At 39.8% G+C, this 72,089-nt stretch overlaps 1 long non-coding RNA gene across 1 annotated transcript; it reads left to right on the top strand.

Moving 5' to 3' along the window:
• The first annotated feature begins 21,978 nt into the window (after nt 1-21,978).
• LOC139976272 (uncharacterized) lies at nt 21,979-71,869 on the top strand. Its single transcript, XR_011796063.1, has 3 exons — nt 21,979-22,053; nt 60,097-60,130; nt 67,258-71,869. It is a non-coding gene; the product is annotated as an uncharacterized lncRNA (long non-coding RNA).
• The last annotated feature ends 220 nt before the right edge of the window (nt 71,870-72,089 follow it).

The following is a 72,089-nucleotide window of genomic DNA, read 5'->3' as shown; positions in this document are numbered from 1 at the left end:
CGATCAATCGAATGTGCGGTACCGATCATTCGAATATTCGTTACCGATCAATCGAATGTGCGGTATTGATCAATCGAATGTTCGGTACCGATCAATCGAATGTTCGGTACCGATCAATCGAATGTGCGTTACCGATCAATCGAATGTGCGGTACCGATCAATCGAATGTGCGGTACCGATCAATCGAATGTGCGGTACCGATAATCGAATGTTCGGTACCGAACCGATGAATCGAATGTGCGGTTCCGATCAATCGAATGTGCGGTACCGATAAATCGAATGTGCGGTACCGATCAATCGAATGTGCGGTACCGATCAACCAAATGTGCGGTACCGATCAAACGAATGTTCGATACCGATCAATCGAATGTGCGGTACCGATCAATCGAATGTGAGGTACCGATCAATCGAATGTGCGGTACCGATCAATCATATGTGCGGTACCGATCAATCGAATGTGCGGTACGGAGCAGTCGAATGTTCGATACCGATCAATCGAATGTGCGGTATTGTGCAATCGAATTTTCGGTACCGATCAATCGAATGTTCGGTACCGATCAATCGAATGTGCGGTACAGATCAATCGAATGTGCGGTACCGATCAATCGAATGTGCGGTACCGATCAATCGAATGTGCGGTACCGATCAATCGAATGTTCTGTACCGTACCGATGAATCGAATGTGAGGTTCCGATCAATCGAATGTTCGATACCGATCAATCGAATGTGCGGTACCGATGAATCGAATGTGCGGTACCGATCAATCGAATGTGCGGTACCGATCAATCGAATGTGCGGTACCGATCAATCGAATGTTCGATACCGATCAATCGAATGTGCGGTACCGATCAATCGAATGTGCGGTACCGATCAATCGAATGTTCGATACCGATCAATCGAATGTGCGGTACCGAACAATCGAATGTTCGATACCGATCAATCGAATGTGCGGTACCGATCAATCGAATGTGCGGTACCGAACAATCGAATGTTCGATACCGTACCGATCAATCGAATGTGCGGTACCGATCAATCGAATGTGCTGTACCGATCAATCGAATGTGATGTATTGACCAATCGAATGTTCGGTAGCGATCAATCGAATTTGCGGTACCGATCAAACGAATGTGCGGTATTGATCAATCGAATGTTCGGTACCGATCAATCGAATGTTCGGTACCGATCAATCGATTGTGCGGTACCGATCAATCGAATGTGCGGTACCGATCAATCGAATGTGCCATACCGATTAATCGAATGTGCGGTACCGATCAATCGAATGTGCGGTACCGATCAATCGAATGTTCGGTACCGATCAATCATATGTGCGTTACCGATCAATCGAATGTGCGGTACGGAGCAGTCGAATGTTCGATACCGATCAATGGAATATGCGGTACCGATCAATCGAATGTGCGGTACCGATCAATCGAATGTGCGGTACCGATCAATCGAATGTTCGGTACCGATGAATCGAATATTCGTTACCGATCAATCGAATGTGCGGTATTGATCAATCGAATGTTCGGTACCGATCAATTGAATGTGCGGTACCGATCAATCGAATGTGCGGTACCGATCAATCGAATGTGCGGTACCGATCAACTAATGTGCGATACCGAACAATCGAATGTTCGATACCGTACCGATCAATCGAATGTGCGGTACCGATCAATCATATGTGCGGTACCGATCAATCGAATGTGCGGTACGGAGCAGTCGAATGTTCGATACCGATCAATCGAATGTGCGGTATTGTGCAATCGAATTTTCGGTACCGATCAATCGAATGTTCGGTAACGATCAATCGAATGTGCGGTACAGATCAATCGAATGTGCGGTACCGATCAATCGAATGTGCGGTACCGATCAATCGAATGTGCGGTACCGATCAATCGAATGTTCGGTACCGTACCGATGAATCGAATGTGAGGTTAAGATCAATCGAATGTTCGATACCGAACAATCGAATGTGCGGTACCGATGAATCGAATGTGCGGTACCGATCAATCGAATGTGCGGTACCGATCAATCGAATGTGCGGTACCGATCAATCGAATGTTCGATACCGATCAATCGAATGTGCGGTACCGATCAATCGAATGTGCGGTACCGATCAATCGAATGTTCGATACCGATCAATCGAATGTGCGGTACCGAACAATCGAATGTTCGATACCGATCAATCGAATGTGCGGTACCGATCAATCGAATGTGCGGTACCGAACAATCGAATGTTCGATACCGTACCGATCAATCGAATGTGCGGTACCGATCAATCGAATGTGCTGTACCGATCAATCGAATGTGATGTATTGACCAATCGAATGTTCGGTAGCGATCAATCGAATTTGCGGTACCGATCAAACGAATGTGCGGTATTGATCAATCGAATGTGCGGTATTGATCAATCGAATGTTCGGTACCGATCAATCGAATGTTCGGTACCGATCAATCGATTGTGCGGTACCGATCAATCGAATGTGCGGTACCGATCAATCGAATGTGCCATACCGATTAATCGAATGTGCGGTACCGATCAATCGAATGTGCGGTACCGATCAATCGAATGTTCGGTACCGATCAATCATATGTGCGTTACCGATCAATCGAATGTGCGGTACGGAGCAGTCGAATGTTCGATACCGATCAATGGAATATTCGGTACCGATCAATCGAATGTGCGGTACCGATCAATCGAATGTGCGGTACCGATCAATCGAATGTTCGGTACCGATGAATCGAATATTCGTTACCGATCAATCGAATGTGCGGTATTGATCAATCGAATGTTCGGTACCGATCAATTGAATGTGCGGTACCGATCAATCGAATGTGCGGTACCGATCAATCGAATGTGCGGTACCGATCAACTAATGTGCGATACCGAACAATCGAATGTTCGATACCGTACCGATCAATCGAATGTGCGGTACCGATCAATCGAATGTGCTGTACCGATCAATCGAATGTTCGATACCGATCAATCGAATGTGCGGTACCGATCAATCGAATGTGCGGTTTTGATCAATCGAATGTTCGGTAGCGATCAATCGAATGTGCGGTACCGATCAATCGAATGTTCGTTACCGATCAATCGAATGTGCGGTACCGATCATTCGAATATTCGTTACCGATCAATCGAATGTGCGGTATTGATCAATCGAATGTTCGGTACCGATCAATCGAATGTGCGGTACCGATCAATCGAATGTGCGGTACCGATCAATCGATAGTTCGGTACCGATCAATCGAATGTGCGATACCGATCAATCGAATATGCGATATCGATCAATCGAATGTTCGGTACCGATCAATCGAATGTTCCGCACGGATCAATCAACTGTGCGTTACCGATCAATCGAATGTTCGGTGCCGATCAATCGAATGTGCGGTATCGATCAATCGAATGTGCGGTACCGATCAATCGAATGTTCTCTACCGATCAAGTGATAGTTCGGTACCGATAAATCGAATGTACGGTACGTATTCATCGAATGTACGATACCGATCAATCGAATGTTCGGTACCGATCAATCGAATGTGCGGTACCGATCAATCGATAGTTCGGTACCGATCAATCGAATGTTCGGCACCGATCAATCGATTGTGCGGTACCGATTAATCGAATGTTCGGTGCCGATCAATCGAATGTGCGGTACCGATCAATCGAATATGCAGTATCGATCAATCGAATGTTCTTTGCCGATCAATCGAATGTTCGGGACCGAACATTAGATTGATCGGTACCGAACATTCAATTGATCGGTACCGAACATTCGATTGATAAGTACCGAACATTCGATTGATCGGTATCGTACATTCTATGAATACGTACCGCACAATCGAATGTTCGGGACCGAACAATCGAATGTGCGATACCGATCAATAGAATGTGCAGTAACGATTAATAGAATGTGCGATAACTATCAATCGAATGTGCGGTACCGATCAATCGAATATGGGATACCGATCAATTGATAGTTCGGTACCGATCAATCGAATGTACGATACCGATCAATCGAATTTTTGGTACCGATCAATCGAATGTTCCGCACCGATCAATCTAATGCTTGAACCGATCAATCGAATGTTTGGTACCGATCAATCGATGGTTCGGTACCGATCAATCGAATGTTCGGCACCGATCAATCGATTGTGCGGTACCGAACAATCGAATGTTCGGTGCCGATCAATCGAATGTACGGTACCGATCAATCGAATGTGCAGTATCGATCAATCGAATTTTCGGTACCGATCAATCGAATGTGCGGTATCGATCAATCGATAGTTCGGTACCGATCAATCGAATGTTCGGCACCGATCAATCGATTGTGCGGTACCGAACAATCGAATGTGCAGTATCGATCAATCGAATGTGCGGAACCTATTCATCGATTGTACGATACCAATCAATCGAATGTGCGGTACCGATTAATCGAATGTGCGGTACCGATCAACCAATGTTCGATACCGAATAATCGAATGTTCGGTACCGTACCGATGAATCGAATGTGCGGTACCGATCAATCGAATGTTCGGTACCGAACAATCGAATGTAAGGTACAATCGAATGTTCGGTACCGATCAATCGAATATTCGGTACCGATCAATATAATGTGCAGTACCGATTAATCGAATGTGCGATACCTATCAATCGAATGTGCGGTACCGATCAATCGAATATGCGATACCGATCAATCGAATGTTCTCTACTGATCAATCGAATGTGCGGTACCAATCAATCAAATGTTTGGTACCGTTCAATCGATTGTGCGGTACCGATCAATAGAATCTCGGTACCTATCATTCGAATGTGCGGTACCGATCAATCGAATGTTTGGTACCGATCAATAAATTGTGCGTTACCGATCAATCGAATGTTCGGTGCCGATCAATCGAATGTGCGGTACCGATCTATCGAATGTGCAGTATCGATCAATCGAATTTGCCGTACCGATCAATCGAATGTTCGATCCGATCAATCGATAGTTCAGTACCGATCAATCGAATGTGCGGTACCTATTCATCGAATGTACGATACCGATCATTCGAATGTTCGGTACCGATCAATCGAATGTTCGGTAACGTTCAATCGAATATTCGGTGCCGATCAATCTAATGTTCGGTACCGATCAATCGAATTTGCGGTAACGATGAATCGAATGTTCGGTGCCGATCAATCGAATGTTCGGTATCGATCAATCGAATGTGCGGTGCCTATTCATCAAATGTTCGGTACCGATCAATCGATAGTTCGATACCGATCAATCGAATGTGCGGTACGTATTAATCGAATGTGCGGTACCGATCAATCGAATGTGCGGTACCGCTTAATCGAATGTTCAATACCGAACAATCGAATGTGCAATACCGATCAATCGAATGTTCAGTACCGATCAATTGAATGTGCGGTACCGATCAATCGAATGATCGGTACCGATTAATAGAATGTACAATAATGATGAATCGAATGTGCGATACCTATCAATCGAATGTGCGGTACCGATCAATCGATAGTTCGGTACCGATCAATCGATTGTTCGGCACCGATCAATCGATTGTGCGGTACCGATCACTCGAATGTGCAGTATCGATCAATCGAATGTGCGGTACCGATCACTCGAATGTTCGGATCCGATCAATCGATAGTTCGGTGCCGATCAACGAATGTGCGATCACGATGAATCGAATGTGCGGTCCCGATCAAACGAATGTTCGGTACCGATCAATCGAATGTGCGATACCGATCAATCGAATGTGCGGTACCGTTCAATCGAATGTGCGGTTCTGATCAATAGAAAATTCGGTACCGATCAATCGAATGTTCGTTACTGATCAATTGATAGTTCGGTACCGATAAATCGAATGTTCGGTACCTATTAATCGAATGTGCGGTACAGACCAATCGAATGTGCGTTACCGATGAATCGAATGTTCGGTAACGATCAATGGAATGTGCGGTACCGATCAATCGAATGTTCGGTACCGAACAATCGAATGTAAGGTACAATCGAATGTTCGGTACCGATCAATCGAATATTCGGTACCGATCAATATAATGTGCAGTACCGATTAATCGAATGTGCGATACCTATCAATCGAATGTGCGGACCGATCAATCGAATATGCGATACCGATCAATCGAATGTTCTCCACTGATCAATCGAATGTGCGGTACCAATCAAAAATAATGTTTGGTACCGTTCAATCGAATGTGCGGTACCGATGAATCGAATGTGCGGTACCGATGAATCGAATGTGCGGTACCGATCAATAGAATATTCGGTACCGATCAATCGAATATTCGGTACCGATCAATCTAATGTTCGGTGCCGATCAATCGAATTTGCGGTAACGATGAATCGAATGTTCGGTGCCGATCAATCGAATGTTCGGTATCGATCAATCGAATGTGCGGTACCTATTCATCGAATGTTCGGTACCGATCAATCGATAGTTCGGTACCGATCAATCGAATGTGCGGTACCTATTAATCGAATGTGCGGTACCGATCAATCGAATGTGCGGTACCGATCAATCGAATGTGCGGTACCTATTAATCGAATGTGCGGTACCGATCAATCGAATGTGCGGTACCGCTCAATCGAATGTTCAATACCGAACAATCGAATGTGCAATACCGATCAATCGAATGTTCAGTACCGATCAATTGAATGTGCGGTACCGATCAATCGAATGTTCGGTACCGATTAATAGAATGTACAATAATGATGAATCGAATGTGCGATACCTATCAATCGAATGTGCGATACCTATCAATCGAATGTGCGGACCGATCAATCGAATATGCGATACCGATCAATCGAATGTTCTCCACTGATCAATCGAATGTGCGGTACCAATCAAAAATAATGTTTGGTACCGTTCAATCGAATGTGCGGTACCGATGAATCGAATGTTCGGTAACGATCAATGGAATGTGCGAAACCGATAAATCGAATGTGCGGTACCGATCAATCGAATGTGCGGTACCGATCAATAGAATATTCGGTACCGATCAATCGAATATTCGGTACCGATCAATCTAATGTTCGGTACCGATCAATCGAATTTGCGGTAACGATGAATCGAATGTTCGGTGCCGATCAAACGATAGTTCGGTACCGATCAATCGAATGTGCGGTAACTATTCATCGAATGTTCGGTACCGATCAATCGATAGTTCGGTACCGATCAATCGAATGTGCGGTACCTATTAATCGAATGTGCGGTACCGATCAATCGAATGTGCGGTACCGATCAATCGAATGTGCGGTACCTATTAATCGAATGTGCGGTACCGATCAATCGAATGTGCGGTACCGCTCAATCGAATGTTCAATACCGAACAATCGAATGTGCAATACCGATCAATCGAATGTTCAGTACCGATCAATTGAATGTGCGGTACCGATCAATCGAATGTTCGGTACCGATTAATAGAATGTACAATAATGATGAATCGAATGTGCGATACCTATCAATCGAATGTGCGGTACCGATCAATCGATAGTTCGGTACCGATCAATCGATTGTTCGGCACCGATCAATCGATTGTGCGGTACCGATCACTCGAATGTGCAGTATCAATCAATCGAATGTGCGGTACCGATCACTCGAATGTTCGGATCCGATCAATCGATAGTTCGGTGCCGATCAACGAATGTGCGATCACGATGAATCGAATGTGCGGTCCCGATCAAACGAATGTTCGGTACCGATCAATCGAATGTGCGATACCGATCAATCGAATGTGCGGTACCGTTCAATCGAATGTGCGGTTCTGATCAATAGAAAATTCGGTACCGATCAATCGAATGTTCGTTACTGATCAATTGATAGTTCGGTACCGATAAATCGAATGTGCGGTACCTATTAATCGAATGTGCGGTACAGACCAATCGAATGTGCGTTACCGATGAATCGAATGTTCGGTAACGATCAATGGAATGTGCGAAACCGATAAATCGAATGTGCGGTACCGATCAATCGAATGTGCGGTACCGATCAATAGAATATTCGGTACCGATCAATCGAATGTGCGGTACCGCTCAATCGAATGTTCAATACCGAACAATCGAATGTGCATTACCGATCAATCGAATGTTCGGTACCGATCAATCGAATGTTCCGCACCGATCAATCTAATGCTTGAACCGATCAATCGAATGTTTGGTACCGATCAATCGAATGTTCGGTACCGATCAATCGAATGTTCGGCACCGATCAATCGATTGTGCGGTACCGAACAATCGAATGTTCGGTACCGTACCGATGAATCGAATGTGCGGTACCGATCAATCGAATGTTCGGTACCGAACAATCGAATGTAAGGTACAATCGAATGTAAGGTACCGATCAATCGAATATTCGGTACCGATCAATATAATGTGCAGTACCGATTAATCGAATGAGCGATACCTATCAATCGAATGTGCGGTACCGATCAATCGAATATGCGATACCGATCAATCGAATGTTCTCTACTGATCAATCGAATGTGCGGTACCAATCAATCAAATGTTTGGTACCGTTCAATCGAATGTGCGGTACCGATCAATTGAAAGTGCTGTATTGATCAATCTAATGTTTGAACCGATCAATCGAATGTTTGGTACCGATCAATCGATGGTTCGGTACCGATCAATCGAATGTTCGACACCGATCAATCGATTGTGCGGTACCGATCAATAGAATCTCGGTACCTGTCATTCGAATGTGCGGTACCGATCAATCGAATGTTCCGCATCGATCAATAAACTGTGCGTTACCGATCAATCGAATGTTCGGTGCCGATCAATCGAATGTGCGGTACCGATCTATCGAATGTGCAGTATCGATCAATCGAATTTGCCGTACCGATCAATCGAATGTTCGATCCGATCAATCGATAGTTCAGTACCGATCAATCGAATGTGCGGTACTTATTCATCGAATGTACGATACCGATCATTCGAATGTTCGGTACCGATCAATCGAATGTTCGGTAACGTTCAATCGAATATTCGGTACCGATCAATCTAATGTTCGGTACCGATCAATCGAATTTGCGGTAACGATGAATCGAATGTTCGGTGCCGATCAATCGAATGTTCGGTATCGATCAATCGAATGTGCGGTACCTATTCATCGAATGTTCGGTACCGATCAATCGATAGTTCGGTACCGATCAATCGAATGTGCGGTACCTATTAATCGAATGTGCGGTACCGATCAATCGAATGTGCGGTACCGATCAATCGAATGTGCGGTACCTATTAATCGAATGTGCGGTACCGATCAATCGAATGTGCGGTACCGCTCAATCGAATGTTCAATACCGAACAATCGAATGTGCAATACCGATCAATCGAATGTTCAGTACCGATCAATTGAATGTGCGGTACCGATCAATCGAATGTTCGTTACTGATCAATTGATAGTTCGGTACCGATAAATCGAATGTGCGGTACCTATTAATCGAATGTGCGGTACAGACCAATCGAATGTGCGTTACCGATGAATCGAATGTTCGGTAACGATCAATGGAATGTGCGAAACCGATAAATCGAATGTGCGGTACCGATCAATCGAATGTGCGGTACCGATCAATAGAATATTCGGTACCGATCAATCGAATATGCGGTACCGCTCAATCGAATGTTCAATACCGAACAATCGAATGTGCAATACCGATCAATCGAATGTTCAGTACCGATCAATTGAATGTTCGGTACCGATCAATCGATTGTGCGGTTCCGTTCAATAGAATGTGCAATAATGATTAATCGAATGTGCGATACCTATCAATTAAATGTGCGGTACTGATCAATCGAATATGCGGTATTGATCGATCGAATGTTCGGTATAGATCAATCGAATGTTCGGTGCCGATCAATCGAATATGCGGTACCGATCAATCGAATGTTCGTTACCGATCAACCGAATGTGCGTTACCAATCAATCAAAATTTTGGTGCTGATCAATCAAATGTGCGGTACCGATCAATCGAATGTGCGGTATTGATCGATCGAATGTTCGGTATAGATCAATCATATGTGCGATACCGATTAATCTAATGTGCGGTACCGATCAATCAAATGTTCGGTGCCGATCAATCGAATATGCGGTACCGATCAATCGAATGTTCGGTACCGATCAATCGAATGTGTGAATTCGATCAATCGAACGTGCGGTAGCATCAATCGAATGTGCGGAACCGATCAATCGAAGATTTGTTACCGGTCAATCGGATGTGCGGTACCGATCAATCGAATGTGCGGAACCGATCAATCGAATGTGCGATAACGATTTACTAATGTGCGATACCGATCAATTGAATATTCGTTACCGATCAATCGAACGTTTGGTACAATCAATCAAATGTTCGGTACCGATCAATCGAATGTTCGGTACAGATAAATCGAATGTGCAGTACCGATTATTGAATGTGCGATACCTATCAATCGAATTTGTGGTACCGATCAATCGAATATGCGATACCGATCAATAGAATATTCTCTACCGATCAATTCAATGTGCCTACCGATCAATCGAATGTTCGGTACCGATCAATCGAATGTGCGGTACCGATAAATCGAATGTGCGGTACCGATCAATCGAATGTGCGGTACTGATCAATGGAATGTTCGGTAAGATCAATCAAATGTGCGGTACCGATGAATCGTATGTTCCGTACCGATCAATCGAATGTGCGGTACCGATCAATCGATTGTGCGGTTCCGTTCAATAGAATGTGCAATAATGATTAATCGAATGTGCGATACCTATCAATTAAATGTGCGGTACTGATCAATCGAATATGCGGTATTGATCGATCGAATGTTCGGTATAGATCAATCGAATGTTCGGTGCCGATCAATCGAATATGCGGTACCGATCAATCGAATGTTCGTTACCGATCAACCGAATGTGCGTTACCAATCAATCAAAATTTTGGTGCTGATCAATCAAATGTGCGGTACCGATCAATCGAATGTGCGGTATTGATCGATCGAATGTTCGGTATAGATCAATCATATGTGCGATACCGATTAATCTAATGTGCGGTACCGATCAATCAAATGTTCGGTGCCGATCAATCGAATATGCGGTACCGATCAATCGAATGTTCGGTACCGATCAATCGAATGTGTGAATTCGATCAATCGAACGTGCGGTAGCATCAATCGAATGTGCGGAACCGATCAATCGAAGATTTGTTACCGGTCAATCGGATGTGCGGTACCGATCAATCGAATGTGCGGAACCGATCAATCGAATGTGCGATAACGATTTACTAATGTGCGATACCGATCAATTGAATATTCGTTACCGATCAATCGAACGTTTGGTACAATCAATCAAATGTTCGGTACCGATCAATCGAATGTTCGGTACAGATCAATCGAATGTGCAGTACCGATTATTGAATGTGCGATACCTATCAATCGAATTTGTGGTACCGATCAATCGAATATGCGATACCGATCAATAGAATATTCTCTACCGATCAATTCAATGTGCCTACCAATCAATCGAATGTTCGGTACCGATCAATCGAATGTGCGGTACCGATAAATCGAATGTGCGGTACCGATCAATCGAATGTGCGGTACTGATCAATGGAATGTTCGGTAAGATCAATCAAATGTGCGGTACCGATGAATCGTATGTTCCGTACCGATCAATCGAATGTGCGATACCGATCAATCGAATGTGCGGTACCGATCAATCGAATGTGCGGTACAGATCAATCGAATGTGCGGTACCGATCAATCGAATGTTCGGTACGGGTCAATCGAATGTGCGGTATATGTATCGAATGTTCGGTACTGATCAATCGAATGTTCGGTACCGAACAATCGAATTGTTGGTACCGATCAATCGAATGTGCGATACTGATCAATGGAATGTTCGGTATGATCAATGGAATTTTCGGTAACGATCAATGGAATGTTCGGTACGATCAATCAATATGCCGTACCGATGAATCGAATGTTCGGTACCGATCAATCAAATGTGCAGTACCGATGAATCGAATGTTCGGTACCGATGAATCGTATGTTCGGTACCGATCAATCAAATGTGCGATACCGATCAATCGAATGTGCGGTACCGATCAATCGAATGTGCGGTACAGATCAATCGAATGTGCGGTACCGATCAATCGAATGTTCGGTACCGGTCAATCGAATGTGCGGTACCTATTTATGGAATGCTCGGTACTGATCAATCGAATGTTCGGTACCGATCAATCGAATTGTTGGTACCGATCAATCGAATGTGCGGTACCGATCAACGAATGTGCGATCACGATGAATCGAATGTGCGATACCGATCAATTGAATGTGCGGTACCGATTAATCGAATGTTCGATCCGATCAATCGATAGTTCAGTACCGATCAATCGAATGTGCGGTACCTATTCATCGAATGTACGATACCGATCATTCGAATGTTCGGTACCGATCAATCGAATGTTCGGTAACGTTCAATCGAATATTCGGTGCCGATCAATCTAATGTTCGGTACCGATCAATCGAATTTGCGGTAACGATGAATCGAATGTTCGGTGCCGATCAATCGAATGTTCGGTATCGATCAATCGAATGTGCGGTGCCTATTCATCAAATGTTCGGTACCGATCAATCGATAGTTCGATACCGATCAATCGAATGTGCGGTACGTATTAATCGAATGTGCGGTACCGATCAATCGAATGTGCGGTACCGCTTAATCGAATGTTCAATACCGAACAATCGAATGTGCAATACCGATCAATCGAATGTTCAGTACCGATCAATTGAATGTGCGGTACCGATCAATCGAATGATCGGTACCGATTAATAGAATGTACAATAATGATGAATCGAATGTGCGATACCTATCAATCGAATGTGCGGTACCGATCAATCGATAGTTCGGTACCGATCAATCGATTGTTCGGCACCGATCAATCGATTGTGCGGTACCGATCACTCGAATGTGCAGTATCGATCAATCGAATGTGCGGTACCGATCACTCGAATGTTCGGATCCGATCAATCGATAGTTCGGTGCCGATCAACGAATGTGCGATCACGATGAATCGAATGTGCGGTCCCGATCAAACGAATGTTCGGTACCGATCAATCGAATGTGCGATACCGATCAATCGAATGTGCGGTACCGTTCAATCGAATGTGCGGTTCTGATCAATAGAAAATTCGGTACCGATCAATCGAATGTTCGTTACTGATCAATTGATAGTTCGGTACCGATAAATCGAATGTTCGGTACCTATTAATCGAATGTGCGGTACAGACCAATCGAATGTGCGTTACCGATGAATCGAATGTTCGGTAACGATCAATGGAATGTGCGGTACCGATCAATCGAATGTTCGGTACCGAACAATCGAATGTAAGGTACAATCGAATGTTCGGTACCGATCAATCGAATATTCGGTACCGATCAATATAATGTGCAGTACCGATTAATCGAATGTGCGATACCTATCAATCGAATGTGCGGACCGATCAATCGAATATGCGATACCGATCAATCGAATGTTCTCCACTGATCAATCGAATGTGCGGTACCAATCAAAAATAATGTTTGGTACCGTTCAATCGAATGTGCGGTACCGATGAATCGAATGTGCGGTACCGATGAATCGAATGTGCGGTACCGATCAATAGAATATTCGGTACCGATCAATCGAATATTCGGTACCGATCAATCTAATGTTCGGTGCCGATCAATCGAATTTGCGGTAACGATGAATCGAATGTTCGGTGCCGATCAATCGAATGTTCGGTATCGATCAATCGAATGTGCGGTACCTATTCATCGAATGTTCGGTACCGATCAATCGATAGTTCGGTACCGATCAATCGAATGTGCGGTACCTATTAATCGAATGTGCGGTACCGATCAATCGAATGTGCGGTACCGATCAATCGAATGTGCGGTACCTATTAATCGAATGTGCGGTACCGATCAATCGAATGTGCGGTACCGCTCAATCGAATGTTCAATACCGAACAATCGAATGTGCAATACCGATCAATCGAATGTTCAGTACCGATCAATTGAATGTGCGGTACCGATCAATCGAATGTTCGGTACCGATTAATAGAATGTACAATAATGATGAATCGAATGTGCGATACCTATCAATCGAATGTGCGATACCTATCAATCGAATGTGCGGACCGATCAATCGAATATGCGATACCGATCAATCGAATGTTCTCCACTGATCAATCGAATGTGCGGTACCAATCAAAAATAATGTTTGGTACCGTTCAATCGAATGTGCGGTACCGATGAATCGAATGTTCGGTAACGATCAATGGAATGTGCGAAACCGATAAATCGAATGTGCGGTACCGATCAATCGAATGTGCGGTACCGATCAATAGAATATTCGGTACCGATCAATCGAATATTCGGTACCGATCAATCTAATGTTCGGTACCGATCAATCGAATTTGCGGTAACGATGAATCGAATGTTCGGTGCCGATCAATCGATAGTTCGGTACCGATCAATCGAATGTGCGGTAACTATTCATCGAATGTTCGGTACCGATCAATCGATAGTTCGGTACCGATCAATCGAATGTGCGGTACCTATTAATCGAATGTGCGGTACCGATCAATCGAATGTGCGGTACCGATCAATCGAATGTGCGGTACCTATTAATCGAATGTGCGGTACCGATCAATCGAATGTGCGGTACCGCTCAATCGAATGTTCAATACCGAACAATCGAATGTGCAATACCGATCAATCGAATGTTCAGTACCGATCAATTGAATGTGCGGTACCGATCAATCGAATGTTCGGTACCGATTAATAGAATGTACAATAATGATGAATCGAATGTGCGATACCTATCAATCGAATGTGCGGTACCGATCAATCGATAGTTCGGTACCGATCAATCGATTGTTCGGCACCGATCAATCGATTGTGCGGTACCGATCACTCGAATGTGCAGTATCAATCAATCGAATGTGCGGTACCGATCACTCGAATGTTCGGATCCGATCAATCGATAGTTCGGTGCCGATCAACGAATGTGCGATCACGATGAATCGAATGTGCGGTCCCGATCAAACGAATGTTCGGTACCGATCAATCGAATGTGCGATACCGATCAATCGAATGTGCGGTACCGTTCAATCGAATGTGCGGTTCTGATCAATAGAAAATTCGGTACCGATCAATCGAATGTTCGTTACTGATCAATTGATAGTTCGGTACCGATAAATCGAATGTGCGGTACCTATTAATCGAATGTGCGGTACAGACCAATCGAATGTGCGTTACCGATGAATCGAATGTTCGGTAACGATCAATGGAATGTGCGAAACCGATAAATCGAATGTGCGGTACCGATCAATCGAATGTGCGGTACCGATCAATAGAATATTCGGTACCGATCAATCGAATGTGCGGTACCGCTCAATCGAATGTTCAATACCGAACAATCGAATGTGCATTACCGATCAATCGAATGTTCGGTACCGATCAATCGAATGTTCCGCACCGATCAATCTAATGCTTGAACCGATCAATCGAATGTTTGGTACCGATCAATCGAATGTTCGGTACCGATCAATCGAATGTTCGGCACCGATCAATCGATTGTGCGGTACCGAACAATCGAATGTTCGGTACCGTACCGATGAATCGAATGTGCGGTACCGATCAATCGAATGTTCGGTACCGAACAATCGAATGTAAGGTACAATCGAATGTAAGGTACCGATCAATCGAATATTCGGTACCGATCAATATAATGTGCAGTACCGATTAATCGAATGAGCGATACCTATCAATCGAATGTGCGGTACCGATCAATCGAATATGCGATACCGATCAATCGAATGTTCTCTACTGATCAATCGAATGTGCGGTACCAATCAATCAAATGTTTGGTACCGTTCAATCGAATGTGCGGTACCGATCAATTGAAAGTGCTGTATTGATCAATCTAATGTTTGAACCGATCAATCGAATGTTTGGTACCGATCAATCGATGGTTCGGTACCGATCAATCGAATGTTCGACACCGATCAATCGATTGTGCGGTACCGATCAATAGAATCTCGGTACCTGTCATTCGAATGTGCGGTACCGATCAATCGAATGTTCCGCATCGATCAATAAACTGTGCGTTACCGATCAATCGAATGTTCGGTGCCGATCAATCGAATGTGCGGTACCGATCTATCGAATGTGCAGTATCGATCAATCGAATTTGCCGTACCGATCAATCGAATGTTCGATCCGATCAATCGATAGTTCAGTACCGATCAATCGAATGTGCGGTACTTATTCATCGAATGTACGATACCGATCATTCGAATGTTCGGTACCGATCAATCGAATGTTCGGTAACGTTCAATCGAATATTCGGTACCGATCAATCTAATGTTCGGTACCGATCAATCGAATTTGCGGTAACGATGAATCGAATGTTCGGTGCCGATCAATCGAATGTTCGGTATCGATCAATCGAATGTGCGGTACCTATTCATCGAATGTTCGGTACCGATCAATCGATAGTTCGGTACCGATCAATCGAATGTGCGGTACCTATTAATCGAATGTGCGGTACCGATCAATCGAATGTGCGGTACCGATCAATCGAATGTGCGGTACCTATTAATCGAATGTGCGGTACCGATCAATCGAATGTGCGGTACCGCTCAATCGAATGTTCAATACCGAACAATCGAATGTGCAATACCGATCAATCGAATGTTCAGTACCGATCAATTGAATGTGCGGTACCGATCAATCGAATGTTCGTTACTGATCAATTGATAGTTCGGTACCGATAAATCGAATGTGCGGTACCTATTAATCGAATGTGCGGTACAGACCAATCGAATGTGCGTTACCGATGAATCGAATGTTCGGTAACGATCAATGGAATGTGCGAAACCGATAAATCGAATGTGCGGTACCGATCAATCGAATGTGCGGTACCGATCAATAGAATATTCGGTACCGATCAATCGAATGTGCGGTACCGCTCAATCGAATGTTCAATACCGAACAATCGAATGTGCAATACCGATCAATCGAATGTTCAGTACCGATCAATTGAATGTTCGGTACCGATCAATCGATTGTGCGGTTCCGTTCAATAGAATGTGCAATAATGATTAATCGAATGTGCGATACCTATCAATTAAATGTGCGGTACTGATCAATCGAATATGCGGTATTGATCGATCGAATGTTCGGTATAGATCAATCGAATGTTCGGTGCCGATCAATCGAATATGCGGTACCGATCAATCGAATGTTCGTTACCGATCAACCGAATGTGCGTTACCAATCAATCAAAATTTTGGTGCTGATCAATCAAATGTGCGGTACCGATCAATCGAATGTGCGGTATTGATCGATCGAATGTTCGGTATAGATCAATCATATGTGCGATACCGATTAATCTAATGTGCGGTACCGATCAATCAAATGTTCGGTGCCGATCAATCGAATATGCGGTACCGATCAATCGAATGTTCGGTACCGATCAATCGAATGTGTGAATTCGATCAATCGAACGTGCGGTAGCATCAATCGAATGTGCGGAACCGATCAATCGAAGATTTGTTACCGGTCAATCGGATGTGCGGTACCGATCAATCGAATGTGCGGAACCGATCAATCGAATGTGCGATAACGATTTACTAATGTGCGATACCGATCAATTGAATATTCGTTACCGATCAATCGAACGTTTGGTACAATCAATCAAATGTTCGGTACCGATCAATCGAATGTTCGGTACAGATAAATCGAATGTGCAGTACCGATTATTGAATGTGCGATACCTATCAATCGAATTTGTGGTACCGATCAATCGAATATGCGATACCGATCAATAGAATATTCTCTACCGATCAATTCAATGTGCCTACCGATCAATCGAATGTTCGGTACCGATCAATCGAATGTGCGGTACCGATAAATCGAATGTGCGGTACCGATCAATCGAATGTGCGGTACTGATCAATGGAATGTTCGGTAAGATCAATCAAATGTGCGGTACCGATGAATCGTATGTTCCGTACCGATCAATCGAATGTGCGGTACCGATCAATCGATTGTGCGGTTCCGTTCAATAGAATGTGCAATAATGATTAATCGAATGTGCGATACCTATCAATTAAATGTGCGGTACTGATCAATCGAATATGCGGTATTGATCGATCGAATGTTCGGTATAGATCAATCGAATGTTCGGTGCCGATCAATCGAATATGCGGTACCGATCAATCGAATGTTCGTTACCGATCAACCGAATGTGCGTTACCAATCAATCAAAATTTTGGTGCTGATCAATCAAATGTGCGGTACCGATCAATCGAATGTGCGGTATTGATCGATCGAATGTTCGGTATAGATCAATCATATGTGCGATACCGATTAATCTAATGTGCGGTACCGATCAATCAAATGTTCGGTGCCGATCAATCGAATATGCGGTACCGATCAATCGAATGTTCGGTACCGATCAATCGAATGTGTGAATTCGATCAATCGAACGTGCGGTAGCATCAATCGAATGTGCGGAACCGATCAATCGAAGATTTGTTACCGGTCAATCGGATGTGCGGTACCGATCAATCGAATGTGCGGAACCGATCAATCGAATGTGCGATAACGATTTACTAATGTGCGATACCGATCAATTGAATATTCGTTACCGATCAATCGAACGTTTGGTACAATCAATCAAATGTTCGGTACCGATCAATCGAATGTTCGGTACAGATCAATCGAATGTGCAGTACCGATTATTGAATGTGCGATACCTATCAATCGAATTTGTGGTACCGATCAATCGAATATGCGATACCGATCAATAGAATATTCTCTACCGATCAATTCAATGTGCCTACCAATCAATCGAATGTTCGGTACCGATCAATCGAATGTGCGGTACCGATAAATCGAATGTGCGGTACCGATCAATCGAATGTGCGGTACTGATCAATGGAATGTTCGGTAAGATCAATCAAATGTGCGGTACCGATGAATCGTATGTTCCGTACCGATCAATCGAATGTGCGATACCGATCAATCGAATGTGCGGTACCGATCAATCGAATGTGCGGTACAGATCAATCGAATGTGCGGTACCGATCAATCGAATGTTCGGTACGGGTCAATCGAATGTGCGGTATATGTATCGAATGTTCGGTACTGATCAATCGAATGTTCGGTACCGAACAATCGAATTGTTGGTACCGATCAATCGAATGTGCGATACTGATCAATGGAATGTTCGGTATGATCAATGGAATTTTCGGTAACGATCAATGGAATGTTCGGTACGATCAATCAATATGCCGTACCGATGAATCGAATGTTCGGTACCGATCAATCAAATGTGCAGTACCGATGAATCGAATGTTCGGTACCGATGAATCGTATGTTCGGTACCGATCAATCAAATGTGCGATACCGATCAATCGAATGTGCGGTACCGATCAATCGAATGTGCGGTACAGATCAATCGAATGTGCGGTACCGATCAATCGAATGTTCGGTACCGGTCAATCGAATGTGCGGTACCTATTTATGGAATGCTCGGTACTGATCAATCGAATGTTCGGTACCGATCAATCGAATTGTTGGTACCGATCAATCGAATGTGCGGTACCGATCAACGAATGTGCGATCACGATGAATCGAATGTGCGATACCGATCAATTGAATGTGCGGTACCGATTAATCGAATGTTCGGTACCGATCAATCGAATGTGCGGTACCGATCAATTTAGGGGTCTGCCCGATATTCATTAGTTTCGCTATTCATAAGGGTCATTGTTCATTAGGTTCGTTATTCATAACCTGCATTTTTTATGAAAGGGTTCGTTATTCATAATGGAAATAAAGGTTCGTTATTCATTATAAAAAGGGATCATAATTCATAAGGTCCGGTATTCGTTATGGAAACAAATGTTCGATATTCATAATGGGCAAAACGGTTCGATATCCATAATGGACTCAAAGTTTCGTTATTCGTAATGGGACAAAGGGTTCGATATTCATATTGGAGCTCCGTTATTCACTACAGGAAAAAAGGTTCGTTATTCATAATAGGAGAGAAGACAAAAGACTTCCTCCATTTTCCTACCAAATTGTACGGAAACGGCATAAACTTGTACGTTTCCTAAAGGGGTCTTTTTCTTCATTGTGAATGATACCGAACCTTTTTGGCTAGGCATATTACGAATAACGGACCCTTTGTTCCATTATGAATAACGAACCTTTTTGTCTATTGTGGATTACGAACCCTTTGCCCTATTATAAATATCCAACCCTTCGTCCTATTATGAATAACGAGCCTTTTTCACCATTATGAATATCGAACCCATTTACCAATTATTAACAACGAACCTTTTTTTTTCCATTATGAATAACGAACCTCATGAACATTTTTGCTCATTATGAATAGCGAACCTTATAAACAATGAATCTTATGGATGATGACCCTTATGAACAATGAGCCTTATGAATATAGAACCTTATGAATATCGGGCTGTCACCAATGTTACAACTATTACTATCACTTTCCGTGCTTTCAAAACGCTTATAAGAATAAGCACCTCCACTAGAAACATAACCCTTAACAAAATTTATGCCTGCCCCCATTCATGCCTGCCCGCATCAAATTTTGGAAGCTATACCACTGTACCAGAAATTATATCTAGTAGGCCTTATTTCAGAGATTGCCAATCGGAGTGGCTTAAATTTGGGTTAACAGTCATTTGGCACTTCGATTTAAGCCCCATGATGTATAGGCCTAGTCGAACTCGGAGCCCTAGGCTACTGTTGCTCGCCTAAGTAATACTAGTAATACACTTGTGTCTTGCCTAATTATGCTCAGATTCTTACAGTAACACTTCCAACAGTTATAGTTATGACTTTTCAGTTCTACTTTAGTTTAGTGATAACAAATGAGAAAATATACCTAGCCTAGCCCTAGGCTGAAAGGCCCAACTGGACTATGCAGTTATATTCATATCTTTGGAATCTATTTTTTCATTGGAAATGATTCCTACAAATAAACAATTAAATCACTTACCAGGTGCGTAGCAAAGATGGGGGGCAAAGGGGAGGAGTGTCCCCTCCCCTTGGGATTTCCAGGTGGCCTCAGATGCAATTTGGTGCAATATAGCACACAACAACCCACCACTCCATTTTGTATATAATTTTACATTTTCACCTGGCCTTAGATGCAATTTGGTGCTCCAAATGAGATTTTTTTCTCATTTGGAAATGAAAAAGGGGTTTTCTGACTTGCGAAGCGAAATGATACTTTCGCCCCTCCATATTTTTCACTGGGTGGGGGGGCTGGCGCCCCCAGCCGCCCCCGGTTCCTACGCCCTTGAGTTAACGTAAGCTTTTTCTGGGGTATACTGCTGACGACAAATATTTTACAATGATGACTCTTCATCAGGATCCAGCTCAGTAGCAGTCATCTTGTAATATCAGAATTAAGATCGGGCTAAGTAATTCTTAATGCTCAAGCTAATTAGGCTTAAACCGTGCGTGCAAATATGCAACTGCTGAGGATTTTTTTTTGTGCCTGCGCCTTACATTTAACGACGTACACGCGATGGCGCCTTCGGCTTAATTCACTGAGTACAGTATACTTTTTACAGCAGAATGCAAATACACATTGCGATAAATTAAAACTTTTTCACATCTATATATAATGTCAGTAAAGTTCGGTGTAATTATCATAAAGGTGCGTGTCTACTGCAAACCGTCGTGGTACCAAAGATATTTCACCTACCGTACCCACTGATCTACACTAGTGTAGATCAGTGACCGTACCCAAAAAGTTGGATTACTTTTTCATACCCAAAGCGTGTACTTAACTTTTTCGTACCCAAAGCGTGTACTTAACTTTTTTTTTCGGCGGCAAGATTTGACGCCGCATATTCATGCGCATTATTCGTAGTGTGTACACAAACATGTACGTACGGTGTGTGAAACCATCGTGCGTGTACCGAGGATAGCCTAGCTGCATTTCCAAGAATACAGGTAGACCTCAATGTGAATTAACATAATTTTACCTAAGTATGACGATTGACCGTTGTCAGATTGTTAAACATTGATCGGCCTTTGATGATGTGGTGCTGTTGAGCTATGCCTAGGTAACTTAGGGCATAGGCATAGAGGCACTCGACTTAGGCTTAGGATCGCAGCAGCATGTCATCGTATACAGTAACTGCAAGTAGGCCTAGTCACAGGCTATCAGTATCATGATAACTGCTAATAAAACAGTGATAATGAAATTACATGCTTTCAGATCACCAATTAGCACCTAAACAGAACTCAGTATTACGCCCCTACATAATCACTCCATATCTGGTGACTATAGGAACACAATATGATTAATCCCTTATGAACACATAAATCCACGATGGCCTTGTTGTTTACAATTAAAGCTAGGCCTAGGCTAGCTCTATAACACAACACTAAACAAGAAGGCAATCCATGGCTTTGCAATTCTCATCTCCCATGTCCTATTTTGATCAGTTATAAAAGCAAACTACTGCAGCAAAGTTTTGTGTAACCTGATCTTTGACATTTGTTCATGTTAGAACAAGCTTACATGGTCAAGCACGGTTGGATGACTTTTTCTTGCATACTGACATGTATGTAACTTTGTAACTAATGTAAGATATATACAACAATTAACTTTCATGTATTCAGTCACAGGCTATATGCACATTGCACAAGTTCTCATGATCACGCACCTACCCAACAAGTTTGAACACTTGCGGTCTCCCAAGGAGTTTGTGACACACTTTTTTGCTCACACTCACATTCACACATGCATACCCACAGTTAATACCTGGGGAACACCTTGTGAAGAACCCCAACTTAGGGGTAACAATGAGGATGAAGATACTGTACCTTGTGAAGAACAATGGTGGATAGCATTCACATTAGTGTTTTAATTATTCATTAATTAACCAATTGGACAGTTAATTAAATGAATGACACTTTTTATGATCCGGTTGTATTGTGTGGTGTTGCGATTTGCTGTAGCTCAACTGAGTATACTTGAAAGGGTTTTAAGCAGTTCCATATACACAAAATAAGATGATTGTGGTGTACAGAAAAGAAAAACTTATAAAGTTCAACCATTACCAAAATCCCAGATCTGGATTTATATCAGATTTAATCTGGCCACATAAAGCCAGATATAACTTGATATACAGCTATTCCAGATATACAGATAAAGTTTTATCTAGCCATATAAAGCCAAATATAACAGTTATTCCAGATAAACAGATTAAAGGGGCTACACAATTAATCCAGCCAAGCAATAAATGTCAGATGCCCTCTATTTTTCTCAAACTTCTGATTCCGTCATACACCATTTAGTGATCATAAGGCCTAACAATTGAGTTTGGGAAGACACAGGTAACAACTCTGGCCTGTCGTTAAACCCTTATTATTGTCCGTGCAACATGGTCAAAATTTGGAAGACTTCTTTGAAACCATTTTTTTTCTAAATTTATGATCGACCACGTTCCTATGTGCAGTAAGCTGCATTGTACAGAATCCGTCAGTAGTTCTACCACTTCTATTCTTTTGGGAACTTGTTGGCACTTTCGCTTCGTTAGGTCATAACAATGAACCCACTGTTCTGCAACTTCACTGTAATTGATCTACCTGCATCTGAGAATATTCCAACTGCAGACTGACTGTTTGGTGACCATGAACTGATACCCCGTTCCCATGAACCTGGTCTTACTTCAAGCAAGCATAGGTGGAGCTAAAGCTGTAACCGCAGATAAGCCCTGCATATTTGAACCCGCGTATCAACAAGCTAACTCCGGGCATAGCGGCACGCTTGGAAAACCTTGGAAAACGTCCGAACCAGGTTATTGCAATAGAGAATACGCGCAGCCAACGACAGCTATGCAGTGAGTCTTTTCGACACATGCATATATCATCCAAGCAGCGCACACACACTCATTTCTACCGGGGCTTTCCCGATACGGCAAATGTTTACCACCTTTGAAAAAGTCAATGCACTGGGCAGGGAAATCATTGTTCGTATCTGAAGCGCAATATTTTGAGTGGTACGACTTTTTGCGGGGGTTAAGTAAAAGAAATCTTTCATAGTTTCAAAAATAAAAAACAAATAAAATGGAAAACCTAAATATAATCATATCAATTATATCTAGCAGATTTGCCGACTTTGTGTGCCTACATTTGTTCCAACAACTCTGGAAAAAATCTGTTTGCACACTTTACCCAAAAGAAATATTTAAGGGAAGCCTCGCAAATCTAACCGCCGGTTCCGGGCCGGTGGAAATCTCGCACCCCTTGCTCATTATGCATGTGCATATTGGTCCCATGGTTGAATGCACACACGCTGGTTTCCAGCCGGAGTAATGAGCACAGCGTCCTGACAACACAAGGCTGGTTATTCTTCACAAACAATGAGCAAACTTGGCCAAGTGACCGGATTAACTTTTGCGGTTTTGACAGTCAATAGAGCGGTAGTTTATGTTGCAAAGTGACTTATACACTAAAATCCGCCACTACCAAATGTCCGAGATTCAGTACTTTATATAATTCTTGCAAATCTTCCACGTTATCAAACCTCACAAATAAAATTTCTTGGGTCTCTTATGAACAATTGTGAAACTCCGCTACTCGAAAGTTCGATAAAAGCAGCCTTTACCTGGGCCTATACATTATGAGCCTTGTTCAACGAGTGGTAGGTAACTATGAATTAAAAACTGAATCAGCCATTGCATTAAATATATGCCCCCCAAGAACTTCAGAAAACCCATATTGACAAACCAGGATTTAAACAAAACAATAGTTAAGCTATGCCACATATGTATGTTAAAGAGAGAACATCGACCGTAACGTTGATCTCTGAAGCTAACTGCGACACAAATTCAATGAATAAACAGATGGTTTAGGCTTGATTTTCCCATTGACTTAGTGTGTTAGGCTGCCATGTGGTTAGAGATATAAGTTACTATTCGGTGAAAATTTTACTCTACGTACATCAGTTTACAACTGCAGTGTTTACCCCTACTTAAATATCATCGTAGGCATACTGTACATGGGCTGCGAATTTTCCCAAGTACCTTGCCAAACAACCCCCCTGTCTAACACCTGTTTGTTAACATTTTTGGCACGTTTCCAAAAAACTTTTCATGGAGTAAACTATTTTGGCTCCACTCTAGAATTAATTAGGTAAGTCAGTAAAGGATCGGTAAAGTTATGCAAAATATTATCTTAGACGTTCAAGAAAAGTATATATCCCTGTAACATTAAGGTAAGTAAAACACACCTCTAGCCAACCGACTCCTCCGCATGAACAAAACATTCTATTCCCCATGATACACAAGTCTATACCATACAGACATAGCACGATATCAAGGCCCCAATAGCTACAGTATGGCTATCTTTATGAAAGTAAACCTTTTAATCCCATGTTTTAGGCCACTTGGCATGATTAACTGAATGCTAAATATTGTTTCCATGTCCTTGTAGAAAACGTCAACTTTGCAAAATACAATTAGTTGTGTTTTTGTTGTTACGTGAGATCCGTAACCGGCGAAGTGGTTAGGCTATTTACTATACACTTAGCTATGGTAGGATATTAATTTTTCCTTCTTTTTTTTTGTGGAAATTCTAGAAAATACTTTCTTTTCCCCCCGCCAGATGTGGTCGTATGGTTTATTCATAAATGGGTGTACTAAAGCCTTGTCTACATGACATTAGTTGCATTTAGCACGATATACCAGTTTCGCGTGAATTTTTCGAAAGTATTTTGCTCGATCTTTCGTAAAATTTGAAAGGTGTACCAACTTACTGTTCGTACACAATTGCTAATTTCTCTACTGATTTTCAGAGTAGTAAAGGTCGGTTTTTTTTACGAAGTTCAAAAGTCAGTAAATGAAGTTGATAAACTTTATTTCTTTCAACTTTCTTAACCATGGAATGCTAGAATAACATTTACACTTAAAACGGAGAAAGGATAATCGCATTTTTTCCACATTTATTTCAAATTTCTTTCACAAGAAATTATCGTCATTTGTTCAATCCTCATGATGTCTACGATCTAGCTGGCTAAAAAAAAGTACAGCTTCGCTGGAGTGCGAAAAATTCCCTACAGTCAACCGATTTTTTTTTCACCTAGCTAGGTAGTTTAGGTCCTGTTCTTTACAACTTAGTAGGATTATTCTAAAGTCATCCCTTATGTTAGGCTCTGGTTCACGCTTATGTGCACGTGTACAAGAAGTGAGATTGTGATTTCAGTTTTTTAGATTTTTAAATCTTAAAAATTCAGGAAACTTAATGTCCTTGCAAAAAGGCAACGAAACTTTTTGTTCCTACTTGGCCGAAAATAAGAAAGATAGCATTTTAGACATTTTAGATTCCTGCAGTGTAAATTCACATTTCCTTACTTATTTTTCACAGAAGTTTTGCTTCTGCAGTAGGATAAAATACGGCGTATAAACATACTATCTTTTTGAAACGTTTGAATACCTTGAGACTTAGCTATGATGTTTTGTTCAACTCACTATTGTGTTCATATCGGCTTAGTAAAAACTTGACCGCGGCTGTGAATGTTTGGAGAGAGTGTGCACTCAAGTGTGACTCATGATCTGCTTGTGGCTGTGCTCATTATAGCCGCGGAAAAATCCACCGGCCCGGACATGGCGGTTAGATTTGCGAGGCTTCCCTAACCCCTAACACAAAATGGTTGGGTTGGGCTCGATGTCTGCACCTGTTTTATACTGTACCATTGGACTTGACATAGATGTAAAAACTTTTCTTGGCAAGGCCAACAAGAAATTCCACTATAGTGTAATTTGCTAGTAATGCATCAAAGAAGTTATGGCGTGTCGACTAAATGCTTTACGGTGGCACATTTCCTGTTATTACTTTCTAATACAGAGTTCGCAGTATTCGAAGTGAACGTATTGGTTTTGGTGTGCTTTTACAAACATTCGCCTCATCGACTCGTCTTTGTAGGTCTAGAACACTCCTCCTTTGTTACTAGATCAATTCATGTTGGCTTAATATACATTCATCTCACCTGGTAGACCTACGCATAACTATTTGAAGAAAAAGTATTTTGTACATCCCCTTATGATCAGATGTAAGATAATGTGGTACAATTATGACTCCTAAGCAGCGTTTATAATTCATTTCTTACACTTTAAAAATTTGCTGGAAATTAGTGCTAACCCAAACAATGGTCGCGGGAAATCTTACAAGTGTATCACGTCATATCACGTCATATCTCCCTGTTATTTTTTGTTTTTGTTGTTGCTTATTTCGGACCATACTCTGAATGACGTGAAACAAAAGCTCACTGGCCTGCCAAAATCCCGATAACCCCCCCCCCCCCCAGTTAAACAACAGTACGTATGCTATCTGAATTGTCTGGTGGCCCTTAGACGTTACCTTAAAAGCTAATAAATAATTTTCCAAATGTGCATTTGACAGAGAAATGATTTTTTAATCGTTTCGGGTGGATATTTCAAATATACTTGAACAGAAGAATCGTGACGTCATCTTCGCAAATGTAGATTGCGACATAAACCACGATCCAAACAGTTCCTGCAGTAACCACGACAAATACCGCATTTGAATACAGATTAATTTCTTTGTTAATTTTCGGTAAAATTCAATATAAATTATATATATGTTTTAAAAAAGTCGTTGAGCCATCATATATGTAGTGCATCATTGTTGTGGTTTTTGTGTAACACGACGAAAGTTGAACAGAAGACTCTTCGTTGTTTATCCTTTTGCTGTAAAGTTGATCCGTGAATTTTATCTCAGCAATATTTTCTTATTGATATGTTTTAGTTATAACATTTATCTTAAATATATTCCATTGATAACGATTCCTGCGGTTACAACTATTCTATGACTAATAAATGTACCCACATATTTCCCCTCTACTCAGTTTGAATTCATATGCTTTCACAAATTTTTTAAACAAACGTTACTAAGTTTATGCGCAACTTAAATCCATCTTTGTTCAAAGTCCGATATTTGGCACCATGCCACGATTACAGTTCGAGCTCTACACTATTAAACAGCTGGTCCTGCGTCAGTATCTGGGTCGCTAGTTGACTTGTGTTTTATGTTTTAAGATGATAGCAATTAACCAATCACATATTTCAACTGGTAAACGTCATTCATCAACGCTGTATATAGCGAATGTAAACTCCACCCATATTCCCTTATATGGACGTTTACTACGAGCTTCATTGACCATGATTTTGACTTGGGGACACCCAGTCTGAACGGCGGGAAAAAGTTCAGCACATCGGTTTCATGTCTATAAACATGTTCCCGCATCGGGATGTGTACACAGCAATAATTCTTTACGGTCAATTGTAAGTCTTGTCTTTTTAAGTTAGCAAACTTGTGTGCTGTGGCTCTTGTTTGACTGAATCCAGAATGCATTCATTCTAGTAAATCCTTTTATTTTTACTTTGGTATGTGACTTAAAAAAAATTCTTTTATATAGGCCTATTAGATTGTAAAATTTTACGGGCCTGATGAGTTAGTAACTAGGCTACGTGTTAGTTGGGATACTACATATTATGTTCCTGATTATCGAGAAAATAAAAGCCAGTAAACCTAGCTTAAATTTTTCAGTTTTTACTTTATTTGGCTGACCGTTCTGCCGTAGCCTTTCTCTCCCATACGCATACATATGTCTCAGCACACTGGGACATTGCGGCATGTCCCATCAAGTTTCGACATATTATTTTCGTCGCACCAAATGCCAAGCAATGATAATACTTCATCATCTGACCACATACTTCGCTCTGTAAACTTCTGCGACATACTGTACAGGAAAATATCGATAATAATAATAGTAATAATAATAATAATGGCCTTTCCGGTTATCTGGATGCCTTCAAGAAAGCAACTCACACGTTATACTCTATTTATGCAAATATACACGGGCAGCTACACTGTGTAGGCCTACTACTCAGCAATGCCTTAGGTAATTCCTTCATTCTCACTGCATCAGTCCATTGTACACATACACAACCAATTTGAAAATAGACACAGTTTATGTTGATACAGAAATAAGCAAGCGGCGGAAACCACAACTGATAAAATCCATCGTATCTTTTACACCCCCAAGACAATAGTTTATTTACATTGGTCAACGTTTACCCGGGCTTAGCTGTCCTAACCCCACCTCTCATGAGGGGCTTGCCCCGTTCCCACGGAGTAAAAGGGTGGATCGACTTGCCCTAGCCTCGATCGGTCGATCAAGAGTGAAGCAAGCCCGCATTCGTGGGAACAGGCTATGAGGGTTGTGTCATTGTGTGTGTGGGGTTCAGATAGTGAAAGGTACTTTTTCACCTCAACCATAGTAGAGTGACTGGAATGCTGTTTAGGCATAGATGTTTATGTAATAGGAGAACGCCAAGAAAGTTGTATATGTAATACTTGGAATGACCTGTTATAATTTGTAGTGTCGGACATGTGGGTAATTTTTACACACATTGAAGGTTGCACTGTGGGCAAACAAATTCATAAATCTTCGGCTCGGCCAAGTGCGAAAGATGTGATGCTTATTTATTTTGTTAGTTATTTTCACTGATGTAATGCATAGTGGTAATTCAATATGACATATGTTTGGGTGTAATACTCTTCACCTTGGAGGGACATATTTTGTTGGGACATGCCTTCCCCTCCAAAGATCAACAATAATTCTGCTTTTGACAAAAGTGTGACACAGTAGCAGATGATTCAGATGGGGTGGGGAGGGGAGGGGGGGTTGGTGGGGACTGGGCAGGCCCATATTAGCTTCAAAATGGAAAAATATAAGAAACAAAAAGGTGAAAAAGAAACAAAGGAGATCTGACTAGTGGTTCCAAATTTTTACTTATTTAATTTCAAATTGATGATTCAGGAGCCAAGGCTGGGGTGCTTACCAACCACCCCCTGCAACCAATCTGGCACTAATAATTGGTACAATTTTTCATACCATCTTTTTTGTCAGAGTATAGCCTACTGCAGGATCAGTGTAATGAGCTTGACTGACCAGATCTGACTGAAAGTTTCTTTCTATTGTGAAACCTTGCGATGGATCCATTGTGGGAGAGGGAACTGCATATGTTTAATGCCTCCCCCTAATCCCCTTATTTAATTTATTTTATTGTGAACATTTTACAATAAGGACGAAGCTGATATTAGGGTGTGATTGAATTAATAACCTGCCAGACATTTTTTGTAGGCATATGTAGCAAACACCATCCATAAATCATGTTTTATTTTGGAGAAGTGATCTTATAATTTAGTGAACTATTAAGAATGTATATATATATGGCAACACCCAATGTGAATCTTTGTGAGCAAATTCATCACATCAGCCATAAAGAAAATAACTTCCTTCTGTTATTTATGACAATTTAAACAGTAGCAGATCACATCATTTTACAAAAACATTTAATTTTATGAAGTCTAAGTTCAGAGTACTACTGTAAATAGGTTACCTCTTGAGTATTCATTAAAACAGTGTCACAGCAAATACCTTAAAATTTGTAAACAAAAACAACTCATGGCGTGTACAGTAACTACTGTTTATGTCCTGTAACACAGGTGACGAACACAAAGTAGTAATTACTGATGAACGGTTGTGGGAGAGTAGTTGCTGTATCCAATCACTGAGTGCGAGTTCTTTAATACGCTATTGTAAAATGAAGTCCTATCTAGTAATTTTTGCTATAAGCAGGTCTACGGATAGACCCGAACATGGCCTTTCTTTGTTATCTTCATGACGAAATGGAGTCATATAAAGAGAGTTGTGAACTGTAATCAAGAGCTACTATAACCTAGTTTCTGTACTAGCTATATAGTACTGGCTGACAATATTTGCTAAATAATATCAGGCGCGTATCCAGGATTTTCTAACCCGGGGGGCGCGAATTACTATCTAAGTGGAGCGCCACCATCGGTTGGCGCGGAGCGTACAAGAAAATTTCTGGTTTTGATACCCCCCCAGATCACCGGAAATGGCACTTCTCGGGCTTGAAAATGACCAACCAGATGTACACTTTTGCCTGAGAACCAAGTATTTCCCAAAAGTTTTTTTCCATCCATAACCTTTTTGAAGACTGTCACCAGTCACACATCATGTTCGACCTCATTGCATGTCCTATGGATCATTGCTTTTGCAGGTGATTCTACGTCACGGCCCACAATATCCGAAAGCCCCATTTTTCAAGGTTTTAAGCCCATTATTTGTTGAGAATTTGAAAATTCACATCATTCTCGTAAATAAAAATCACTTCAAAACATACCCATAATGTTGCACAAAATTCAATCTATTGACAACCAACATAGAAAAACCTCCTTCAGCCCCTAATAGACAGGTCAAAATTGCACGAGTAGAGGAAAGTATGATGAAGAATGTTGGTCAGGAAATTTTCGAAAATTCAGACACAGTTAATTTATTGGTGTACAAATATTAAAACCTCTTATAATGGCTATTATAAAACTTCATTGAAGGAAATGAAAAATACCAGATATTTCCGATATCAGGTATATCGAAATCGAACACTACACACATAGGCGTAGGTCCCGTAGGAGGCAGGGGCTACAGCCCCCCCCCCCCCGCAACCAAATTTTTTCCCATTTTTTCGGGCACCTACTGAGAGAAAAATAAATAGCAATGAATAGCTTAAAAATTATCTCCTTGGTAATTAAAATACAGTTCTAAGCTTGGCCGACATTACCACCGTAAAAGAGAGTTTTGACATAAATGGATCTGTATGCTTTTTCTCCATCTACATAAGACATTTCGGTTTTTTTTACATTAGCATCCGGCGGTATACTGTGCAACTTTCACGGACTGTAAGGTACACGATGCCATGCAATGTAATAACTGATGCTTGCTTATATGATATTGGCATCGGCATGTTCGCGCGCTTAAAATGTTGGCCTTTTTTCGGGCAAGTCGTTACAGCCCCAAATCCAATTGGGCTCCTACGCCTTTGACTGCACACATAGACAGTTTTGAGGCTGTTCATCGTGGAACATGCATTTAAATGCTCACTGATATGATGTTATATCTGCTCTTTGCTTTAGAAATTCGAACAGGCGTGTAGCGAGTAATTGCCAAGTGAGGGGCGAAGCCTGTAGGCAAACTATCTAAGCGAAGCGCCACCATGAGTTGGCGCGAAGCGTACAAGAAAAATTTTGCCTGAAAATGCCTCCCAGATCGCTGGAAATGACACTTCCCAGGCCTTGTAAGTTGCATCTAAGCATTGTCTAGTTTGAAATTACTAGCGATGTCATAAAGAAAATTTGCTCGGGGGGGGGGCGGTCGCCCCCTTCCCGAAATGCGTCATGTTATTATTATTATTACACAAGATTTATATAGCGCCTTATTCAATTAAAAAATTGCTCTAAAGCGCTTTACAGCAAAAGATAAAAAATTTGTTAAAAGTAAAAAAAGTTAAAAAGGATATAAAAGTTAAGATTGTATAGAAAAATAGAAATGTTAAAACATAAATAGAAAAATAAATAGAAAAATTATGACTAAAATACAATAATAACACCTAAATTAAGTATGTACAGCAAGTATAAAATAAGTACATTAATCTGTGTTGGCAGCTCTGAAAAACAGTGTTTTAAGTAATTTCTTGAATTGCATTAAGTCTATATTAATATTGCATATGTCCTGGGGTAAGTTATTCCATAATGTGGCAGCAGTATAATCAAAACGTTTAAATTCATATGTTGATGATCGGGTAGAAGGCACACTAAGTAAATTTTTATTCATTGAGCGTAATGATCTAGGCGGAATATAAGGTATGGTCTCATTGGTGATGTAACTAGGGGTCAAGTGATTAAGAGCCTTAAAGGTAAGTAAAAGAATTTTAAATTTTGATCTAAAACGAACAGGTAACCAATGCAGTTCATACAGTACAGGAGATATATGGTTGCGACGAGGAGTTCTAGATATAAGGCGAGCTGCACAATTTTGTGTGCGTTGTAGGCGGTTTGTTAGAGACTGTGAAATACCAAATAGTAAAGAATTGCAATAATCGAAGCGAGAGGTAACGAGGGATTGAACCAGTATTTTACATGCATCAGTTGTAATGAAATCTCTTATTCTACCTATATTACGAATATGGAAATAGCAAGACTTGATAATATGATTAACTTGGATCTCCATGGTAAGATGAGAGTCAAAGTAAACTCCTAAATTCTTAACAATAGATGCAGGATAAATGGTATTGGTCCCAACTGTAATGTGCGGAGTTATATCGTCTTTCAATTGGGTTTTAGGTGAAAAAATAATAAGTTCCGTTTTAACATCATTTAACATAAGTTTGTTTCTCCTCAACCACATCCCAACATTGTTTACACATTCCTGCAACTTTTCTTGTATTTCTGTCCATGGCATTTTGGGATCGAATTGTAAACAGAGTTGCGTATCATCGGCGTAGCAGTGGTAGTTGACTTGGTGACGCTTTATGATTTCACACAGTGGTTTGGTGAACATACAATAAATGATGGGGCCAAGTACTGAGCCTTGTGGGACGCCACTGCTAAGTTGTACAGCTGTCGACGAAGTCTGGCCAATTTTGACCCATTGCTTTCTTCCTGAAATGTTCCCCGACGACTCGGTCAAGTTCAAGACCAGCCACAGTTGGTTCCATATAGCACAATTGTACAATTGTTTAAGGCGTCCATGCACACACACGCGTTATGATAGACCATATATAGTATTTATATAGTGAGAGAGGAAAATGGAAACGTCAAAAATGGAGTTGTCGGTGTAAGGGGTAGGGTGAGGCGCACACCCCCTCCGTAATCCTTGATCTGTCACTGGCTACCCTGTGTATATAATAGGGATCAGCGCTTTAACTATGACTGTTCCTCTTTCTCTTCCCGAGGTCTTGGCTATCTTCTACTCCCTCCTTTTCTCTTTTTTCTTTTTCTTTTCCCTTCCTGTCTCTCCTCCTTTTCTTTTTTCCCCCTCTTTTTCCCTTTTTTCTTCTCCTTTTTTCTCTCCTCTTTTCCTTACCCGGGGGGCGCGCGCCCCCAACGCCCCCCCCCCTGGATACGCGCCTGAATATGATACTGGTTGCAATAATTTGGCTAGTTTTACATGATAATTTATATTTGGGATTAGGGTTGCAAGAGCCCTGTCATAACTTTCATTTAGAACTCAAGATCCAAGCAGATCATATGTCAAGACGTTTTCTTCCTTTACATTAAACAAACATACATTTTCGCAGACATTCCAACTCCCACGCATTTGGCGTGTGACACACACATTTCCAGCCCTTCACACGCTATTTGCACTTTATCACACGCAATCCACAAACAATCTCCGAAAAACCGTCCTGAAAGATGCTAAGAAGGCTACATACCTCTACAACACAAAGCAACTTTGAGTACTTACACTTACAAGAGTAGTGCGTTTGCCATGGTGGTGGTGGAAAACGCCGGGTGGGAGAGGTGTTGGTACTAGAGATTGAGAAGTGCGCTTCAATTTCCGATAAAAAGGTTTGATTATGTTAGCAAGTGATTACTTTCATCGATTCAAGAAAAGTCTTTGTTGAGAATTGTCATGCTTGTAGAGTTCAATAACATATATGATGATGAAATTCTCAATATAAAATTACTCAGAGAAACTGAAAAAGAATGCACCATTTTGCATATAGACAGTCAAAAATACGAAACCCCCTCCCCTTAGACCCTCCCCCACTGCCGCTGATCACACTCATAAATTTTCCTCAATGTTGGAAAGTCTGTTTTCGGTCATTAATAATGGACCTGAAGCTTTGGATCTAGCAATGGTCCAAAGATATGACCTACTGATACTGGGACACAGGTTATGTAATAGTACCTACAGGTACACTGCATATAGGTCTTTTATGTACTGGAAAGCCGGCAGAACTGGACATTACAATCGTGTAGTCATCCCATCCTGTGCAGTTTGGTCCATAAGGAACAGGTTTCCATCAGAGGATTGTCACTACACAGGATTTAAAGTTGGCATTTTTAAGAAAATCATATTTAAATTAAGAAACATATGTTTTTCAATGCATATCATGGATTATAAGATAACTTTCTTTGAGGGTACGGAAAGGACCAGGTATTGTTTAAGAAAAAGACAATACATGCCAGACATGTTTTTTTGTGGACATATGTAGGCCTTAATATATTGACCTATAGAGGCTACACTTCTCGATGTCATATGCATGAACAGCTGAAAAATATAGGATAGGTAGTTGTGGAAAATGGGTGGTTTTTTTTCCCAAAGTAACTATCCATACCTCGCAGATATGGCCACAAAACTGCCTCCCATGTCTCACTTTCACCAGAAATGTACTATATGCACAATTTCAGTAGTTCTTATACCAATTTGGTGACTAAAGTTGGTGAGGATAAATTATATGGGCATAAATTTCATAATGATGTTTGCTTGCAGTATTTTATCTCCAGTGAAGTAAAGAGCTTGCATCCATAACATTTGGTCTAATGCAAGCTGTGATAACGAAGGGGATCAAATAATAATAATAATAATCATATGATGGTACGGTTTTTAATGTTCTTTTGTCAAGAGTTTTGTCAAACATTCTACCATCTTTTAACTGCTAATAATAATTTTACTTCTACTGTTCAATGTTTGATTAATCATATCACATATTTTTAGAAATGAGCTTAAGAATCTACAACCATTGATTATCTGTAAACCCATATGGGTAGGAGGCGGGGGGCTGCAGCCCCCCCAACCAAATTTTTGTGTGAAATATGCTGAGAATTTTTCGGGCACCTACTGAAAGAAGAAAAATTTGCAGTGTGTTTTTCAAGTTTGTTTGTGAAAATTCGGGCAATATGCTGAGAATTTTTCGGGCACCTTCTGAAAGAAGAATATTTTGCAATGTGTTTTTGGTTTCGATGATAATCGTAACCTTTGCAATCATGCGTGTGTGTGTGTGGGTGCGTTTGCGTTTGTGACGCCCAGCTTGTAAACACGATATCTCAAGAAGGGAAGCTTGGACAGTTCTCATATTTGGTACATAGGAGTACCTTATTGAGTAAAAAGAAGCCTATTGTTTTTGGTGTAGGTCAGAGGTCATTTAAGGTCACCAGGGGTCAAATAGTGAAAAGCTTGTAAACATGATATCTCAACAAACAAAGCTTGGACTGATCTCATATTTTGTATGTAGAAGTACCACATTTAGTACATGAAGCCTATTGTTTTTGGTGTAGGTCAAAGGTCACTTGGGGTCACCAGGGGTCAAATAGTGAAAAGCTTGTAAACATGATATCTCAAGAAGCAAAGCTTGGATTCATTTCATATTTGGTATGTAGGTTGACCACATTAAGTACAAAAAGCCTATCGTTTTTGGTGGATGTTGAAGGTCATTTAGGGTCACCAGGGGTCAACTTGTAAAAACCTTTTCATAATATACGGTATCTCCCATCCTCCAGCCTATTGTAGATGACATGGGCGATTTGCCTCATAAAAATAGGAGAGCCTATTGACAATTGAAAATGATCTTACGGGCATCCGTAGATTTGAATCTGAACTCGCGACAATATCCCCATTGACTTAAGTGTGTCGCTAGAAGTCCTGAATTGCTATGCACATTGCTACATACATGTGTGTGTAACATTGTCTTCCAAGGCTTGCTTGCAGACCACAGATATATAAAAGTGCTAGAGCTACTGCAACACTTGTCACTCATCCGTATGGATATTTTGCTAAAGAGTTGATGTGATTTCGATGGAATAGTGCACTTGAATGGCGAAGCATGCCTTCTCTAGAAAATACTTGTAGATCATTGGTAGTTCTGGTTGGATGTAAGTTGCACAGGTACCACGAATTTCAAAACATTTCTTGGCCAGCTGCCAAGGAGAAACTAGGTCAAGCACCTGTGAACTTGAGATTTGCTTTCACTTCATGGTGTTGGCTGTAATGTTGGCCTAGTTTTTCTCAATAACTTGTGAAACTACCATTGACAGGGTCCCACAAGGTTGATATTTTGGGACTAGTTGTGAATGGGGTAAGGGATTGTTTCAAAACATAACAGTCATGTGATCCAATGTCAACAAAGGTCAATCAGGGGTAAAAGACTAGTATTTTTGCAATAACTTGAGAACCAAATGTCCATCAAGGTTGGGAGTTACGCTATTGTAATACAATAGTCGACCTGCATTTGGGTGACCTTTGACCTCAGGTTGACCTCCAGTGACCTGTATTAGCTTCTTTCAAGTTGATTCTTTGAAGTTTCGTGGGCATATTCCAATCTAAATTGTCCATAAGTGGACTCCTCTGCAACCTTAATGTGCGAAGTTATTAGAGATTTGGTTTGGTTTGTAATACTTGGTGTGCGGATTCATAAACATTGAGTACAAGAACCCTACTGTTTTTGATGGAGGTGTGTATAACCACGTACAGACTGACCTGTGTAAGCATGCCATAGTGTTATTGTAACAGCTAGTTCTGGTAATACTATCAAGCAGAAGTCTAGTGCATTGAAGTCATCGAAACCTCAATGCATTTTGCATTCTGGTTAAATGGTTAAACTGATATTATTATTATTATCGTTATTATTGTAACGACTTCCCCAATAATTATAACCAATATGGAAGGGTAATAACACGGAAAATATAACCAAAATTTTTCGTGCACGCGTTCAACATCCTAGTGTGTATATCATATAGGCATTCATCGGTTAAAGGCATGTGATGTAATAAACGATGAATGCCTATATGATATGCACATTAAGATGTTGAACATGCGCAGAGCAGGCAAAAAATTTTGGTTTTATTTTTTGGGCAAGTCGTTACAGCCCCCCAAATCAAATTAGGCTCCTACGCCTATGTGTAAACCCACTCTTATATTGGCTCTGTAAGTCTTCCATTGTTGGCTTATGGACGGTGGACACTCTTGGTATATATTTTTTTGTTCATCAAGTAGGAGTTTTCCAACCTGTTTGAATGAACATAGATTAACTACCAGAAATTTCACGATGTTCTCCCGAAATGCACAATGTATCCATAGGTTTTGGGCTCTTTCACAGGTACCGGATGCCATTGTTTGGCCCGGCGGTGGCTTTGGAGTACTTCACCTTCACCCTGAAAAGAAATCATAACAGGTGGTGGTGATTTGCATATTCCTTTGTGCACCTCCAGATAATCAACACACAGGGTATTTTAGCAAATATCTACATCTAAAGCTCTATAAGGCTTCTCTCAATTAAATCTTGGTTGTTTTCACTATGAAATACTCCCTAGAAACAATTAACATTATCAAAAGGAGTGTAGAACTGTATGTTCCTGTACTAGGTAAATACCTTGAAAGTGTTTCAGTTCAGTTATGCATTTAACCTCTGGTTTAAGACAACCTTCAAGTATTATTTTTAAGTGTATTAGTGGTACTGCGAGATGCCAGTTTATTCAAGTAAGTAATATGATTTACCCGGGCCCAAAATTTGAATGCACATGCATTAAATATCAGTTTGCAAATGTTTCGGTAAGGTATAGTAAGAATGTACATTACACGTGTAATATGCATGCACATTACACATCTTTACTAAATTCCAATGCAGTTGAGTTCTGTGTTTATATTTTGCATGTGTCTTGCTCTCTGTATTGGTCTCTCTGTTCCAGAACAGAGATAACTGATCAAGCTGGAAAGTTACTCTCAATGCTAGTCCAGTTTTGGCTACTTATTTCCTATTTATAGGACATAACCCGCTTACATGCAGTTATTCCAGATATGCAGATAAAGATTTATCTGGCCATATAAAGCCATATAACTGGATAAACAGTCAATCCAGATAAAGATTTATCTGGCCATATAAAGCCAGATATATAACTGGATATGAAGTCAATACGTATAAAGTTTGATCTGGCCCAGATATGGATGCAATACATTTTTACCAGATAAAATTTTATATGGGCCATAAAAAAAAACATTTAATATCAAGTTATATCCTGCCCAACTTTATATCTGGCCAGATATAAATTCCAGATCTGCAACAGATCTGGCTCAGATTGATATTCCAGATCTGGCCCAGATCTGGATTCTTATATTTGGCCCAGATCGGGGATATCGGTAAGAGAAGGTTAAACTAAATGCCTTGCATTGAATTACAGATCAGGGAGAGAGAAAGATAACTTAGGATCAAGTCTAATAAAGGTCTAAAAGTTAGGGGCTACAAAGTTAGTTAGGACATATTGATCCCTTCAAACAAGTGAGTTTTAGGCTAAATATTTTATTTGTACCATTGTATCTTATGGGTAACAGAAATTAAATGTGATATAAATATACTTTAATGCATCTAACTTGCAGCCTAAAGTGGATGCCTTCATTGCTATAAGAAGTCAAACAATAACTATCACAGAGATTTGATACTGGAATATGAACTTCACCTATTGATGCTGTATTCTGGTCATGTTGTATGTGTGCCAGGATGTCTTGTGGGGTACAGACAGTGAAATAAAATTTCAATTTGTACTGTATCTCAAAATCTTAAGCTTCTCTCCTACCTGTCTCCCACTCAACATTTGCACTTTCTGTCTACCTAACTACACCCTGGAAACATTTTAGCACCGCCCCCTCACTCCCTGGGCACCACCCACATTTACACCTCCTTCCAAATCTACCATGTAAGAAGGAATTGCACGTTTTTGCTAGGGATCCTAGATAGCAATTTTCATTAATTTCTCCAGAGTTTAGGAAATCCATCTTGGATCTGCTACCGTTGGAACACCTTTACAGTTGTTTCCAAGAAGCACTATATAAGTATCCTTTTGTTTTCATGCATTTTTGGCACTTGGTTTACTCTCCTTCTTTGTTTTGTCCGTTTCTCTGTTGTACAAGCTTTTTGTACCAGTACCTGTTGTGGGACACCTTCTTAGTAGGCATGGCCCTCCCTGTTGATTAGCCATTACGTCTTGTTCATTAAGCCCCCACCAGTGGTGGAGCATCCATACAGTCAGGAGGGGGGCGGATGCCCCCCCCTGACGGACTCAATAGGACTGCTGGCTCCCTTTGCAGCTTTTTACCACTTTTTACTTATTCGCGATTATTGACTTTTTTATTGCACTCTCATCTACCTTTTGACATTTGTCACATTTTGTTGGTGTAATTTTCTGGCAAAATGCTCTAACGGCGGAACACCCATATAAACTTCCGATAACAACTATTTATTCTTCGTTTATCTGCAAATTAGCAAGGCCCGGAAAGGGTCATTTCCGGCGATCTAGGGAGTATCTTTACTCAAAACGTTGCGGTACGCTCTGCGCCAACCTTGGTTAGGCTCGCTAGCACGGGTGTGTCATAACCTATAGTTACATGTTAGGCACTGTGGCTAGGCCCCCGCTTTTGTGTGAGGCCAAAGGGATCCCTTTGCACTGGTCTCCACTAGACCTTGAGGGGTGTCTGTAGACGTTAGGTTGGGGCTATTCCCCCATGTGGCCGAGGACCCACTAGTGGGGTATCGCCTCTTAAGCCCTGCTCACTCCTAAGGCCAGGGATCACTTTGTCTTTTGTTCCCCCTGAGCCCCTGTAGGGGCCTCAGATCCTAAGCCCAGTTCTGGCTAGGGTTTTAGGCATCTGTTTGGTCAGGACGATGGGGTGCACTCTGCGTGCCCCCATTCTTCATTCTGTCTTGTTTATTCCTTCATACACCTCGATTTTGACATATACAGTATATGTAATTGTTATTCTCTGCCACTGAGTGCAGACCTCCACATGTGTTCTTAAAGACTAACACTTGTCAGCTTTGTATTCTCTTGTTTTCTTGATTGCTTGTTTCCTTATTTGTGAGTCGTTCCCTACCTCCTAAAAAAAGTGGGGTGAATGCATGCATGTGTTCTTTATTCCTTAACAATCCTTTTATGTGGCATCTAACGAAAGCAGAACTTCCAAGTGTGCGTTGTGCTTGCTCTTTAGACCAGGAAGAGCATGGGATGGGCATGAACTCAGCCTGATGTGCAGACCCTGCTCCCGACGAGAGCCCTGCTCCCTGTGTGTTACCTTCTCTGAAGAGAACTGGCAGGAAATGTAAACCTGGGATGTCGGTCTGCCGAGAGAAGCTCCAATAGCGACTTTTACCGATCCTCGCACCGATCTCCGTGGTGGCTTTCCAGGGGCACAACCAACCTGATAGATAAAACCTTAGAACATCACACATGCTCACAGCTCCTCAGCATATTTGGGCGCCTGAACATCGACCTCTTTGCGACAATCGAGAATGCCAAGCTGCCCACCTTCTCCTCCAGAATGTGTCACCCACAATCCTGGGCTGCAGACGCGATGTCATTGTCCTGGGACGGGATGCAAGCGTATGCCTTTCCTCTGCTATGCCTCACCACAAGATCCTCCTGAAGCTGCAGAAATTCAGGGAGAGGATCCTCCTCATAGCCCCCAGGTGGCCCAGGAGACCATGGTTCCCTCTTACCTGCGACGTGCCATGCTCCCCTGCCAGATTAGCCGCACCTACTATCTCAAGCCAGGGGGGGGATTTTCCATCACAACATCGAATCCCTTGACCCAACTGCCTGGCCCTAAACAAGTGTGACCTCAAGAGCGTGAGGGTTTTCGGAAGAAGTTGCCAACATGACAGGGGCAGCAAGAAGACCTAGCACCATCAAGACTTATTCTTTGCGACTTACCAATTTCTACCACAAATGCACAAATGCCCACGCGAACCCACGTTCAGCTTCTGTAAGCCAAACTTTTTCCTTTCCTCTTCCACCAGGGCAGACAAATCTCGATGATCAGGTACTATCTCTCAGGAATAGCTGCAGAAACACTCAGGTTTCCTTGATCGGTCCACCCTGGGCTGCAACGATATCATCGCTGCATTCATCTGGGGCATGGCTAAGCTGAGACCAGTGACCCAAAGGCTCCCACGCTCATGGAGTATTATTATGGGGTACTCAGGGAGATGACCATCACTCTTTTGAACCAATGGTGTTGGCCTCCTTATGCAACCTGACGTACAAGGTGTATTCCTGGTAGCCGCAGCATCAGCCAGGAGACGAAGGTGCCTACATGCCCTCTCCGTGGCAGAGGGGCATACAACGACAACAACGGTGTTCGTCTCATTCCGGACCCACAGTTCCTCCCTATGAACCAAATGCTGGACTTTGTGCCAGGAGACATTTTTCTCCCCAGATTCTCTCATTTTTCCTCTGAGATCAGAGAGGAAAAACAGTTAGAGCGTTGCTGTGGTACATCAGCCAAACTGAGTCACCCCAACCTCATCGAGGCTTTTCATCATCCCGTCAGCACCCCACACCCCTACCTCCAGAGACACAATGTCCAGGTGATCGTCCAGCTGATCCAGCTCCACAGGGGAGAGAGTAAGGGCCCACGACATAAGGGGCCAAGCATCCTTCAAGGCTCTGTTAGTAGGTGTCCTCCTGGAGGATATCTTGAGAGAGGCATTGGAAAACTCCATTGACCTTCGTCTCCGCTTACTTGACCAACACCCTTGCATCGGAAGCAGCTTTTTTGCGTGTGTTGTTTGGAGTTCCTGCCAATTGGGCCTCCGACCATCGTAACAGTGCCACTCCGTACAGATGTGGAGTGGGAGACAGGTAAGATAGGAGCGAAGTAAATCCCCAAAAACTTACTGGTTTAGGGTTTACAAGTGATGATACTTGTCTCTCAATTCTCCCACCACCATGATTGGAACTTACGACTACGTAACTTGACCTGACAGCTGAGTGTCAAACAACATCAACATTCATGACTAGAGCTCTGCAGATCATGGGAAGATCCTTTTCCATCTTGTACCATGTTCCACAAGTTACACCCAGTCCGAAACCAACAATTTCTCCATTGACACGAGGACACACATCCGATTATACTTCACTTGAATCCTTTACAGTGAGAGGTGAGTCAGCAGCCCCTTCGCAGGTTCTTTCTATGTGCTCATGTCCATTCCTGCTATTTCGGTAATTCACTGTAGCACATAATATAAGGTGACCATATTTGCCTGACTGGATTCAGGGACATTTATTGCTTGACTGATATGGGGGAGGGGTCTAAGGGGAGGGGTGGAAAACTTTCAAGTGCCTAAGGTGCTTAGATGTAAAATGGTGATACTTAGAAGCACTTTTTTAATCAATTTTATTTTCAAAAATGTAGCTTTTTCTTAGATGAAATTTACTTACTTTACGAAATAGTGCTAGGCTAAATCGATGTAGCATATTCCACTTTACACTGGCCCACCTGAAATACTGGTTAGTTCTGTTCTGCGACTGCACACTTGACTAAATTTTGTTTTTACAATGATTTTATTAATAAATGTGGGATATTTACCGTCCACCAGGGCGTGCCACAAGGATCTTGTGCTGGCCCTGTTCTCTTACAGCTTACGCAAGTACTTTATATCATACAATCTCCAGTCACCTTCCCGAGGTCATGGGGTATGCAGACGATCACGCCCTGTACCTAAAATTCAAACCAGATAATTCCGACTCTGAACTTTGTGCTCTAAATGCTATGGAGAGTTGTTTATTGGACGTTAAGGCTTGGATGAATATGTGTTGCTTAAAAATGAACGAAACCAAAACTGAATTTCTTATCTTTGGTTCACGAACTCAACTTGCAAAACTTGAAATTGATTGTATTAATGTGGACTCATCTATTATTAATTGTGTAAATGATGTGAAGTATCTTGGCGTTTATTTGGACAACACCTTATCAATGAAAAAACATATAAATGAAAAATGTAAAATCGCTAGTTTTAACTTGTATAATATTAGAAAATTACATAAGCATCTTTCAACTGATTCTACTCGCACTTGAGTTCAGGCACTTGTCACATCACACTTTGATTATTGTAACTCTTTGTTTTATGGTCTTCCCAGTTCTTCCCTTAATAAGTTACAGCGTGTACAAAATATGGCTGCCCGTATCATCCTAAATTTGAACAAATATGACAGTACATCTTCTGTTTTAAACTTCTCCACTGGCTTCCAATAAAGGATCGTATTGATTTAAAAATTTTATCACTCACTTATAAGGCGCTTCACGAATCTGCACCATCTTATCTGAAGGACCTTCTTAAACCACGATCAGTGAGCTACTCCATACGATCTCATGACAGTTTGATTTTAACTACCCCCCGCACTCGCTGCAAGTCCCTTGGTGACCGTTCTTTTTGTGTCTGTGCCCCCAAATTGTGGAATGCACTCCCATTTTCTATTCGCAATTCAAGTACTGTAAGTTCATTTAAATCCAGTCTTAAGACTTTCATTTTCACACATGTATATAATTAATCTAGTTTTACTTATTGTCTCATTCTTTTTGTATCTATCTCTTACTATTGTTTTATCCTATTTCTGTTTTTGTGGCATGGTATATACTGTCTTCATTTTCTCCATCGTTATTGGATTTGTTTAGTCTTTTAGGGTTATCTGTTTTTAAGATTTTTACCTCTTTCTTATGATTAACATGGTTTCTTAATTTTCGTTAAGTTTTATACCTTTACTCTTTTAAGTTTGTACAGCGCCATAGCTTATGTTTTTACATATATATGTGCGCTTTAGAAATGTTTAAATAATAATAATAATAATATTTTCGAAATTCCTGAACATTTTGACGAATCAGGACATTTTCGGGGACACTTGTTCATCGGGGACGGCACACTGTAATCGGGGACTGTCCCCGAAAATCGGGGATGTCTGGTCACCTTAACATAATACCACACTCACCTCAGCTTGTGTCACTTCACAAGGATCTCTATAGTTCGCAGAGCTCACTTACTTCACTTACTTCATTTGACTTTTTGCCCGCAGCTCCCAGAATAGGTGCGTTCCCTGCCCTCACTACCCAATCCTCGGGACATGGGAGCCTGGGTTTTTTCTTGCCGTAAGGTAGATCCTGAAGAAGGTGTGCCCAGAGAGCAAGGGCGTAGTGCTAAATCATTCCAGTGTGTAGTTAAGTAGATAAGAAAGTGCAGATGTGGAGTGGGAGACAGATTGTTTATCTTCGCTCGTAAATCCCCAAACCAGTAAGTTTTGGGGAATTCTCAAGAACTAAAACCTACCTAGTAAACAATGGAAGTTCCTTAATATGAATTCACAAGAATCTAAAGCGTTAATCTGTACAGTAAATCAATCATTCGCATTGTAGGAGTTAGCAAATATTGTATGAGAACCAGATCATAGCTTGTGGGGTACAGAACTTTAATTTGATATCAAAATACCTGAATGCATCTAAGTTGCAGCCTAAAGTAGATGGCATTGCTATTAGAAGACAAACAATAACTTTGACAGTAAGTTTTATACTTGAATATGAAAATTCACCAATTGATTCTGTATTCTGGTCAAGCTTGTTTGAGTGCCAGGATACCTTGTGGGATGCAGACAGTGAAATAAATTTCAATTTGTCTCTCAGGAACGTAAGCTTTCTATCTAGCAAACTATGGAAATTCTTTGATCAAATTCATTGATTTAACAGAATTAATATGTACAGTAAATTTATTATTCATATCATCTGAGCTAAAAAATATTAATTTATTTTAAAAATAAACTAAATATTAAATTTCAATTTGTCTCTCAAGAACTTAAGCTTTCCAGCTAGCAAACAATGGAAATTCTTGATATGAATTCATCAATTGACAGCCACAATCTGTACAGTAAATTTATCATTAACAGTGAAAAATACTATATGTGTACCAGTGTAGCTTTTGGGGTACCGAACTTGAATGTGATAATAATGTACCATAGTGCATCTAAGTTGCAGCCTAAAGAAAAGAAGATGCCTTCATTGCTATTACCAGCCAATCAATAACTTTGACAGTGGTTTTTATACTGGAATATGAAAATTCACATATTCATGCTGTAATCTGGTCATCTTGTATGAGTGCCAGAAAACCTTGTGAGGTACAGACAGTGAAATCAAATATCAATTTGGCTCAAGAAATAAAACATTCTACCTAGCAATCAATTGAAATTCCTCGATATGAATTCATGGAATTTACAGTGGTAATCTGTACAGTAAATTTATTATTCACAATGTAGGAGCTTAAAAATATTATTTGAGTGCCATTGTAGCTTGTGGAGTACAGAACTTAAATGTGATATCTTTTCATGTTAAAGCGCCCAGATTGGTTGCCAGAGGTAGCAAATTTTCAAATTACAGTAAAGAAATTCTATTCTAAATAAATAACATAACTAATATCTGCAATTTATGAATCAGAATTGACCAGACCTTACACTATTCTGGAAATTATATTCAAGATTGTTGAAAGTGTGACAATCTATCAATTTTCCAAAAATTTGTTCTTTTCTTAATGGTGGTGTGTCACTCCATTGCTGCTATATTTGGGAATTCTGTTGTTATTTTCTTTCTTAACATAAAATTTGCTACTATAAGACAAGTTTTTAATGATATTGATGATGTTATTAACAAAATATTAGAGTATATCTATCAAAAGACAGTTTTTGAACTTATTATAGTTCAAATCCTCAGTGTTTATTAAAAGTTACTTTAAGAGCGTTTCAGACATCACTGAATGTTTCGGACATCACCTTTGAAAAATGTTCACAAAGCTGCATAACAATAATACATATTTCAGCAGGTAACAACAATATGAAGTAATAACTTTTGCTAATTTGAAACATGTTCAAGTAACAAAAGTCTACTTCAAAATAAACACAACAGTCAGACATTAGCCGATTTAAGCTAGATATTATGAATTTTTGTGGGAATGCACTTACTAAAACACAATAGACTGGGGAATGAACAAGGTGTACTGAAAAAATAATTGCACTGGAAATTCCTGGGAAAACAAATGCCATGAGGCACATATTTCAAACTGAACATCTGGACAGAGCCATTAGGGTCAATGTCTAATGATTGATAGTATCCAGCCATGTACATGGAAAATTTACTTTGCAAGAAAAATTAAATGAATGAAATTATATTCGGGTAGTACCATCATTATCAATAACACTCAATGATATACCGTACCAACAACAATAAGATTACTGTTTACAGCTCCTTTATGTGAGATTCAATATCATTAATGATAAACTTGCTCCATCTGTACATAGACTGATCTAACTCCCTGGGTTATGATAGCTAGATATGGGACAAGCATTAACATAACATCTGTCCAGGAGATGTCTGTGTTGTTTGGCCAAAAGAAATCTACATGGTTCACTTTATCAATGCCAGATACTGAAAATACGGAGACAGTATTTATTCAATCTGATAGACATAAACTTTAAAATACAATCTGATAGACATAAACTTTTCGAAGTGAAAATCTGAAGGCTTGGTTTAACTGATAACCCCATTTAATGTTAATGTATTATTACTGTTTACTTCATACTCAATTCATACTGAATACACAGGTAGTGACCATTCATTGATACCATCCGTTTAAAGTTAATCTCTGCTTCACCACATTCGTTACCTGTCCAGCAAACCATTTGCATTGGCCAGCATCCACCAACACTTCCCCGAAACAAATAGCAAGGTCTAATAAAAAAAAAACATAAACTACATTATTTTTCAGAAAATGGTATTCTAAGTCCAATGGCTAATAAAAAAAGTACTGCTCTTTTACTTAATTATACATTCATTCTAATACATTCATTCTCATATTAAATATAAGTATTAATTTTCTTTTGTGGTATATATTAAAGCATGATATGAAATAAAGAAAATTATTTCTACTGGCCTTTTATAATTTGGTTACATGATATTTTTCCATTGTTTGAGGGGCCTATGGGAGTGGTGTAAGAGTTGTACATTTCATCGAACCTTCAGTGTAATATATCTCCCCAGCTGTTATTTGAACCTATAGATATTGGTGTAAAACGACTTTGCCATTTTATAATAAAATCAATACCAAACAAACCTTCAAGGTCTACTCTTCTGATTGCCTGGCAAATCTTTTCTCTTGAAATACAAATTCCGTTGCTTTCCAACGCACATGCAACCATGTTTTTCCATGCATTAGATTCTGCTCCAGTATCTCCAATGCTATGGCATCAAGTTGCACATCTGCATTAAAAGAATGATTAAGAATGATCAATATCCTAATTGTTTCAAATGACTATTTCACAGTTTATCTTGATCCTTAAAGGTCTGTGGCAAATAGAAATATGGACAGCAAAAAGTAAGGCACAGCTGGGGAATCCAAAGCATTCTTGACCTTTTAATGGGGAAATTGCTTGTTGTGAATAAAATAATAATTAATAGTGTATAGACACAACTTCAAGAGTTAACTTGAAGCTATATTAACAAGCAAATTTATGGAGGATTTGTTCTACCTGTTGCGGCTCCACAACCTTGTTTCTTTGTCACCACTGGCATACAGTAGGCATAGGAGCCTAATTTGATTTGGGGGGGCTGTAACGACTTGCCTGAAAAATATTACCAAAATTTTTCGCGTGCTCTGCGCGCCTGATCAGCCTGATCACCCAAGCATGATGCTCCTACCAGTGATTCTAAATAGACTTCAGCCACAAGCAGAAAGAATAATACCAGAGGAACAAGCAGGATTTAGGAATGGACGCAGCAAAGTAGTCCTTGAAGGGGACTGGATTGTCCCTCCTGATCCTTTTTTCTACTAAATTAAAGGCACCCTCTCAGCTAGGAAATTGCTAATCTTGTCTCAACGTATTCCCCGATTAAAAAATAAAAACAATGCTGCCCTCTTCTCACAGCGGCAACATATTCATTTCTTAAATATGGCATTCTCATCCTTAGCTATAAACAGCATACGGATCTGGGTACCGTTACCGCGAAGGTATCAGGTTTCCGAGATTCTAATCCGCCTCTCACAGTGTTGCGTAACCTATAGGCATACTGTGTAATTGTACTGTGTGCTATGCGAGCAACTTTCCACTTGTTATGTACGCAATTTTTCGATTGGCTATATGGAACAGTGCATATTGTACTGCTTGGAAAATGCTATACCAGCTCGTAGGAGCAGGTAGTTGTTATGGAAGGAGTCATATGGGCCGTATGATCTCGTGCTGCCGATTTTTTTTGGAGAAATTGCTGAAGAAATAAAATGCGAATAGTTTCATTGCGTAATTCTCTTTAAACATGTGACTAGATATGTGCTGCTTATATACTTTTATTTGACGAAACGACTTGCTTCTGGCCTAACGTTCTTCAATACTTGAGTTCAAAATAAAATAAAACTGAGCAAACAGCTTATCCACTAGAGAGCCTGTGTAGAAAAAACACGCACATAATACAGACAGGTTAATGAGCATGGTGCACACAAAGAGATAGATGTAAGGGGATTAGTAGACAAGGAATGGAGAGAAGATTGAAAGATAAAAACCAATAGGGGAAGAGGAGAGGTAGGAGATAAACAGTGGAAGGACAAAGAGGATTAAGGGAAGGGGGTAGGGAATAAACTGGAGAAGGACAAAGACAGAAAGGTCTGGAGAAAAATGGGCAGGAAAAAGCTATGAAAAGAGGAGTAATGAGGGGGGCAAGGGGAGTAGGAGGGGGAAAGAAGAAAAGTTAGTCATGTCCTTCCTGAATGTTGAGCCCACGAGGTTGAATGGTGCGAAGGCGTAGCATCCACAACCTCTCTCTGCTGATTCGCACTAGCTCAGGACGGCTACCTAAGGATTCAATCCCCTATAGAGACATGTCATTAATGGTATGGTTGCATAGCTTCCAACTCTTGAGAAGGCAAATGCTGGTCCATGCCACGAATTGCCGTCCTGGGGGAGGGGTATATGGGGAGGGCGTGTCCCCCTCCCCTTTTGATTTTTTTTGGAATCCTGGTGATGCCTACATGTAAAATGGTGGCACCTAGAAAGGCTTTTGTCACCCAAAATTTTCTGAGAAATATACATTTTTTTTGTGTGTAACATCAATAAATTGAATAGTAGGTGATAATTCATTCTTTCCCGTGGCATGAAAATGTTCGCTGCTTGCCCCAATGAAATGAAATATAGCCTAATTTGAGGTTCAAATGGTGATGTATAGGAGGTTTCATACTCTATTATGCTAAATGCTAAAGAAATGATGGTTGATAAGTCAAAATTTGATGCAATTTTTTTATGTGTACTTGTCAATTACAATGCAGGTTTTTGGGACACTTGCGCGGGTCAGCGGGTTTGGGTGTAAGAATGCGGGTCCAACCTGCGAATTGCAGGTCAGTTGGGAGCTCTGTGGTTGGGAGGGTTAAAGTGTTCTCCAAAGAAAAAACCAAAAGATGAATGACCTTCGGCACAGGGGTAAACTGGACTCCTCCAGCTGCCTTTACTACATTTTACTGCATTACTACAAACATATGGTGGCTTCCACGGCAACTCTCGACCAGAGTATGCTGTATTGGCCCCAAATATACCAGATATTCAAATATGGTTATACCTTTGGTCAAAGTTTTGAACCTGGTTTTATTACCACCTTCGAGGAAATTTACCTCACTGGGACATTCAGGCATCTTATGCTTTCAATTAGAATGCCTTAGAACAATTTGGAAAGTAAAGACCTCTAGGAACATATTAAATATTCTAGCAATTATAGCATGCTAAATTGGGGCCAATACTACATAGCCCACCTTGAAAATATCCTGTAAACTACTCTGGATAAACACTATCTAATATGGAAGAAATGCTTTGGTTAAAGTATGAATATGGTCACTTTAACATTAAGAAATGCAAGTGAGATAGTGGTAAGTTTTCCCTGCTCATGGTTATTGTAGTTGAACTCAATGTATAGAACTGTACAGATGCAACCAATGTGTTAAAAATAAAACCATGTTACAATACTGTATTACCTAACTTTAGAATAGGCAATACAAACAATAGTAGGGCAGTGTTCCAAATACAGAATGCAAGAACATATACCCAAATAAGGCGAGGAGACGCCATGCCTCCATTGTGGAACTTCTCCATGATAAGTATAGCAGCTTTACATGCAAAAGAAACTTTGCCAAAACTTCAAAAGACCCTATAATGTCCCCTGCATTTCACACATCTCCATCTGCCACTATCTCCATCTGCCACTGGGGTTATCATGAGAGCACTGAATGAACTGTTTTATCACTACTAGCTGCAAGTTAGAGTACCTCTTCAACACTCTATGACATCACAATATATGTTATGTTAAATTGATCTCACACAATACAAAATAAAGACAAGTTATTCTGAACCAACAATAAATAACCCAAGATCAATGTCACATTAGAACTACTGGTATGACTGAACAAACTACAGCAAGTAAACATAGTGTGCAATAAAGTATGTAGTGAAACCAATATTCAATCATTTAGTTTATTAATATGACACAGTTGTAACTTTGATGACATCAATTATGTAGTTTACTTACACTATGAATGAACATGCAAATCAATGCTAAATACTACAGAAAGGAGTAAGATACATAACGCACTGAATGCAACAATCAATGTTTGACACCATGGAGAAGATAAATTCTTATGATACATTGCACTAGCTTAGTAACTTCATTTTACTGAGACACCATGTTTGTTGTTGTCTGTTATGGTACAGTTTGTTCAATTGTCTTGAAGCCTTGTGATATCTACATTCTGGATACTTGTTACTCCCATTGTCCACTCTTGTGTCCTTGATGTATGGTATTTAAATAAGCTGAGAAACTGCATGCTTTGACACCAGCTATTTCAAAATTGTCCGTATCCATGTTAACAACATTCACTATGCAAATCCATAGCTTTCACTGGAGAACAATAAATATGACAATCATCTTACGTAAAGTAGAGAAGCACACATTTATTAATGAAACAATCCAACACAAATACTTCCAGTTCCAACCCTTATATCTGCTTGCAAAACATCCATCATGCCATAACGCTATGCTGTAATGTACTGTTCCTCTAAAGGATGTTCTGTACATCTGTAATGTGAAATGAAAAGGGAAAAAAGACATATTAATGGCATTGTGTGAGGACAGAAGTATCACAAAGATATACTTGTTCAAATGATTTTCCAAGATATGATTCATTTGATTTTAATTGCAAAAGAGACATTCAGGCTCATAGCCAAGGTAACTGGGTTGGAGCCAGCATAAATGTTATGTTTGTTTATTCACTGAGATTGTAACTTGCACTCATTGTAATAACTAAAAATTATTGTTCAAATCTGGGTGAAAGTAGATCCCTTAATGATGCCCCTAACATGTTAAACTAGAGATATAGCTCACACTCAAAATTTGCCAAAAATGTCAATGTCTTTGCTGATATGAAACTATATGCACATGACAACCTGATCAGATGACAACTACAGTATAGGCAGTTAAACTATCTTTAAGCAGTGCAAGCACTGTATGTACAAATGATGCCACATCATCATGAAACATAAAAAGAAAACATAAGAAAAGAATAAATGTGCAATTTTTGAACACAAACTGCTTCAGACAGGTAGGTAGCACATTTTACAAGATTGGTAAATGTATTCCTTATAAGGAAAAATACTACAGGTACTGTTATCATTAACTTGTGGGCAAAGGCGTACAGGACCATTTCAGTTTGGGAGGGCAGAACTTTTGTGCCCGAAAGTTCCCGGACACTATCTAAGCGGAGCGCCACCATCGGTTGGCGCGTAGCGTACAAGAAAATTTTTGGCAAAATATGCCTCTCAGATTGCCGGAAACGGCACTTCTGAGGCCTTGCAAGTTGCATATAAACATTCTTTATTTTATAATCTCACGTTTTAGAAATTTACACTTCCCCAAAAATTTGGTAAATTAGAAGAAGAAAAAATGGTAACATCACTTTGAAGGGGAAAAATGGGACAGTATATTTTTTAAGCTCCTATTTAGTTACCTTATTTATTATTTTAACACAGTACTCAGCTACCTCCAGAAAAACATACATTGTTCAACGACACGTAGGCGAGATAATGTCGCTGTGTCGGGTGAGACTGCAATTTGTCTCACAAAAAAGTATAAAATATAACAAAGAATATGATAAACCTGTACTTCTAGGCTTGTAGGCACTCCCCCCCCCCCACCATCCATGAAAAAGAAAATGTTTCTTATATACACTCATGTTGGGGATCTCCAGGTCAAGGGCGGCGGAAGCACTTTTAATCTGGGGGGGGGGCTACGACATCAAAGGGCACTTTGCAGAAATTCGATGGGACTGCTGCAGCCTTATATTTAGTACCCTTTATAACTCTTATTGTATTATCTTATTGGTGTATACACATCACTCCATCAACGCCCCCCCCCCTAAAGGAAAATATGCATACTAGCACTGCAATATCCAATTTGCAAATTGGGAAACAAACAAGTTTTCTTTTGAGACAAAATGAGGGGAAATCATGCTAGTTGCTAATGTAGGAATCTTCCGAATTAGGGTTTTTTTCTTGTTAATATCTTAACAAATTTTTTCCATTCGAAATAGCTTTGAGTTTGACCCACAGAAATTCATTAAAAGTCACGGGCTTAGTCAGGATTTGCAAAGTTGTATGCACGACTATCTGAGCGGAGCGCCACCATCGGTTGACGTGGAGCGTACTAGAAAATTTTTGGTTTTACAAACCCCTCAGATGGCCGGAAACGGCCCTTCCCGAGTGTTCATTCTGGTTCCCTGGCCTCTTGCTAACTTGAGGCACCTCATTTTTATGTAGAAAAAGGCACATTTTTAACCTGAGGAAAAGTGCCCCCTGGTTCCGCCACCCTTGGTCCAGGTATACAATTGACTAGTTAGAAAAAAATTGATCGTGCAAAAAGCGTGGTAGCCCAGATGAACTGCGCTTACGGTGGTGTTACACAGAAATAGTTGGGCATCATGATGCTAAATAAAGAAAATCATGGAATTGTCGGGCAAAAATTTGAAAAAGATTCGGGTAAGCTACTGCATATTTATATATATATATATATATATATAGATATATATATTTCCAGAGGACAAGAAATTTGGGTAAAAGTCCTGAAAATTCGGGCAGCCTTAGAGCTGCCCATTCCCCCCCCCTGCCCCCCGCCTCGTACGCCTATGCTTGTGGGGTTTGAACATTTTTGGGTCCCTCACATTTACAGACCTCCAGTGGCTGTATTAGCACCATATTTAGCACTATATGTCTATGTCATTAATATAACATAATACAATAAATGAATAAATGTGTCCAATGTCCTAAATCCGGTTAGTCATATACAGTCCTACAGTAGTAGACTGCAGACCTAGTTGAAATGTAGACTTAGTTACAGCATGGAATGGTTACAGTATGTACATCAAAAAATTACCAGTCTCCACTGGGGTAAAGCTGCTGGAGTGCATTGCTGCATCAGCCTCTGTTGGGCATAGCCTTTTGTTGAGGAACTGGTGTTATCTTTTCTGGTGGATCAGTTTGGATACCAACCTCTCAAGTTTCTTAATTGGGCACACACGTTCAACTGAAAAAGACAAATAATACCGGGATGTGCAAAGTTAATAACATATCAGAATGCATACTGTACACATAGCAGGGAAGTGCTCATGAATATTTGAGTGCCAGGCAGATTGGGCGGTAGTGTGATCCACACCCTGGGAGAGGGATCTCATGGGTGGGGTACCTCCCCCCCAAATGGACAAATTTTGCACATGAAGTATGCTTAGGTGGTGCTATATTCCTATTCTGTGCCATATATTCTCCCAGATTTTGGTTATGGTAAAATTTATTAAATTATCATCAAAACGTGCTGGGCGAAAAAGGTTAAATACTGTTTGTGCCGGGCGGCATTCAGAACGCCCAGTGTGAGCACATCCCTGACATAATGAATTATATAAATTCCAACATAAATTACTGAATACCACATTTTGCCCTTCACTAAATAGTCAACAATTCAAATCAATTTTGCAAACACTGAACAGTAATTACACTACTAGTTACAGAACTTTGCTATTAGCAGCATAAACTCATCACATCTGCTTTACGATTTACAGTATGTATAGTGTCAACTCTGCAAGTATTCAAGAATGGTTCATTTACTAATCTAGTGCAAACCTAAACTAGTGATGTGCAGCAATTTCTATTATATTTCTTATTTCTATGTTAGTAGTATACACCTGCAGTATGATAACTCATCTACTAATACCTTACATACACTAAATGTCATAACGTTTGATATTACAATGGCAATGTCCCAGTAGGCTTGCTCATACACTAATATGTCACCAAATTTCATCATGTTCAGGGATGCATAATTGCTTTCAAAAATATAGCTAGGCTTTGCTTATTTCCAAGACTAAAAATTACGGAATATTCTACTGGTGTGCCCTGAACAATGAAGTGTTTAAAAGATACTATAGAAACATGATATGGTTTATTATGTGCGACCATTCTAGTTCTCTCACAAATCAGTAGTATCATTTTCATTTTGTATAATTTTTAGATCTGCATGATCAGATTATGTGTAGAGCTATGAAGCCTATGATGTTGTAAAATTTTGGCAAATGTCCTTAATTTCTGTATCATGATGAAATTATCAATTATTGTAAGATGGACTCAACGACCCCCCGGAATGATGCGTCATGTCCGATGAAGCGCATATTTGGTGCGTTATTACAACTACAATATGTGCGTCAATGTGCCATGCATGGTTATCCTTTACATTAAATGTGATAAATTTTGTCGAACATAAAATGGTGGCATTCACAATTATTGGTGACATTGATTTGTTTATGTTTTCCTTGATTTCATGTTTAAACAACAATGATAGCAAACTATCATGTTATGAATGCATAAATATGTGAACAGTATCTACTATCCTTCACTAATTCAACAAAGGAGCCTGTAGAGCTAGTGTAGCTTCTTTCTGAGAAGGCTTTTGAGTTTTGAATTAATTTGGAAAACTTAGTTATATCACTTTACACTACAGTTACCAGGAACAGCCGCTACCGTTTTTTTAAGTTACTATACCAAGTTTGGAGTATTATAGGCAATACTCTAATTTGGGATAGAAAGAGTTTAAATTAATGCATACATTTTTTCTTTGCAAGTGGAGAATCATCCACAGCTAAAGTGGCTATGCGGATTGACAAACAAGTGAAGCAAACTAAATACCCTAGCCTATGCATATTAGACTTAAAAAAGTAAAAGAACCCAATGCCTTAGTAACTTAATTCATCTTGGAGTTGCTCAGCAGATTCAAGGTTATTTCATCACTTAAGAACCCATTCTCAGACACAAAAAAAAGACAAAACTGAAATGGCTACACAAATTAGTAGTCTATAACTGAGAATGACCATGCATGCAAATATGCAGTAAATTTTCAAGTTGTCAGACTAATTTAATTGTTGCTAGGAACTCTTTAATTGTGCTGGTAAACTAGAGTAGGAAATGAAAACAGTTACTTTATTGCGTATAGGCCCCTGTCCCTCACGTACCTCATTGCATACTAGACTTACAGTTACAAAATAAATATACCCATATCAAAATGCTCTTGACAGGAATAACCACCAAATTGAGGAAGGCCCTGCATGGTGCATAATTTTATAAATCTGGGCCTGGAGCTAGGCTACAGTAGTCCTACTTTTGCTATTGCTTCGCTCATGAGAAGTTGCATGTCTTTCGAGTTTAATTTTCTTGTGGGGAGATCTCCCTGCCAAATCCATATTACACTGATGTAGGCTATAAGTCCTATTCATATTTGCAAAGCTACCGAATCATAAACCAAACACATGATACCGCAAACTTCCATACTGATAATGCTCAGTAGGAGAATATAAGTAGAAAAGCATAAATAACACTTCATGAAATGTTCAGGCTAGGCTACAGTTTGTACAGCAGCCTGCATTGCAGTAGCATGGACACTGCGGAGTTCGGACACCTAAGCCTTAAAACACCCCAAAACTTTATCTCATGGTATAAATCACCTGAAAGTTTGAAACTATACTTGATATGGTTGGGTCATTTTGGAAAGAAAATAACTGTAGCTTCGTAGTTTTTCGTGCAATTGGCTCCTGCTGTAGGTTGTCTCATCGTGAAATCGTGTATTTCTTAGGGGTGTCCGAACTCTGCAGTGTTCCAAACTTCGCAAAACTGACTATACTACTACTGTACTAGCCTATGCCTCTCGGTGTATAAGTTGCCTTAGTTTGTAGTACTAGTAGTAGGCCTAGCTAGCATGATCTATTGAACAATATAACAAGGAAGCCTACAGTAGACCAAACACTTCGACCGGAAAACAGTATACTGAACTAACTGTAGCCTGAATAGTAAATATATAACGCTAGTCGTTAGCATAATTTGCTGCCTACCTTCTCGTATGATCTGCCATGCCAGTAAATGCTCCGCGAAGGTAGCATTGGTCATTTTGTTGATCCCCGATCTCTGTTCCAGTAGATCGTTTTTGGAGACCCAGTCCATTTACGTAGCACCAGGCATCGGGACCCACAATAAAGCAACCTGTGCCTTCCACCTAAACAGCGCGGCGACGCGGCCGCAATATACACGTTACACGTGTTATGCTACCACTGCATGAAACTCTGCTATACATTACGTATATTTACATACAGGATTTACACTGTACAGTGGCAGTATATTACAAATACCGTGTCACGTGAGTAACGGTGTACCAGCGAAACCTATGAAATTGGCCCGCCCTCTAAAAATTTCCTAGCTGAGAGTATGCCTTTAAGATATATAGTTAAGTGTAGGATTTAGCAATAGTTGGGAGTCTGTGGGCAAACCTAAGACTGAAATTGTGGTGTGAACTTCTCAGGAATGTAGTACTAGGCTATGGTCAGTGAAATGGGTCTGTCGAGAAAAAAACCTGCAACAACTGCATGGATGCTCGTGTATGTATAGCATGTATTTTCCATTAACATATACCAGACGGTCATGTGTTTAATAAGACTACATGGATCGCACTGACACAGTATGCCTACTTGTCAGTTCTGTCAACTGAGTACAGGGCTATTGACATTCAGTTTTTTATTATGTTGACATCAAATGGCCATAATGATAATTATTGAATTGTTACCGTACTCCTCATACCGCCATTACTGGCCTAACCTGAACAGTGATGTATTCAAATGCAAGAAGCCTTCAAAGGAATTGTCTGGTGGAAGATTTTGATACATTGTCCTTTTAGTTAAGTTCTAACCATGTAAAAATTGTCCCATTCGACATTTTCTTATTGTAGAAATCTGGTTGTCAAATTCACTAGTTTCTCACCAAAAGTACAGTTTGTTCGAACTCTTCAATACGGTGATTGACGTAGTGCTGGCAAATAGCAGGCATGAGACTCTTCTGCGGAAACGCGGATTTCCGATTTTTTTTTTTTTTCATTTTCGCGTTTTTTCTCGTAATTCGCGTTTTTTATGATTTTTTATGATTTTTTTTTTTTTTTTTTTTTTTATTTAATTTTTTTTCTTTTTTTTTGGCCGAACATGCTGGACTGTGAAGGGAAGGAACACCGAATTTGACCAGTGGTGGAATCAAGTAGCACAAAGCAAGCAAAAACCTTTTTATGGTTCATTTTTTTTTGGTTCAGCTTTGGTTCAGCTTGGTTCAGGTTTATGGTTCAGCTTTTTTAAAAAGCTAATGGATAAATTATACAAGCAGAAATTCCACACTTTTTTGGCGAGTTACGTGATGTGATAGATTCCATCTATAGTCCACCATTTTGCATTTAAGCCCTCCTTACCTGACAAAAAAATTCTAAAGGGGACCCCCTCCCCTTAAACCCCTCCCCCAGGACGGCGATCGATAAATTTCAGATTTTTTTTCCCTGGCTCAGTCTCATCCCTGAAATAGGCAATACAGGCGACTTGAATTTAGCACTCCCATTTCCGCAGCAATACACTCTCACATGTACACGCACAGGGGATATTGCCTATTATATATAATGTACATATCGCGAACGTATATAGCCTACTGTACCATGCCCAGTTGGTATATGTATAGCATTGCACATAATATACTCTCACACACAAACCACAGTTCATAAACTGTTCTTCGAATTGCTGAAATAAAATTCACGGATCAAATTTACAGTTAAAGGAAGCTTGAAAAGTAAGTATTCAGAACACCAAAAGATGAAACTTGGCGGAATCGATGTCAGAGCAGAATGTAGTACCGAGAAGCTATAGGCTTCGCAGAACTGCCGATTGTAAATGTTAGAGTAGCCTACGTAGGTTCTTCGCGTTGGACCTGTATAGCGCGATATATAAACAACGAAGAGTCTGCTGTTAAAACTTATATTGTGTTACACGAAACCACGATCTACTACATATATGGCGGCTTAAATTGTTTTTGAAAACATTTAATTTTTAAGAAATTTCACCGAAAATTAAGGAAGAATTAATCTGTATACAAATGCTATTTTTGTTGTGATTACTGTAGGTTCTGTACGGAGCGTGGGTTATGTCACAATATGCATTAGTGTAGATGAAGTCACGTTCTGTACTGTTCATCCTTAAGGATGGAAAAATCATTTCTCTGTTAAATGCAATATTTGCATTCTCATACTTTGACATGTTTGGAAAATTATTTATAATTTTTTAAGGTAACTTCTTTGAGCCACCAGACAATCCTTTTAAGCTTTTCATTTAAGAATTGTTTCAGCCTGTCCCATTTCGAACATGTGATTGGCAGGTTTTCGATTTAAAGGGTGTGAAGAATCGCACACAAAGAAACGTCAGATGAGGGTAATCTGACCTAGTTTCGAATGAGGTGTAACAGAAGTGTTAGACACCACCATCGATCCCAGAAAATACACACACAGCTTGCTACCGTCGGTAATGAGACACTAGCTAGTGTACAGTCAGTACATACAGCTAAGGTCAATACCCACAGCACAGTGTGCATAGCAGCAATGGACATCTTAGCAGGGAGTTGTTATGGAACTCTCTGATCTCAGGTCCAGATACAGTAAAAGATAACAAGGTATCACATTCCATTACTGTCTGCATATTGTAGCGACAAGAAGAAAACTTCACTTGCAAAGCAACGGAAAGTTAACTTTTTCGGAGGGCGGCACGCGGTTTGGGCGAGTCTTCAATGCCTTTAAATAGCTTATCAAAAGGGAGCTGTTCTGAAAAGCAAGAAAATCACACATGTGCATGCATACAACCACACCCATATAACCATTTCTGAATATCTTTTCAGCTTCCCAAAGGTACTGGAATGCAAGCTCTGTTGGGTGAGTTAAATTTACCCTCTTTGTATTCTTTTAGGCAGTTGTTAAAACCTTCTTTTGGGTGAGCCTCACACTCTACCAGGTACCGCAAAGCAGAGGCAAATGAAGTGCGTGTGATACCTTCATCTTCTCAAAGTGGGAAGGTGTGTGTGTGGCCTCTGTCAATTTGGGAGATAGCTTCAAGTTCAAGTTTTCTTGAAAGCTGACAAGATCTTTCAGTGGTTTCACACTGACCTCTGTACTTGTGTATTTGCCAGCTCAGAAGGAACAAAGGTGCTGACTTTGTTATTTTGGACATGTGATACATCTGCAAGGAGGTGCAGGAAGCAGTTGGAGCTGCATGGACAGTGGCGTAGCTAGAGGTTTTGGCACCCAGGTGCAAGAGTAGAAAATTTCCCACCCCCCCCCAAAATTTTGGTTATATTTTTCAGGCAAGTCGTTACAGCCCCCCCCAAATCAAATCTGCTCCTACGCCTATGATATTTCCACCTTTCAAAATCTACTGCCTTGGAACTGTATACTGAAATACCCAAAATGTCTGTGACATGTAGTCATTACAGAATACAGAACAGAACAAAAAAAAGAAGAAAAAACGGTCGAAATGGACTGAAAAGAGATCACAATCTATAAATTTGCTTATAAAAACAACTACATTCAGTTCAGATTCTTATTAGTTATGGAAATATTCATGCCTGACGACATACATCAATTTCGTCATGTTTTTCTAGGAAGTGCTTATTTTGTTTACTCTCATTCTCCCATTTCAGTGCCCCCCTAAACCCGGCGCCCGGGGCATGTGCAATCCCTTGACACCCATAGCTACGCCACTGTGCATGGATGGGGAATCTTGTAGATAATCTGTCAGTCTTTTCCACAGATTATCCCTAAGCTTCTCCACATTTGGGCGTCTACAAAACAAAGACCTAATACCTGCAAAACTAAGACCCTACCAACTGCAAATCTAAGACCCTACTGCAAAACTAAAACCCTACTGCAAAACTACAACCCTACTGCAAAACTAAAACCCCACCAACTGCAAAACTAAGACCCTACTGCAAAACTAAGACCCCACCGACTTCAAAATTAAGACCAACTGCAAAACTTAGATCCCACCAACTGCAAACTAAGAGCCTACTGCAAAACTAAAGTGCAGAGGAGGGTTAAGTGTTTCCAGAGGTCTATCAGTAAGGGGCATCATAATAAACAGCAGTTATTTTTACGACACTTAAGCAACCACAAATGTGGGAGAAACCCGCAAGGGCTTATGGATTACAACTTACACATCGGGTGGCTTCCAATTCAACATTTTAACTCAAATTTGGAATCTTTTCAATTTAGAAAGTCATTTCAGATGGGAAAACCATAGAATTGCTCTTGGATGAAAAACCCACCTTACTATGACCCGGTCGGGAATCGAACCCCGAACCTCCCAATTACTAAGCCTCATTGCTTCAAATGCCACCGCCTTTATCCACTCGGCCACAGCACCATGTATACTTACAATGTTATTTTCTCATGCTGTGTCTAGTTATACAGTGCAGTCACCATATGTACATACTGTGCAATATTTAGGTAATTATTCCCCTGGGATTGCTAGAGTCAGGACACATGGAGTAAGTGTCTTGGCAGGTTATGGTTAAGTATGCACATGGGCGAGGGGGACATGTCCCCCGCAATATTTTAGGTGGGCGGATAAAGTATCTAATATCCCCCCCCCCCAATATTTGGTGGCTTGGTTTTTTTTTTTGAGGCTAAAAAGACATATATTTTTTAATGATATCACTAGTAATTTCAAAATAGAAAATGCTTAGATGCAACTTACAAGGCCTGGGAAGTGCCATTTCCAGCGATCTGGGAGGCATTTTAGGCCAAAATTTGCTTTTACACTTCACGCCAACTCATGGTGGCCCACACTTAGATAGTTTGACTACAAGCTTCACCCCTCCCTTGGCAAATTCCCCGCTATGAGCCTGTCTAACCGTGTCACAATTTATTACTAAATATCACCAAAAAACAACACAGACTTTCACCGAGAGTAGTTTTTACTTATTTTCAAATGAATTAGCTAGACAAACCAAGGGAGCAGATCCTGGTGGGGACAGCGGGACGCGTCCCCACCAACTTTTTCAGTCAATGTGGGTTCATGGTATACCGTGTCTCCACCAATTTGTCTGGACCAAACGCTGCATTGAAAATTTCCCTGTATTGAACTTTGGCACAGTGCGATCCAGCATTGTGCAAATGACATGCAGCAGTTCTCATTTTATTATATGTATCCACAGTTGTTAAATATTGGACAGAAATTGCATTTGCGGCAGTCTATTATTGTTTTCTGGGAGAGGAACCAGACCCATCGTATACAAAAGTCTTCTTGGATTATTTGTCTCCTGATTTTTTTCTGCGGACTCCCATGTGTTCCCCCAACTTAAATTTCTAAGCCATAAGATCTCAAATTTAAGGAGGTTTTGGAGCATTATTGGGTCTGGGAAGGGTTATTTCTGGTGATCTGGGAGGTAACTTTGCCAATATGCTAGGTGCGAACCAATGGTTACCTTCGCTTAGATAGTATCAGAGAACAGATACGCGTCCCTACCATTATCCAAGACTGATCTGCGCCCAAGAGACAGACCGCATCCGTAATGAAATTGGGTATATACAAAATATCACGAAGCGCACGAACAATGTTGGGGATGTAGTTGCTAAACGCACCTGCACCCAAGCAAACGTCCCCCTCAATATTTGAAACAAATCGCCGCCCCTGAGTATGCAGACTGGAGGTCAGTAAATTGTGTTTAATATAGGGAACCTGTTATTATTAAATGTTTTTAATTACCACAATATAGTCTTATAAGGGCCTATGGATATTGGAAAACAAGGTTGTCACTCCAAAGACATCAGGCCTTCCTATAGAAGAATGCCAGAAGGATCACTGGTGGAGGATTGGAGGTTGGTTGCACAAAGATGAATGAGAGGGCAGTGATGTGAGACAACATACATAAGTGACACAAATGGAAATAATGAATCTCATTATTTATAAGGAAAGCAACATTTTGGTAAGAAGAAAACTAGGTAAATTATAACTCTGATTTTTGGGAACAAGGAATGGAAGGGGGAGGGGTATGTGGAGCTGGGCTGGTGAGGAGAGTATGAATTTTCAGCATATAGTTCTCATTCATTATCCAGTGCCACCAGGTTATATATTAACCTTCAGAAGAGGGAACAGCAGCATTTTGTTTAGGTCAGCTCCAGTTTAAGCAGCTTCTAGAAATGCCTTTTCTTTCAGAACAAAACATGATATGGGGCAGAGCCACTAGAAGGTGCTGGGTGTTTTAAAGTTACTTTGAAATCTATTGTAGGTGACTCATGGCCCATATGTTTTACGTAGGCCTTTCATATATTAGAATAGAATTAATTAAAAATAGGTCTTATTTGAGTTGTCTGCAGTGCCACAGGCAATTCTTGTGTTATGGCAATTCCATATTTTATGCTCTCAGTTCTAACAAGAAGATTGTTGAAATAAATTTTCATGAAAAACATAACACATATAAAGAAATCTGCAAGGTGAAATTTTATTAACATTCACTTCCAGTTCAAATGATAACGATGACAAAGAACATGGCAATTTTCAATTAACACCAACCATCACTTCTGATATTTAGACCATATAAAGTGAATTTAATCAAATGTAAAGAAAAAAGATGTACAGTAGTTTGAACAAATATCGTTGGCTCCTATATAGTTGAGCAAAGCATCAAAGGCCTATTAAAAGATTGGTTCAGGTGTTTGACATGTCTATTTTGTATGAAAGAGCACAAAAAGAACAGTGAAGAAACTACCATGATAGCATATGCTCTGTTAAGGAGATATGACACTTTGAAGATATCAAAATTTCTTTGAAAATGACTGGTGTAGAAAGACTAACTGTAAGGGTGTGATGTCACATCATCACTTCCTTAACATGTGTGAATATATTTCTTTAAAAATTATTTACATTTTTTAACACATTTGGAAATAATATAATCAAAGATTCTTCAGATGTTTAATCTCAAATACAGTACTTCCTTTGACAAATATGAAATCTCCTGACATATCTTTTGGTTGAAAGTCATGAAATCTCACAAAAGATTTAGAAAAAAACAAAGACTTTTCAGGAATGTGAGGATGTGACATCACAGCTAGTCAGATTTCAGCAGTTTCTACACAATCTGATAAAACTTAACACTTGAACATCTCTTTAACCAAAAAAGATATTTGAACATATTTTTCACCATTGTGTTTCTTTTATTGTCCTCTTTCATATAACATAAACATGTATGACAACTGAACCAATCCTTTAAAGTAATTAAAGCCAGCTAATTATGCTTCCTGCAAGATCTCTTGTTGAAAATGGAATGTTTCAAATATTCTTAAGTTTGTTGGGAACTTTTATATCACTTTCACAAAAAAATAGAAAACATATTTCTATTTAAACTGAAAAGCAAAGGAGTCAAACAGAACAAACATAGCTGCAAGTTTATGGATAATTCCCAAAGGGAACCAGGGAAGTGAAATTCAGCAAAGTAAAATTTCCAAAAACAGGATGCCACTCCCCTTGGAGAAATTGTTGTTAGCATTTGGTACAACTTTAAATTGTTTATTGTTAAAAGGAATAATCATTCTTTAGTGAATGTTTCTTCATTTTGGGGGGGGGTGTGTAATGGCAACCCCCCTGAGTATAGTATCCGGGATGGACCGCCTAGGACAAGCTTTTGTTAAAAAGGAGGAGGGGGGAGCTTATCAGGACCTTCTTCAATGTTTATTTTTTAAAAGAGACTACTAGGAAACTAAGCATAACAGAACCATGTGCTCTTTTGCTATTTGACGGTCTCGAATGACTCCCTTAGTGTGTAATTACACTTTTCGTAAACGTCAAATATCTTCTTCAAGTTATTATAACTTCAGATCACTATTATTTATTTATCCAGTTTATTCAGCAAAATGTATTCTCTTAATTTCTATCGTATAAAATATATTTTCATTATAATGTGGGATGTGGCCTTTTTGAGGTTAAATAATTCTCTTTATCAACTTTTCAATGGCGGATTGCAAAATATAGCAAAAATTACCCAAACAAAAAACAACCGGTAATTTTGCGATCATTCAAAAACTCTGTATGCTACGACACTCAGTTTCAGCGGAATATTATAAACACAATAGAGTCCATTCTATTGATATAAAACTTGTTGTGATTGGTTGGGGGCAACTTTATGCGTAACTGTACAATTTTATTTACATAGACCAATCATCAGAGGGCTCTCAAACGCACTATTGCATACAATGGCGGAGCGTCCATATAGTCAGGGGGGGGCGAATGCCCTCCCTGACGGACTCAAATGTACTGCTGGCGCCCTTTTCAGCTTTTTACGACTTTTTACTTATTCGCGAGTATTGACTTTTTCATTGCGCTCCTCATCTATATATATTGACATTTGTCACATTTTCTTGCTGTAATTTTCTGACAAAATGCTCTAACATCTATTTATTCTTCGTTTATCTGCAAACTAGCAAGGCCCCGGAAAGGGTCATTTCCGGCGATCTATGGAGTATCTTTACTCAAAAAAATTCTGTACGCTCCGCGCCAACCTGTGGTGGCGCTCCGCTTAGATAGTGTCAAAAGCGCCTCTACAGACAATTCTCGCCCCCTCTGACCAATACCCCTAGCTCCGCCACTGATTGCATAGCTGTTTCCATGATCTTGTACAGTTGCAGCAGTTCCACAAAATTAGGATCAAATTCGCGGAAGAGAATAACATCAATCGAGATTAAAATGAAAGAAGGCTACCTCCGGTAGGTATTTATGAAATATTTATGTTCCCTTTTCGGAACAATATTCGTCAATCCTAATTAAAAAATGCAAAAAACTGACTTTTCCCTCTGCTAATGCATATTTGTTTTAAGTGTACGTAAAAGGGAGTTCCTACTATTAGCAGGGTTCGCTTTCGTTACTTATCATACAGGCATACTGTCATCATAGGCTAGCTGACGTTAGGCTATTTTGAGTGATGTCTGCCACTCTGTGTCTGACGAATCCCTGTATCTAATTAAATACTGAAGTTAAACTAGCTAAATGTTACATCAGATACAAGTTATCTAATTGATGATACGTTATATTACATAAGATAGTGCAGCCTAAGAATAGGAAGGGTTAGGAAACAGGATTAAAAGCCCAACTGAGTGATACTGTAGTGTAGGCCCAGTCCATTGGGGCCCAGTAGTAGGCCTATGTTCGGGCTCCTAGCCAGCTTTTAATTTTTAGGGGACAGGTTAGAGAATTGGTCATGGTAAATCACACAAGGAATATGCGTACCAATAAAGCAATGTTATTCAAAGTACCGTATGCTCATCCAACGAGTTAAATTTGAAATAAATAAAAGGCCCTAATAAAAGGCCCTAATTTAATTTTATTTTTTCAGTGCAATTTCTGTAGGCAACTATTTTCGTCTTGCGTGTGGAAAAATAAGCAGAAATTATGATTTAGAACAAGAACAGTTTTTTCAGTCGCTTCCGAATGTAATATGTTCCACAAATTATAAATTCAATTATAAGCTTGTGGCAGTGAAAACAACATTTGTTTAATTATTTTATTTCCCTTTATTTCTACAAAATTAAATGTTCTTTTAGGCTTTACATTTATATGTATAAAATATTTATCAAAGGGCTTGTGTTGTGTCCAAAAGTTTTCAAAATAGAAGCATACTTTTTAATCATCAGCTAAAAATGTCAAATTCATATTTTTAAAATTACAGTTAGCCCAGATAAATTTTAAGAAAGGAATGTTTAATACATACTAAAGAGATATTGTAATTAATGTTTCAATTGGTGTTCAGGACATCCTTAGTTATTATTATTGTTGGTTTGGGGTAACATATTTGATTGAAACAATTTTTGGTATGTAGGAAAAATATTTTTTAAACAAAGCTTTAAATTTATTGTGACCTTTGCATACAAATACAATTTTAATTTTGAAAATGTCCAAATAGAGTAGGCATTTTTTTTTTTGGTAGTTAAGGCTGCACCAAACCCAAACTTAAAGTATGGCCTCATTTAAATTCCACTTTTTGCAAATTTGTCACCTATTTTTTCATTTATAGATGACTATGAATCCATGCAGAGATTTAAGAAAATTTGAGAGGGTAAACTATGCTGCAATTGCCAATGGTCGTACATTACCCAAGAACCCGGTGCATAGCAAAGACGTTTGGTCAACAAAGAAATTTTATGAATTAGAAGAAATCGATCACTAAATTGAAAACGGAGAGTTGCTTCTGAAAGTGCACAACATAGGCTGGAATTCAAAATACAATGAGTGGCGGAGCTTATCTGATGTTGTAAATGTCCCTCAGCATATGATTGATTCATCAGTGGAAGCAGAAAACAGATTGAAAACTGAAATTCAAATTGCAATAAAAGAATCACTCAATTGTAATGGAAAGTGTGATTCACCAGTGGAGCTGAGGGGTACCGTTGCCCAAGAATACTTTCAAAGTGCTTACAGAATGTGGAGTGTGTATTTTGGGGGAGCCCAGTCAGTGAACGCTGCAGAGACATGTAAACTTGGACCAAGTTCTTGATAAGAACTGGTATTTCCAAATTGTCAACCGATTTGGTGATTTTAGCTACATAAGAGAAGGGTCATTTCAGTACTGGCTAACAGAAAGAGCACCACTTCAAGAATTCACTGTTTGTGACAAAGGTCTTATTTCGATGTATTTTCACAGAGGTTTTGTAGTTGTAGTTAAATTTGTAAAGGGACTCGGCAACAAATTTGACTTTATTTCCTTTATGCAAAAAGTATGAGCCAACTTGCTTTAAGAGAACCATGGAATCTGTTTTAAGCCAATTTACCATGGTCCGTGTTTTAAGTTGTGTTTTTTGCTTATTGTTTTTTATGTTTCCACCGCTATGCCAAACCAAAACTATGACAATACTGTTGAAATTCCAATCAACAATTACATGTTGTTTCAATTGGGAATTTCACAAGGAAATGTTATTAAAGAAAACGTTGTTCAGTCTCTTTTGTTAAAGACATGCAAAACACGTAAAGTGGACATTAACAAAATGGACATTTCTTCAGTTGTTAGAACAGTAATTCAGAAGCTCAAGAACATGCTACGTAAAGGCGGCTATGCTAGGAAAAAGACGATTGAAGAGGGGGAAAAAACTAAGTACATGGTTAAGATTCCTTACAAAACAGACTCACCAACAAAACAAAAACTGACAGAAGATGTTGAAAGGGATCGGATAAAAAGAAAAAGGTCTGTAGAAAAGGTGAAAAATACACTACACAAAATAGAAATCCTGACGAATGAAAAAGAAGAATTGGAAAATCAAATTAAAAGAATTCAGCATCTTGGAAAAAAAGGAGGTAAAGAAGGAAAGGTTAAACGTAAATTGATTTACTCAAAATCGTATACATGAAAAATGAAGCAAAAACGAATGACATCTATAATAAAAAAGCATCCAAGAGTTATCACAAGGACATTTCACTGAAGTCTCTCTGTCAGTCAGAGATAGAAGTGGCAGTACCCTTATGATAGACGAAAATGAACCATGACAGGAAAGCAGAACGCAAAACTTATACGCATCAGAGACACCCAAAACATCTCCAGAAGAGTTTACCACAAGCTAACTATGCAAAGCCTAACCCTTTCTAAAGAGTACCGATTAAAGATTCGGAAGAAACAATTCAGTGCAAAATTTAATATTCATAATGTAGATAAGTTTATCGGAGTTTGGCAATCATTTAAAGGAAACTTTATGCTCTAGGTTGTCAGTGTTGCTCTCCAAAACCTCTAGTAGGAGTATCATACTTCAAGATGATGCTGTCAAGGTAAAGATTACAGGAGATGGGACAACTATAGGCAAGAGTCCATGTAACTAATATTGCATTCAGTATTATAGGAGAAGATTGTTGGCAGGCAGTAATGGTAGTTATCTCCTTGCCATTGTTAGAGTCCCTGAAAAACAAGCCACCCTTGCCGATGAAATCAGTAATATCTGAAATTAAAGAGGTACATAGTGTTTGTGTTCACAGAGAAAATGTTAAAGTAAATTATATCTAAGTGGTGACCTGAACTTCTTAAATCAAATAATGGTTATAGAAGGATTTAGTGCAAAACATTGCTGTTTGCAGTGCAGATGTCATAGTGAACTATGTTGGGATTTTCAAAACGTTTTGTGTATGCATAATGTTGATTTGGGGGCTAGAACTGTAAGGAGTATAATTGAAAATTCCTCTAAAAAGGGCATCAGTAGACTTAAATTGCTTTTCCCCTTTTCAAATATACCTGTTATTAATGTGGTACCAGATTCTCTGCATCTCTCCTTGAGAATAGCCGACCAATTAATCAATCACCTTTTAGTCGAACTGAAATCACTAGATAATTTAATAAAGTGCAGTTCTAACTGTTCGATATCAAATTTCTCGTGCACAAGTTTGAAACATACATTCTTTAGGAATATCATGGCAATTTTATGTTGAAAAGTCAACTAAGCACATTACTTCAACAATTTCACAGGACCAGAGCACTTGCAAAGTTTACAAAATATAAAGTTGGCGGAGTTCATTCCAAATCACTCCAAACTGAAAAAACTTGAAATGCTTTGGAAAGTCTTTTACCATTAATGGATTGCATTTAAGGGAACTTATCATTTCAAGATGTAGACAAGTTTGAACGGAAAGCATGTGCATGGGTAGAGTTATTCAGAGTCTATTTTTGAGTAAGGACGTGACCTCTTACATGCTTACCTATGAATCATGTGCCCGATGCTTTATGATTACCTGGAAATATTTCCAATTTTCCATCGGTCTGGGAAACTTGAATGATATGGTAACAGTTTGGTTTTTCCGTTCTTCATCACATATGAAAACATGCATTTCACCAAGTAATGCAAAAGCAGAATAGAATTCATCTATTGGCATCTTCCTGTCAAAGGATGAAAGTTACAGTTGCTTGTTCGTTGTGCAAACAACATGGTCATAACAAAAGAACCTGCCAGATGAGCAAGACGGGACCACAGTGACTGAAACCATAGAAAACACACTAACAATCTGTATATATAATTTATGATGATACTTTTATAGAAATTGTGTCATTTCTGCTCTGTACTATAGTTTAAAATTGTATTAAAATACTAATTGTAAGAGTGGAATGCCATCTATGTTAAATTTCAAAAAGAGGGATCAAAACAATATTTATACAGTAACTTATTATAAGGTTTACTGCAATTTTCAATGTGTTCAATTTTCAATGTATTCATATATCAGGTTAACAATGTTTTCTTACATTTTACAAACTTGTTTCTGTCCAAATGTTATATGTATGTAAATATTGTAAGTATACATAAGTATAAGTATAAATATTGAAAGTTGTATTCAAGTGACTTTACATATCAGGTTGATTCCGTCCAAATGGCACATAAATTACTGCATTTGTTATCTCTACTAAGCAATGTATGCACATTGTACACATTGTGTAAATATGCAGGCTTGCCGTATTAATATTTTAAAGTTGTATTCAGTAGATTTACATAACAGGTTAACAATGATTTTGTTACATTTTACAAACTTGATTCTGTCCAAATGGCACATAAATGACTGCCTTTGTTATTAAAGAGGGGATCTCGTCTTGCTGATTGGCCAAGATATGCAACGTGAGAATGTGTGCAGTCTTGATGTAATATTATTGTATATATTTAAAACAATTCAGGTCAACATCGTATTATGGTTTGAATCCACTGTTAATTTTATCCAATTTTCTGTCTTTTACACCAAATCAATTGTGCTTTTTTATTTATAACTAAATTTGAGGTGCAAAATTCAACAATTAGATTTCATTTGTAACTTGTTTTTTGAACTATTTTTGAGACTAATGGAACACACACTGACATAGGGCTATGCAGTAACACAACGTAAGTAACAGTGAGTGCGACAACCCATGTACGTTCACACATAGGCCTATTGGGCCTGCAAATTGATAATTAGTTAACATTGATCAACAAATGAGACGTGTCAACTTAAGACATCAGAACCTATTACTCTCAGATTGCCCCTTAAAGTTTAAACATGATATGTATTGATTATGTCAATGCTTGCCTTGTTGACGTTAAAAACATGTTTTTAAGTTTTATCAAAAATTGTATTTAAATACCTTTCTATTTATCGGTTATGTTCTGACCTTATACAACTTTAATTCTGTCCAATTGGCACATAAAGAACTGCCTTTTGTTATTTAGTTTATATAAGTTGTTCATGTTTTCACGATTATGTGAATATGATTGCTTGACTTATTAATGTTTAATGAAAAAGAAAGCGGAATGAAAACCTCACATGTTTTAGTTTACTTTTTTATTGTAGCCACCTTCCATTAAACTAAACTAAACAGTGGTATGGTAACTTAAGTCAGTTAGTCATGAACTGCCTAAGTATTACTGTGGTACTATAAAAATATAAACGCCATCACATGACCTGCTTAGTAGGATAATGAGTCCTGGTAATTACACCACCTTCCAATACTTGCACTGTGCCCACCGTCCAATACTTAACCCTGCCCTATCAGCCTTGGATTTGCCAACCGTGAAAAGGGAATGACTTTGATATATGGGCATACTGAGTAGGGTGAAGCATGCCCTATTTTGAGAGGTCCATTAAGAGTTGATGTGTAAAAATAAAGTGTATTTGGGCAAAACATTAACTTGGCAATGATTGATGGCTTGAGAAAGATACTATTTACTGTAAAAATAAACCCCCAAAATGAAAATATCACGGATGACCAGGCCCGCAGAGAGGATTTGTAGGGCCTGTGGCAAATGGTGTAATATTGGACTCCATGAACGTTTCCTCAAAATTGTTAGTCTGATCTTTGAATTCAGGCAACTTGCCTCCCCCCCCCCCCCCCCCGCTTCCTTTCTCAGAGCAGGTCTG

The sequence above is a fragment of the Apostichopus japonicus genome, chromosome 11 (genome assembly GCF_037975245.1).
Source record: "Apostichopus japonicus isolate 1M-3 chromosome 11, ASM3797524v1, whole genome shotgun sequence".
In the NCBI taxonomy this organism is placed as follows: domain Eukaryota; kingdom Metazoa; phylum Echinodermata; class Holothuroidea; order Aspidochirotida; family Stichopodidae; genus Apostichopus; species Apostichopus japonicus.
This window is presented reverse-complemented; position numbering and strand designations above follow the sequence as displayed.